This window comes from Oncorhynchus masou, chromosome 11 (genome assembly GCF_036934945.1).
Source record: "Oncorhynchus masou masou isolate Uvic2021 chromosome 11, UVic_Omas_1.1, whole genome shotgun sequence".
Taxonomy (NCBI): domain Eukaryota; kingdom Metazoa; phylum Chordata; class Actinopteri; order Salmoniformes; family Salmonidae; genus Oncorhynchus; species Oncorhynchus masou.
Window position 1 is genome coordinate 47,770,613 of NC_088222.1, and position 60,948 is coordinate 47,831,560.

Below are 60,948 nucleotides of genomic sequence, written 5' to 3' on the forward strand. Positions count from 1 at the left end.
TGGAAAGCCTAGAGGCTGTTATAGCAGCAACGGGGGGACCAACTCCACATCAATACCCATGATTTTGGAATGAGATTTCCACGTACTTTTGGTCATGCAGTGCACATCCCCCTATTCTCTGTTATAGGCCCATATATTCTGTGGAGCAAGACCGACTGGGTAGGAATAGCACCCTTTGTTATTACTTGACTGACTGTAGGCCTATACATTCATATTAACAGAAATTATGTGCCTGGTCTATAGCGTTGCGGTGTCAAGGATGTGTATCGAATTGATCCTGAACTATCTGTGAAAGGTGCTGTAATGTCCCTTTATGGCCACATTCTCCGACTCGCTCACCAGGTGTCCATGGCACATGTGGCCTTTTCCCTGCAGCATTTAGAACTTCGTGCAGAGTAACTTTTCATTGAAACTGGCTCCAGGGGTGGATATTTGGATAGTTCTTTGTACAGAACGTTTTAAATGGTATGCCCATCGATTTCACTTGAAATTCAGGAAATACTATTTTGAATGTGTCTCTGTATGTAGGCATCTTTGTGTAGACATGTATCCATTCCTTGTGTTCCCCAGTATTGTGAAGACATCTGCCATCTCCAGAAATGAAAAAGGAAAATATCCCTCTGAGGTCATGATGGGTAAATGAGTGGTTGACTGAATCTGTCCTTTTTGTCCTCTCTACAGCAAAAGAAGACGTACCTGGAGCGCACTGTGAAGGATGCTGAGGACAACATCAGAGAAATGCTCATGTCCAGGAGGGCCCAGTGAAATTGAAACACCAATACAAAACGCATATACTTTCGCTAATTTGTGACTTCCCTCTGACATAATTTGTGTATGTTATAACCGGCTACAGTAAACCTTAATGACTGACCAAGCAGGTGCTGTTCTCCATATGGAGTCAGGTTTTCTTGCTTCTCTGCCAGTACTGTAACATCTGCCCTGTGAAGTTATACAATCTGAAGGGACTGTATCTTCACATTAAATAATCATCTTGGACTGTGTCTTGAAATGTCATTTTAACTTCTCAACTTTTTTTGTTTGTTACTGCTGCAGTTTGTTGATATGATAATAAAAATGGGTATTGAAACGAGAGGATTGTGCCTTGTGTTTATTTTAGAGGCTTATTGCACTTGTTGGCTGCTGGTGTGACTGTTTAATCAGTCAAGGGTAGACTTATTTGATTCCTGTGTGTGTGTTTTTGCATGTGCACGATTGTTTGTTCCTTCCTATATGTCACTGGTTTCCTGTGACATATAAACCTCCAGGAGGTTTTGGGCTTCCTGATATCCTGTCTGCTCTCCTTCCATCTCTCTCTCCTTGAATTGTCCTCTTGCCCTCCCCTCCCTCTCTTTGACATCACCACCCCACTCTGTATCACTGTGTGTCTGTCTCTTTTGGCGATGTTCTATAACAGAGTAAAAAGTCTCCACCCATAAAATGCGGTTAAGGGCTTAATCATACTGCACTTTGCTGTATCTATCGTCTTCCTGTGTCTTATTTATTCTAAAATGTCAAATATCCTGTGATTGGAATGTACAGTCGTGGTCAAAAGTTGAGAATGACACATTAATTTTCACATAGTCGGCTGCCTCAGTTTGTATGATGGTAATTTGCATATACTCCAGAATATATTGAAGAGTGATCAGATTAATTCCCTCTTAAGTCCCTCTTTGCCATGCAAATGAACTGAATCCCCCCCAAAATATTTCCACTGCATTTCAGCCCTGCCACAAAAGGACCAGCTGACATGTCAGTGATTCTCTCGTTAACACAGGTGTGAGTGTTGACGAGGACAAGGCTGGAGATCACTTTCTCATGCTGATTGAGTTTGAATAACAGACTGGAAGCTTCAAAAGGAGGGTGGTGCTTGGAATCATTGTTCTTCCTCTGTCAACCATGGTTACCTGCAAGGAAACACAGGCTGTCATCATTGCTTTGCACAAAAAGGGCTTCATAGGCAAGGATATTGCTGCCAGTAAGATTCCACCTAAATCAACCATTTATCAGATCATCAAGAACTTCAAGGAGAGCGGTTCAGTTGTTGTGAAGAAGGCTTCAGGGCGCCCAAGAAAGTCCAGCAAGCGCCAGGACTGTCTCCTAAAGTTGATTCAGCTGCGGGATTGGGGCACCACCAGTACAGAGCTTGCTCAGGAATGGCAGCAGGCAGGTGTGAGTGCATCTGCACGCACAGTGAGGTGAAGATGTTTGGAGGATTGCCTGGTGTCAAGCAGGGCAGCAAAGAAGCCACTTCTCTCGAGGAAAAACATCAGGGACAGACTGATATTCTGCAAAAGGTGCAGGGATTGGACTGCTGAGGACTGGGGTAAAGTCATTTTCTCTGATGAATCCCCTTTCCGATTGTTTGGGGCATCCGGAAAAAAGCTTGTCCGGAGAAGACAAGGTGAGCGCTACCATCAGTCCTGTGTCATGCCAACAGTAAAGCATCCTGAGACCATTCATGTGTGGGGTTGCTTCTCAGCCAAGAGAGTGGGCTCACTCACAATTTTGCCTAAGAACACAGCCATGAATAAAGAATGGTACCATCACATCCTCCGAGAGCAACTTCTCCCAACCATCCAGCAACAGTTTGGTGATGAAAAATTACTTTTACAGCATGATAGAGCACCTTGCCATAAGACAAAAGTGATATCTAAGTGGCTCGGGGAACATCAATATTTTGGGTCCATGGCCAGGAAACTCCCCAGACCTTAATCCCATTGAGAACTTGTGGTCAATTCTCAAGAGGAGGGTGGACAAACAAAACCCCACAAATTCTGACAAACTCCAAGCATTGATTATGCGAGAATGGGCTGCCATCAGTCAGGATGTGGCCCAGAGTTAATTGACAGCAAGCCAGGGCAGATTGGAGGTTTTGAAGAACAAGGGTCAACACTTCAAATATTGACTCTTTGCATCAACTTCATGTAATTGTCAATACAAGCCTTTGACAACTTATGAAATGCTTGTAATTATACTTCAGTATTCCATAGTAAGATCTGACAATATCTAAAACACAGAAGCAGCAAACTTTGGAAATTAATATTTGTGTCATTCTCAAAACTTTTGGCCACGACTGTACAACCCTGAGACACAGCTATGCATTTCATCCTCTTAAAATTAGGATATTACTCAAGAAGACACACCCGACCTTGTACATCACACACACTTTCACAAACTGACACACACATGCACACATTGCTCATATATGTGTATGGACACACTTGAGTGGCTTGAAACAGGTAGGACTGTCTGGAGGAAGTCAAAGGGGAAGTCTGGAGCAGATCTTTTCAATACGTAGGTCATGACCCTTAATAGAATATGGAGTCATGTCGGTGTGTCGCCCTCTTGTGGTTGGTATGAGTCATGAAAGTTTGTAATACAAAATTAAAGTCCATTCATCCATTGTCATGTGGTTATTTTTCAGAATGTCTTTTTTTTAAACCCCCCCCCTCTTCACTCACATACTGGATTTGATACATCACTGTCTTCCTTATAAGATCTCATGTTCAGTGGTGGAAAAAGTACCCAATTGTCATACTTCAGTAAAAGTAAAGATAACTTAAAAGAAAATTACTGAAGTAAAAGTGAGTCACCCAGTAAAATACTACATGAGTAAAAGTTAAAAAGCATTTGTTTTTAAATACACTAAAGTATAATTGTAATTTCAAAAATATACTTAAGTATCAAAAGAAAGTATAAAGCACTTCAAATGTTTTATTTTAAGCAAACCAGATGACATTTTTTTTTTTTTAAATGATTATTTACAGACAGCCAGGGGCATGCTCCAACACTTGCAAAGTTCCTAATGGATATTGCAATTTATCGCCATAACCCAAAACCTTTGTTGGTGGAGAGAACATTTAGCTATTTTAAAGAAAATGTTCTGCAATTCAACACATTTTGCCCTGTTTCTTGTGTGTTCATGATACCTGAAGGACTCAAAATCTACAGGGTCTCTCTGGGTGTCGAGGCCATAGTCTGTAAAACAAACAGGTAGAGGGCCCAGGGCATGTAATCTGGCCATGATAATAACAAGATTTAGATAGCTGGTTATTTACCTAGCTAACATGGGCTAGTTGATCAACTCTATCAGGTCTGTCAGTGAATGAAATTACTAGTGGAAAACTGTCCATGCATTACCAAATTTCTAAATTGCACCTTGCGCGTTCCACTACAACAATTATCAACAGCATGTTTGTTAAAAGCCAGATCTTTTACATAACACATATTAATTTATTTACTTTAGTCGAGACCCGCAGTCTTTATTGATCCTATTCTGGGTCCAGATCCGGACCACAGTCTGTATTGACCCTGTTCTGGGTCCAGATCCAGATCACTGTCTAACTATTGAGTATGGCTGGCCTAGATGCTATCACAACCTCTTTCGATAAAATGAAATGCACAATCGGTCACAAATCTAGAACTACAAATGTAACCCTTCTGATGTAGTTCTTTCTGATAGCTATTCTGATTCTAGCCCACTATCTTCATTCCAAGAAGTGTCTTCTTGAACCCTGGGTCCTTTACCTTTAGGTTTACAGTCTCAGCCTCTTGTTCAGCACCAGTGGGTAAAGTCCGGCTCTGGGGCAGATTATTAACCTGGCTAATCTGGTCCTCTCAACCCCCATACAATGCGCTGTTCCACTCCTGTATAGGGCTGAGGTCACAAGTGTTGAGTTGAGAGAGCACAAAGAAAAGCAGCCTTACCCAACAAACCATCACAAGGACCTGACAGCCCAGAGGAAGCAGATGCAGCACACAGAGACACAACCAGACCACAAGGTAAACTCTTCATTTACTACCGTTTCAATATGAGTTGATGAGTTTAGTTGTTAGTGTTTGTAAGTCTACATGATCTGGCCTGACAAGATCATGATTATGGGATGTTCATATGTGATGTGCTATGTTTTTCTATCAAGTGTAAAGTTGAGCTTGTTAAGTTATCCTATTACTTCATTCCCACAGTGTTTCTGTTGACTTTTTTTGGGTGAAATGACCCTGTGGGAAAAACTGTTTACTCGGACTATACGGTCCTTACCGCCATGATGTCTGACTGACTAACTGAACTGAACTTGTGGAGGATGGTTCTAGCTGAAACAATGCTTTTTCAGGGAATTTGTGGCTATTGACAATACCTGGTGGACACAAACAAACAAACGAGGAAACACTGAATTGTGTTTTACTTCCAGGGTGTACGAGAGCCTTTGCCATCGATTAGTCCCAGTGGCTGAACACGTGTCTCTGCTTTCAAGATTTGTGTGTGCCAAGTTGCCAACCCAATCCAAAATCCGTTTAGATGTGTGACTGTCTCTGGTCCTTCCTCTCAGAGTGATGTCATCCAGAGTCAGACAGAGGAACAGGAGCAGAGTGCTGAGGGGGGGAAACTGGCTGCCGAGCAGCAGAAGCAGCAGCCGGGCTTTGACATGATCTACACCATAGAGGATGTCCCGCCGTGGTACCTCTGCATTCTACTGGGCCTCCAGGTGCAAAAATACACACACACTCTTTCACACACACCTCGTTTTCATGGATGGTTTCATCAGTAGACTCCACCTTTCTCTTGCTCTTTTGTGTGCTCTCGTTTCCCATATCTCTGGCCCCCGCTCTCTTTCTCGCTCCACGGTGATTAACACTGCGTCTTTGATCACAGCACTACCTGACGTGTTTTAGCGGGACCATCGCTGTACCCTTCCTGCTAGCGGAGGCCATGTGTGTGGGAAAGGACCAGAACACTGTCAGTCAGCTGGTGGGAACCATCTTCACCTGCGTGGGAATCACCACACTCATTCAAACCACCTTTGGAGTCAGGTGTGTGTGTGTGTGTGTGCTTGGTTTGTGTGCATGTGTGTACATGTGTATGTCTGCTAATGCTTATCATGCACCTGTGTTTCATCTTCAATTTGTAGGTTACCTCTTTTCCAGGCCAGTGCTTTTGCTTTCCTCATCCCTGCTCAAGCTATCCTAGGGCTGGATAGATGGAAATGTCCCCCTGAAGGTGCGTCCCTCAATCTCAACCTGTGTGAAAATAATAGGGCCCAGTCACAGACAGAAACTCACTAATGGGCTGTTGTTTCTGTCTGTCTTTCCACAGAGGAGATTTATGGGGACTGGAGTCTTCCTCTGAACACCTCCCACATCTGGCACCCAAGGATGAGAGAGGTACTTCCTGCTTCTTTTCAGTGGGCCTCCATCTTGTGGTACATCCTTCTGAACTGTAGCATCTCTCACTTTAATTTACATTATCTGAGACATCATGTAGACATAACTAGGATCAATAGATTTTCCTGGTCAGGTCACATGGGGGTCCTCCACATAGGCTGCTGCTACTGTCTATTACTTATTCTGTTGCCTAGTCACTTTACCCCTACATAGCTACCTCAATTACCTCATACTCCTGCACATTAACTCGGTCCTGGTACTCCCAGTATACACAGTGTATTCAGTTACCTTGACCTTTTCCACATTTTTACAGCCTTGTTCTAAAATTAATCAAATTAAACATTTCTCATCTATCTACACACAATACCCCATAATGCCAAGGCAATAACAGGTTTTTGAAATATTTACACATTTATTAAAAAAAATAAAAAAACAGAAATACCTTATAAGTATTCAGACCCTTTGCTATGAGATTCGAAATTGAGCTCAGGTGCATCCTGTTTCTATTGATCATCCTTGAGATGTTTCTACAACTTGATTGGAGTTTACTTGTGGTAAATTCAATTGATTGAATATGATGTGGAAAGGCACACAACTATCTATATAAGGTCCCACAGTTGAAATTGCATGTCAGAGCAAAAACCAAGCCATAAGGCAGGATTGTGTCGAGGCACAGATCTGGGGAAGGGTACCAAAAAATGTCTACGGCATTGAAGGTCCCCAAGAACACACTGGCCATCATGGAAGAAGTTTGGAACCACCAAGACTCTTCCTAGAGCTGACCGCCCGGCCAAACTGAGCAATCGGGGGAGAACGGCCTTGGTCAGGGAGGTGCCCAAGAACCCGATGGTCACTCTGACAGAGCTCCGGAGTTCTTCTGTGGAAATGGGAGAACCTTCCAGAAGGACAACCATCTCTGCAGCACTCCACCAATCAAAGTACAGAGATATCCTTGATGAAAACCTGCTCTAGAGCACTCAGGATATCAGACTGGGGTGAAGATGTACCTCCAAACAGGACAACAACCCTCAGTACACATACAAGACCACGCAGAAGTAGTTTCGGGACAAGTCTCTGGATGTCCTTGAGTGGCCCAGCCAGAGCCCGGACATGAATGAACACAATCGAACATCTCTGGAGAGACCTGAAAATAGCTGTGTAGCAACGCTCCCCATCCAACCTGACCGAGCTTGAGAGGATCTGCAGAGAGGAATGGGAGAAACTCCCCAAATACAGGTGTGCCAAGCTTGTCGTGTCATACCCAAGAAGACTCAAGGCTGTAATCGCTGTTTTTTGTTGCAAACATTTCCAAAAAGCTGTTTGCTTTGTTGTTATGAAGTATTGTGTGTAGATTGATGAGGGGGGAAAAACAATATGATCCATTTTAGAATAAGGCTGTAACGTAACAAAATGTGGAAAAAGTGAAGGGGTCTGAATACTTTCCGAATGCACTGTAGCCATGTTACTTTTACTCATTATTGTTATTCATTATTCACGGTGTATTTATTCCTTGTGTCACTATTTCTATTTTTTTTATTGAATTGTTTTATCTTGACCCGTTCGTTAGCATTTCACTAAAAGTCTACACTTGTTGTTTATGAAGCAAGTGACAAATAACATTTGATTTGACATATCTAATGATAATAACAGTCGGTTTCTCTCCCCTGTAGATCCAGGGTGCCATCATAGCATCCAGTGCAGTGGAGGTGGTCATCGGGCTGGTGGGTCTCCCTGGTCTCCTCCTGGACTACATCGGGCCCCTGACCGTCACCCCCACCGTGTCCCTCATCGGCCTGTCTGTCTTCCAGACAGCTGGGGACAGAGCCGGCTCTCACTGGGGCCTCTCAGCACTGTGAGAGCACAATCCATCCTTTGTCTATTGAATCCAGCCCTTCCCTGTAATGCATCCTCTCTGTGGACTCTGCTCTTTCCATCTGATCCTCTCCACTCATGCTTACACTTGAGATCCAACAATGTTTTCTGAGTTTGATTACTCTCTAGGCCAAGGGCCTGTTTTTCTTACTTCTATTCCTCGCTTCTATAGTAGAAATTGATGACTTTGTCTAGGGCTTGAGACTCTTTACTGTCTTCAATCCAAGGTCATTGAATCTAATCACATACTATTTAGGTAGCCCTTCACCCTCGTATCCGTATACGGGTTGAAAATGGCAGATTTGGGCGCTGATAAACGCCTGAATTGGAACGCAGTGTCTGTACAGTAACATGCTATACCTGACGTCAGAACCCTGGCTCTGCGTTTCACAGCTGTGTGGGGGTTTTGACTGACAGACGCTCTGAACTTGAGCACCTTGTGCGACAAGAAGTTCCCCCGTCACCCCTGCTAATTGGGCAACTTTTGCAAATGTTTTGTTGTCTAAGTGAGGGAACTGCTGTACATTAAGATGACTCTATGCATTTTTGAAAGATGAGACGTTGAGGATTATAAGAAATACCGCTTGGATGTCATTCAAGCAATCCAAACACTTGTGAGTCCAAATGTGCACTTTACATTTCCAGATCATAAACTCATACACACAGTGTCAACGTGTGTATGATCACTGTGCTTGATGTACAGTTCCAAGATTACATGGGGTCTTACCCTGGGTTGTTCTGAACAGATTGAGCCTGTGTTTGTTCATTGTGAAGAGAATTTGCCGCAGCACACGCACCTTGAATGCACTCATGACTCCTTTCTGTGCGCGTCAAAATTACAACCGTTTTTTTCCCCCTGAATTGCCTTGGCAATAAAACAAGTTTTCAAACCATGCCCACCTGACCCAGATGGCCATTTATAATGGACCGTTTTTTTGGATTGCGTCGACAACAACAGGTAATTGTGTGATGGCGGGGATGGATGGTTGTGTTCCAAACGACTGTGCTTGTGTCGGGCGAACTGTTGTGCCCTCACCTTTGCTCTTAATACTTTTCTCATCATCTCCAAAGTGTTCCCTTTCAATTGCTACCATGGTTATGCATTTGATTTTCATTTGTCTTCTGTAAGAAACATTTCAATGTAGCCATATCCATATAGGCAATTCCCATGAGTGTTTAAAGGGTCCATTGCTTTTCCCCTGTTGCTTTGTCTTTGATTCGGTTATGTTGTCGCTATATCACTGCCTTACTAATCCTCTGCGTCTCCCCAGGTGCATCTTCCTCATCGTGCTATTTGCTCAGTACCTGAGGAACTGGTCCTTCCCTTTCCTCACCTACAACAGGAAGAAAGGCTTCAGCATCACCAGGTTCCAGATCTTTAAGATGTTCCCGGTTAGAACCAAAAAAACACATATTTGTCTCACAGGGATGTTAAAAAGTCCTCCGATCCATGCTAATCAGATGTTCTCATGTGGGGCATGAACTGATGTTCATCAAATACACCAAGCTATTCATTCACAGCACTTACCATGCCACTCCAATCTTGAGAGGTATAATAAAGTCTCATCTTAGGCAGACTTTATTGCATTTTCCTCTGTGTTACTGCCTTAATCAGTGCTGCCAGCCAGGTCATGGGGACATTGTCAAGGCCAGGCTATATAAATGACTCACTGTGATAGATAGACACAGACCACAGGGGTAATTTCACCATTACATTAATGCAAAGTATTAGCTTCCTGATGAAAAGGGCGGTAAGAATGGGCACAGAATAGGCCTACATAATAAGCTCTATGATTAGGCTGTATGATATGTCATGCTGTTCCCATTCTCTGTGGGTCTGTGGTGCTCGGTTTAGATTATCATGGCCATCATGTTGGTGTGGCTGCTGTGTTACATCCTGACCCTGACTGACGTGTTGCCCAGTGACCCCAGCAAGTACGGACAGAAGGCACGCACTGATGCGCGCGGTGACATCATGACCCTCTCCCCCTGGTTCCGCTTCCCCTACCCCTGTAAGAGGCCAGCCTTACAGCCATTGTCTCACACTGGGGCAGTTTGGACGCCTGAGCTAGAGCAAGGGTCAAGTTAAGAAAGTGGATGACACTGGCCATTTATGATCACCTTTAGAATGACCTTATATAACATTTTCAATGGTTTAAATTATCTAAGTTGTCATCCATTGCCATTGCCTCTTGTCTTGCTGCATAGGGGAATAATTCCGACTTGTGGTGTTTGTGTGTCCCTGAAAGGTCAGTGGGGGTTGCCCACGGTGACCATCGCCGGAGTGCTGGGCATGTTCAGTGCCACACTAGCTGGCATTATAGAGTCTATCGGGGACTATTACGCCTGTGCTCGCCTCTCAGGGGCACCTCCGCCACCGGTCCATGCCATCAACAGGTGAGCATCAGTCTCCTACGCCACAGTTTAGATTTCTAACCTGGACCGAAGGCTCTGACATGAACCTATGTTCGAGATAGTCCTCTATGGTCAAGCATCAGTACTCTATTCTCTGTGTGGATGTATGTATGTAGGTGTCTGCATCCTTCAGTATCCTTTGTGTCTTGTCTTTCCCATACTAGGGGTATTTTCACAGAGGGGGTGTGCTGTATTATAGCAGGACTACTGGGTACAGGAAATGGCTCCACCTCCTCCAGTCCCAACATTGGAGTTCTGGGAATCACTAAGGTTAGGAAGCTTAGCGCCTCAGCCCCTCCCCAGTTCTTCAGACATGCTGTCTTTAATCTATTTACTTAAAACACATGAGTGTACGTATGGAATCTCAGATGTTGTATTTATGTCCTGTTCAAGTTGGAATCATCAATAATATCTGTTTGAAACGGATAAACACTTATCAACACGGTCTCTAGTGCAAGCCCTTTGCCGCAATGGAAATCAATTGTTATTATTTCCACATAATTATTGACTAAGGGTCTACTCATCTTTACATATACTGGTATGTTACTCTGGTGTGGATTCATAATCAATGAACTGCAACTGATACTAGAGGTTGCACAGTTCACATTGAGCCATGTTGTACTATGTCCCTAAACACAGGTGGGCAGCAGGAGAGTGGTGCAATATGGTGCAGCCATAATGTTCCTGTTAGGAACAGTGGGGAAATTCACTGCCCTCTTCGCATCTCTGCCTGACCCCATTCTAGGTGGCATGTTCTGCACCTTGTTCGGTGAGTCATTGGGAGAATCTCAATTGCATACTCCTCGCGTCCTCACTCCTCGCGTCCTCTCCCCTCGCGTTCTTCTCAAAACCCATTGGAGGAGAAGGTCAGAGGGGAGTGACCTCTGTTTCTTATCCAATGGGTTTTGAGAAGGATGCGAGGAGAGAGGAAGCAAGGAGTATGCAATTGAGATTCTCCCACTGTGTTCTGTGACTTCCAAATACAGATTCCACACACAGCATCATCTCAGTGTCAGCCACCAGGGGGGGTAGTATGATCACAAAAAACTCACTATTTCAGAAAGGGGATCATATTATGTTTGTAGCTAGAAACACGGATAACCATCTAAAAATATGACAATAATAACCTTTTCCACACCTCTGTTGTTTGTGCTGTCTATGCCCTGCAGGTATGATCACGGCTGTGGGCTTGTCCAACCTGCAGAGCGTAGACCTCAACTCCTCTAGGAATCTCTTTGTCCTCGGCTTCTCCATGTTCTTCGGTCTCATGCTGCCCAGCTACCTAGACTTGCACCCTGGCTGCATCAAAACAGGTGGGCTGCACATTTAAAAGGGCTTTATTGATAAGAAAAGGCATCATCATCATCTGCTGAGGAAGTGTAGGAGTGGCTGTAGGAAGTTCAGAGTATGTGTACAGTTAGACTGGAATGCAGGTTTAGTACGGTTTTGCTGCTGGATATTATGTTGGATGCTATGAATAATGATTACGGATCATTCATTTGGTGGTACATGTTTCATTGCCCTCAGGAGTTGCAGAGGTGGATCAAATCCTCACAGTGCTCCTAACGACTGAGATGTTTGTTGGAGGCTTCCTGGCGTTTGCCCTGGATAACACCATCCCAGGTATGCGTGCTCTGTAAGAGTGCAACACCTCATCTCGTTAACAGATGTCAAACGCACAGCACTGCCTAGTCACCTCATCACACACGGATCGGAGGGACCCGTTGCTTTGTGTTTGTTGACAGTATGTGTCACCACCATGTCACTATGGGACATGCCAACCCTTCAAACGGTTGCCTGTAACTACCCATGTTTGTTGATCAAATCAAATTGCATTTGTCACATGTGCCGAATACAACAGGTGTTGTAGACCTTACAGTGAAATGCTTACTTACAAGCCCTTAACCAACAATGCAGTCTTAAGAAAATATCCCCCCCACCCATAAAAGTAAGAGATAAGAATAACAAATAATTAAAGAGCAGCAGTAAAATAACAATAGCGAGGCTATATACAGGGGGTACCTGTACAGAGTCAATGTGCGGGGGGCACTGGTGTCGAGGTAATTGAGGTAATATGTACATGTAGGTAGAGTTATTAAAGTGACTATGCATAGATAATAACAGAGAGTAGCAGCAGCGTAGAAAAAGGGGGGGGGGGGGCAATGCAAATAGTCTGGGTAGCCATTTGATTAGCTGTTCAGGAGACTTATGGCTTGGGGGTAGAAGCTGTTTAGAAGCCTCTTGGACCTAAACTTGGCGCTCCGGTTCTGCTTGCCGTGCTGTAGCAGAGAGAACAGTCTATGACAAGGGTGGCTGGAGTATTTGTCCATTTTTAGGGCCTTCCCCTGACACCGCCTAGTATAGAGGTCCTGGATGTCCACGGTGATGTACTGGGCTGTACGCTCTACCCTTTGTAGTGCCTTGCGGTCGGAGGCCAAGAAATTGCCATACCAGTCAGTGATGCAACCCGTCAGGATGCTCTCAATGATGTAGCTATAAAACCTTTTGAGGATCTGAGGACCCATGCCAAATCTTTTCAGTCTCCTGATGGTGAATAGGTTTTGTCGTGCCCTCTTCATGACTGTCACACCATGATTGGTGTGCTTGGACCATGTTAGTTTGTTGGTGATGTGGACGCCAAGGAACTTGAAGCCCTCAATCTGCTCCACTACAGCCCTGTCGTTGAGATGTGTCATTGTGTGTGTGTTTTGTGCATGTATACTTGTGTGTGTGGTCCAAACAGGCACAAGGAAGGAGAGAGGGCTGTTGGACTGGAAGGCTGACGAGGGCAGTGGGGGAAGCTCCGCGAACATACATACTACTTATGACTTTCCCATTGGAATGAGCTGCGTTAGGAAGATCAGCTGCCTGCGCTATCTCCCCATCTGCCCCAGCTTCCAAGGCTTCAGGCAGCGCAGACGGAAGGACAGCATGCAGGAAAACAACGAGGATGAATTAAGAGAGAGGACTGAGAGTGTACGCATGGACACAACAATTACCTTGGCCTGCACCAAAGTATAGTAAAAGTTCAATGATTAATCTTTTAGATTATTTTTATACTGAGGTGTGATTTTCACAGCTATTTATTGTTTTGGACACTTACAAATGCACGATGTTGCAATGTTGTGACGGGAATATTATTTACTAGAGCATGTAACTCACCATGTATCTTGGAGGTTTGGTCTACCATCTCTGTTTTCTTACTCACCACCACGTTTTATAGCATCTATTATTAGTCTACGCTGAAGAACACAGAGCCATATATTCAGACACATACTTGACCGTATGCTTGTATATAGGCTGTACTGAAGAAGCAGAAACAACATTAGCAGTGTTTTTTGTATTTTATTAAGTCTTTCTTGTGTACAAAATGAACAAGTAATGATAGTGTCTCTCTCTTCTAATGATCTGAACTCAATCGGAGGTAAAGCAAAACAGTTATGATATAAAATGAAAGTGTAATATATTAAAACATTCCTATTTTTTGACTACGTTAAATGTTTGTTTACATTATTAAGTGTTACAATAAAATGTTAAAACGAGATTAGTGAGAGGAGAGCCGTCGATGAACATATTTACAATCTGACCAAAAAGTGCTGTAAGAAAGAAAACCCACATGCTTCTAAGTCAAGTCAACATGGTAATTGTACTGTATTAGCTGAGAGAGACTAAACAACAACACTGCACAGATTGGAAGAAAAAAAGTGCAGGCCAAGAGGCTAGGGTCTATTGATCTATCAAGGAAGTATAGGATCAGAGTTTTTATGGCTGTTCAGTATTGATTTCACTGTGACATGATGAAAGATGTTGAATTGAATTTCCCATCCATATTACACCCAAAACTCTTGTCTGCCAGGGCCTCTGTCAATAGTGGCCATTGCAGTCTGCCCCTGGTGATGCGTTTTTAATCTGACGACAGATGCCCTCTCAGCTTGTTCAGGCCACTCTCCTCAAGTAAACAATGGTGAGATGTAAAAGCTTACAAAAAAAAATAGCACCCACTCAAATCTTAATTTCTCCTTTGAAAATTGCAAAAGAAAATCTGTGTTTTAAGAAAGTGTTGTTTTATCTATATTACACAACTAGACATGGCAAACATCATCACAAAAAACTGTTTATGTTAGAAAATGAGATGACATGCCATTTTAGTTACAGAAAAAGATCATCTAGCATCTGCCCAGAAAGACACAGTTTCAATAGGGAGGGAAGAGGAGGGTTCAGAGAACCACAGGTAAATACACTGTATGCATTTTCGTTATGGAAAACATTCCATACCTTAGCAGCCCTCTGCTCTCTCACACAAATATCTGACAACGTGAAGTCCCGGTAGTCATCATCTTCATGGGTATTGTGTCCGGAATTTTCGGATTCATGTGAATCCGAGATGAGACACTGATTTTCGTCACTATTATTGATACCCAAGTTTTACTCAACCTGACAGTATGTAAGACACTCTGATCCATCTCTGGGTAGCCTTGTGCAGCTTACCCTCAGTCCTTACCCCCTGGACAGTGCAGTGTACAGTCCTGTCGTAGTGTTAAGTGTTCTGCTGTTGCAGTCCGGTAGGCAGCAGTCTTACAGCCAGGTGTGAGGCATCTCCTGTGGATGAGCCTGAACAGAGAAGCACTTGGGAGGGTACATGGCTGGGAATTGCAGTGAGTGGTAGGGCATGGCACACGCTGGTGGCAGGACTGCTGTAGGCACCGTCTGCTGTGGCAGCAGCACTTCCACGTACTGGCAGGTCTCTGGATCAAACAGCATCTTGCGCTGAGGTGGAAGTTGGGGAACGTCGATGTAGAAACATCTCCCCGTCTCCGGGTCCATCAGCATGTGTCGGGGTCCCTGTCCGTAAACCTGACCTCCAGCTATCTCAGGATATGCTAAGCCTGCACTGCCCTGCCTGTACTCTGTGCTGAACGGGGCCATGAAACCCTGTGTGCTGCACAGGTACTGCTGTTGTTGTGTGTCTGGGGAGGGCATTTTGTTTTCTCCATTCCCTGCTGGCTGTGGGGGTGAGAATTCTTCTCCCCTCAGCAGTTGGACTGGCTGGTTTTGAGGGGGAGGCTGCATCAGGACAGGGGCCTGTATGAAAGTCATCTTTCCAACGTGGGTTTGAATTGTCTGGTAGTTCATGGGGTTTGGTGTATGGAAGAAGGGAGACATCAGTGGCTGTGGAGTCCCAGTGGTGTTGAGCTGTACACAGGCAGGGGAAGGTGTGCAAGTGAGTGTAGTTTGACCCTGGGATCTGGGAGGAGGGCCATGGTTTTGGCTGCTATCCTTGGCACTGGAACACGTTGTAACTGAGGGCTGATACTGTTCTGGCTGGTACACGTGTGCTGCTGATGAGTAATATGTTGGAACTAAAGTAAAACTATTTGTGGCAGGTGCTTGTGGGGATTTCTGTTTCTCATTGGTGGTGCCTGTTCTTTCACACCATTGCTGATTAGACTTACTGGGGGGCTCCACTGAAGACCAGGTCTGCCGAAGCATCTCTTTTGAACTTGCATTGGCATTACTACTCAGGTTATCAGACTGGTTGATATTGGGTCGGCTGCCTCTTTTCTCAATAGATTTTGCAAGGCTTTGGGGTGTGATATTTGTAAATCCAGTGTTAGGAATTGTGTCTTGTGATTCATGGAGAGCTGTGGCTTTGGTTACATATCCCTTGGGGGTGGTGTAAAGTGAAGTTGTATCCACGACCTTCAAAGGTGCCGATGGGAACACTTTCTTCACTAATAGCTTTTCATTAGGCCCGGGTGCTCTGACCCCGCAGGCCTCTCTGTGGCTGACCTGGTCATACACAGACTGCTGATAGAAGGACAGGAGACTGTCCTCTTTTCCCAAAATGGTGTCCGCTGCGTTTTTGAAAGACAGGTTGTAGGTATTTTTCACCAGCCTCCTCACATCCCTCACCACATGTACTGGGGCCTTGGCTTTAAATATCTCCTGTGTCCCCATGTTCCCAGACTGTCCCACAAACTTGACTTCTCCCCTGTCCCCCGTCTCTATCGCCTTTCCTGATACACCTTCAGGAATTAGTGGCTGCTGACTGACTTGACTGCCCCAGAGTGTATCAGTCCTCTGTAGATCCTTAGGCAGGGGGTTCTGTTGTTTATGGACCCCTTGCCCCCTGTTGCATTCCTCTGGTGTGTTTTTCACCGGAGCCTGTTTGCCTCCAGATCTGCTTGAACCAGCACATGTGCTCCGCGTTTTGCCCTTTGCTGAGTCACAAGATAGTCTGTCCCCTGGGCTCCGGTTAGCGTACGGCAGAGCCCCATCCCTGGGGTTTTGCCTTTCTATTTCCTCACTTTCCAGAGTGGAGGCTATTTCAGCCCTCTTAGTGCTGGTGCTCTGAAACTCAGACCCTCCAAAGCTGCTCACGAGAGAAACAGAGTTCTGTTTGTAAAGCGACTTTTGGTGTGTTTTAGCGCTCGCAACCTGATGGTATTGGATCGAGTGACTCTGTCTATGTGAATCAATAGAGCTCATATCAGTTGTGCTGATCTCTTTGGCTGCCAGAGGGCTCTGGTGACAGTTCTTACCGTTATTCCGGACCTCTAGTGGTGCGAAGGCTCCTTCGTTCACTTCAGTTTTGTTTTGTAGATTCAGCTCACACTGCATCTTCTTTGACAGGACACTCTTGATGATACAGGAGGCCATTTTGGTTTTTGTGGAGGTCTCGTCCAGGGACATCGACTTCTGGAGCCTCTGCTTTCGCTCGGCCTGAGCTGTCCTATTCTCCGACTCCATCCCATGTGACTCCTGGTGGAAAGTTGCTGGGGTGCTGTGCTGACGCATGAACACGTCCCTGCGGTGGCTGGCTGTACTGGGTGTACATTGGGCTTCATTTGTCACCTCTCCCTTATCACTGTCTTGTGATTCCGCCGTGTTACGTCTCTTCAGTTGGATTTGCCTCTTGGGAACAGTTTTTGTTCCCCCTCTGTACACCTCACCCTGGTTTTCCATAGCCACATCAATGCATTCGAAGCTGCCAGTTTCTGAGCATGCTGTTGTGCTTTGGATGTTAGCTGAGACAACCGAGGACTGCTGGAGGGAGATATCATCTTCTGACCAATCGCTGACTGGAGACGGCTGGGTCAAGGACCTACAGCTGGAGTTGTAGACATCCAAATAGTCTGCCTGGGGGCAGTAGTGTTTGCTGAAGGCCAGGTCTCTGTCTGCCTTATAGAACTTGGTGGACATGGTGGATGGCTCACCGCTGTGTTGTAGAACCCCTTGGAGCCGCCAGGTGCTTCTACAGCGTTTCTGAGGGAGCAGACTGAATCTCCAGGTGTCTTGATGGCTGTCCGTTGGCAAGCTCAGGGATCCGGGAGGTCTCTGCCGTTGGTGTTGCTGCCCGGTTGCGAGGGAACACTCTGAATAACAACACGCCGGGATTCCTGACTGCAGCTCGCCGACTGTGAGTGTCGAGATGCAGCTTGCAGGCGCTTTTCTATTCCTGGCTCTGAGTGACAGCTCAGTCTGCTCCTCTCTATTGCTGGCCCCCATGCAGTCCAGCCCCTCCCCCTCATCCTCCTGACCACCGTCCGGGGGGGGGCTGCTAAGGAGTTCAAGCAGTACCACAGATACTGGGACCCTTTTCCTGCTTTCTACCATATATTGTGGAATCCTCATTTGGCTTTCTGCCCAAGTGTTCTCGTCCCCTGTCCTGGTTGTATTGGTTTACTTTTGGTCTGATCAAAATAGTCTTGGAGGTGTATCTGGGTTGAGAGGATCAGAGCCCCTTATTGGTGTCAGTATCAGGGAGGGCGCCAGCCACAGTGCCCCTTAAGGTATCGCATTTTTTGGATGCAGAAGTTTTATCTGATGTTTCACCTGACCCGTCTGTACTCTCTCCCTCCTCTGTCAGGTTGGTTATACAGGGCTCAGGCAGTAGAGTAGCATCACTAACTTGAGATAAAGGTGGTGTTAGCGGGGCTGAGACTAGAGGTTGGCGCTCAGGACACAGTTTGTCATTTGGTTCTTCCACCTCTCCAAAATCACTTAGTGAACATAGGGCAGCGCAGTAGGAACTAGTCGAATCGCTGACGTCATCAGTTGGCGCTAATGTCCTTGTCCTCCTCCTCGTCAATGATATCACATGGAGAGGTTATTCTGACATCTCTACTGCCACAGTGCTCTATTTTAAATGAGGTGTAGGATGCTGTCTTACTTTCTAAGTCACACTCTTAATAGTTCTTCAGGGTTCAAGGCTTGATTCAGTCAAGTAAATCAGAATTACAGAAAGAAAAAACATTATTATTTGAATTTTAAATGTTGATGGCTTTGAATGAGATGAAATTACATCCTAACATGCAACTACACAGTTTTTAATCAAGTTTTGTTTATAGGCAATTCAATGCTAACAGAGTGATGCTGAGACTAAGATTTTTTAAATGTCAAGCAAAAACCAATAATTGCAAAGTTAAGCCATACAAGTGTATGCACAAAGACTACTTTTAACCATTTCTACATATATATATATTTTACAAAAACACCTTTACTTGAAGAACAGTGCAAGAACAGTTGGTAACAACAATTTTGTAAGTAGTTCTTGTGAAATACAGTACCAGTCAAAAGTTTGGACACACCAACTCATTCAAGGGTTTTTCTTCATTTTTACTATTTTCTACATTGTAGTGAAGACATCACAACAATGAAATAACACATATGGAATCATGTAACAACCACAAAAGTGTTAAACAAATCAAATTCTATAAATTCAAAGTAGCCACCCTTTTCCTTAATGACAGCTTTGCACACTCTTGGCGTTCTCTCAATCAGCTTCATGAGGTAGTCACCTGGAATGCATTTCATTTAACAGGTGTGCCTTGTTAATTTGTGGAATTTCTTTCTTTCTTAATGCATTTGAGCCAATCAGTTGTGTTGTGACAAGGTTGGGGTGGTATACAGAAGAGAGCCCTATTTGGTAAAAGACCAAGTCAATATTATGGCAAGAACAGCTCAAATAAGTGAAGAGAAACGACAGTCATTCATTACTTTAACACATAAAGGTTAGTCAATGCGGAAAATTTCAAGAACTTTTAAAGTTTCTTCAAGTGCAGTTGCAAAAACCATAAAGCGCTATGATGAAACTGGCTCTCATGTGGACCGCCACAGGAACAGAAGACCCAGAGTTATCTCTGCTGGAGAGGATAAGTTCATTAGAGTTACCAGCCTCAAATAAATGTTTCTCAGAGTTCAAGTAACAGACACATATCAACATCAGCTGTTCAGAGGAGACTGCGTGAATCAGGTCTTCATGGTAAAATTGCTCCAAAGAAACCACGACTAAAGGACACCAATAAGAAGAAGAGACTTGCTTGGGCCAAGAAACACAAGCAATGGACTTTAGACTGGTGGAAATCTGTCCTTTGGTCTGATGAGTCCAAATTTGAGATGTTTGGTTCCAACCGCCGTGTCTTTGTGAGACGCAGAGTAGGTGAATGGATGATCTCTGCATATGTGGTTCCCACCGTGAAACATGGAGGAGGAGGTGTGATGGTGTGGGAATGCTTTGCTGGTGACACTGTCAGTGATTTATTTAGAATTCAAGGCACACTTAACAAGCATGGCTACCACAGGATTCTGTAGGGATACGCCATCCCATCTGGTTAGTAGGACTATAATTTGTTTTTCAACAGGACAATGACCCAAAACACACCCCCAGGCTGCGTAAGGGCTATTTGACCAGGAAGGAGAGGGATGGAGTGCTGCATCAAATGACCTGGCCTCCACAATCGCTCAACCTAATTGAGATGGTTTAGGATGAGTTGGACCGCAGGGTCAAGGACAGGCAGCCAACAAGTTCTTAGCATATGTGGGGACTCCTTCAAGACTTCTGGAAAAGCATTCCTCATGAAGGTGGTTGTGAGAATGCCAAAAGTGTGCAAAGCTGTCATCAAGGCAAAGGGTGGCTACTTTGAAGAATCTCAAATATATTTGGATTTGTTTAACACTTTTTTGGTTACTACATGATTCCTTGTGTTATTTCATAGTTTTGATGTCTTCCTTATTATTCTACAATGTAGAAAATAGTAAAAATAAATAAAAACCTTTGAATGAGTAGGTGTGTCCAAACTTTTGACTGGAACTGTGGTTGTATGGTTTTGTTTAACTTTGCAATCATTGGTTTTTGTTTGACATGCATTTTAAATAGAAAAATCTAAGTCTCAGCATCACTCTATCACTGCCTAATTTCCCTTATCTTACTTTCCTAATCTATTTTTGTATATCAAAATGTAAAAGTATCAAATAAAATGTATCTGGGTAATAGTAAATGTATATTATCTACATTATCTTTGAAACCTCTATCAGGGTTGTGACATTTTGTGAAAATGCAGTTATTAGGTGAGAATCTGAAGGTATCTGATCTGACCTGTAGGAATTCTCCAGTTGAACGTGTGTTTGTAGAAGATAGTGCTTGTTGAAAGTGTCTGCAAAAGTGACACTTCCATTAAGACGTCTATGATCTACAGTTACCTTCATGTGAACTAGAAGGAGGCCCCCCTCATGTCATGTCAGCCTGAGCCCTCTGACCAGATCCTAAAGCCCAGTCTGGAGAAAACTCTTCACACATCAACCACCACTCCAGTCAAATCCTCCTCCAACAAAACCTGAAACAAAAGAACCACACGCCTTTAAATGTCAAGAGATCTGAAATGTTACAAAAATAGAAAGACACAAACAAATCACCAGGCCAACCAAAATAAATGGATGACTGGATGACTGTCTGACCTTCTTTTCTCTCCTCCTGAGGTTTGGCCTGGGGCTATGTGGTCCAGGCCCAGTGGGAGCTGAAACGACGGCGTGGCAGTTAGCTCTAGCAGCAGGTGCTGGTTGGGTTGTACTGGAGCTGAGCATACCACTGGAATCCACCTAGCATGGCCAGCGTACTCACAGTCACAGGGCTGGCTATAAATAGCCCCTGAAGCCCCATAACACTATCATCAGTGAGATAGGCCTGGGGTTCTGTGGGTGCGTTGCGCGGGGAAGTGCTGGGCCACTAAATGGCTCCTGTACATTGAATCTTTGTTATTTGACGGTAGGGATACTGTAGGTATAGGAGGAACCTATACGTTTCCTTAATAGGGTCGTTCCACAAAATGAGTTCCTTTTGCATCTCTTTGATATTTTAAGTAGAACTTGTTCACCAATATTGAATTTGAAAAGGCTGTTATATTAAATGTACTTCCATTTATACCTATCACATGGGGAGGGGGGTTCAGGTACTAAGTTGTAAATATAGAAAAAAGGAGTTGCCTGGTAATGTGTATGTATCTTTCAAATTTTGGAATGTTCTCAAACCATTACTGTCCATGATATCGGCAAGGGTAGGGATTCCACATTTGGACCTGCATTGTAAATAATAATTTGTTCTTCACTGACTTGCCTAGTTAAATAAAGTTTAAATAAAATAAATAAATATGGCAACAGACTGATTTAAAGATTAAATCATTCATATTTTTTTAAATTAGGGGGATGCAAAAAGCCGCCCCAAAAAATCTGATTTTTAATATGAATAAAGACTTGCCAGTGCCAAAATTCAGCATTTTGGTTTGTCCCCCTGTCAACCCTGAGTCACTTCTGGGAAGTTTTTTTTTAACCCACTTAATCACTAAATTTGAAGTTTCACCATCGTTGTAAAGCGCTAGTTATTTTGTTGCTTTGACAAAGTCATTTCTGAAGATTATTATTTATTTCTCTCCCTTGTTTTAATGTCACCCTGTTACATAAACTGCACTCTCATTTTAATATGGTGAAAACTATTCATTTTTAAATATGTATTTAAAAAAAAGAAACATTGAACATCTAATAGTCAAATCATAGAGTAATAGCAGGTGAGCTGGTTCTACTCTTTTTTGCAATTTTCTGGTATTTTGTGGTGGAAAACTGAGTGGGTTGAGCAAAACACGTAGACCCTGTTACCCATAGATGGACAGGCTAGAAATGTTTTAGCAGTTCATTTTTTGGGGTGAAGCTTGCATTCAATTGCTACTCCATGTTGCACACAACAAGCTTCCATTCTCCCTGTCATGAGGACATTTATGGCTGATTTAAGAAGTAATTGTCAACCCTGTTACTTTATTTGGCACTTAATAGGAACTTACCATAGTCATACTTTTTTATTTAACCTCTTGAGATGGAAATACCTATTTTTATGAAGTTGAACATGTGCTATTTATGACAGAATGTTAACATTTTGTGAAATCATTTTTTTATTTTTTTTTACCAAGTTACACTTCTCAAAAGGCACTGAATTGTTGGACGACCTAGAACAAGTTACATTTCTCAAAAGGCACCGGATTTAGGTTGATGTAATAATGAATAAATATATACGTAAGGACACATAGTGGGCACATTATAGATATATTAACTTTGATAGTTATAGTATAAGTGTTTCTTTTTTTTGCAAGTTTTGTCTTATTGACTGTTGTTGTAGCAGTGCTGCTGTGGGATCATGAATCAGCAGTTGAGAAATCCCCCTGTGTTAAATGTGTCATGGTGCTGTGCCAAACGTCCCTGCTGGGCCATGCGCCTGATGGGACACGACCATACCAACCATACCAAGAAGACAGGGAATGGACATTTGGTCCAATTTACCATGGCAGCGCCAAATAGTTTGGTGGCATGGCATTCACAGCATTTCAATGAGCTATCTGGTATTGCTGTGTGTGCTAAAGCCCCACTCTGCTAGATGTCTGTGGTGTGCAAAGCCCCAGTCACTGCAGATCAGCTGGGATCAACTGTAACACTATGGTGTTAACTTATGTGTCTGGGGTGACTGAGGGGGTCTGTATGTGGGAATGGCCCTACAGTGATGGACAGGGTATGATTACTCCTGGATTCTTCACGCCTTATTAGTTTGCATGCTCTCTTGCACTCTTCTAAACAAATACAAATTTGAACACATTTCATCAAATTATGCAGACCTGGTCCAATGGAAAATGCCTGATACATAACCCTACAGATCATAAATGTTTAGGCTTTAACAGTCACATTCTGTTAAAGGTCCCCAAAGCACACACATCACTGGGTCTCTCGTCTTTTCGGTTCGCTGCAGCTAGCGACTGGAGCGAGCTGCAACAAACACTCAAACTGGACAGTTTTATCTCAATCTCTGCATTCAAAGAATCAATCATGGACACTCTTACTGATAGCTGTGGCTGCTTTGCGTGATGTATTGTTGTCTCTACCTTCTTGCCCTTTTTGCTGTTGTCTGTGCCCAATAATGTTTGTACCATGTTTTGTGCTGTTGTCATGTTACTACCATGCTGTGTTGTCATGTGTTGCCGCCTTGCTATGTTGTTGTCTTTAGGTCTCTCTTGTCGTGATGTGTGTTTTGTCCTATATATGTTTTTTATAAAGAAAATAAGCCCAGCCCCCGTAGGATGTATTTTTGCCTTTTGGTAGGTCGTCATTGTAAACAAGAATTTGTCCTTAATTGACTTGCCTAGTTAAATAAAGGTTAAATAAAATAAATATGGCAACAGGCTGTGCAATCATGGAAAATATGTATGTTATTGATGTAGAAATCCAAACAAACCCCCCACCCCCACACGCACATGAACATTTACTCAGCAATAACATGAAAGTATCTCTCTAAAAACGCAATAAAGTATGTCCAGGATGATGAAAATGGATCCATGGCAAACATCGATTAGTTCATGTGCCACCTGTTGGTCAAACAGAGAAATGGCATAAGAATCATAATGTGGAATCATAATGCCATTGTCCTACATACATGGTCTGATTGCATTGCAACACTGATGCAGGTTTTGGTGTAATTCCTCTAGTTCACAAAAAATAGGATATAGATTATTATTATTGAAACATATTATAATAAGTTTGTCCAGACATATAGGCCTACGACCTGTACCACTATCGTTCAATAGCTTAATGTATTTTCAAATAGGCCTGATCTCCCCAGAATATAAAACACGAAGTTCAAATCCTGTAACAATGTAGCCTACAAGTATGGATGTTACATAGAATATCCACCCCAATATTATTTTAGTTGAGGGCGCTATCTTTATATGCAGAGACCATTCCAGTTTTTCTCCATACTAAGAGGGAGAGCGGCGTGTGGTTAGTTGTCTGACCGAGTTCCATTGAGATCGAGGATCACATCACAGGGGGCGAATGAAGAGGGGCGTAAATAAAAACAAACATAATTCAACCACAATATCCCGGTCTTTAGGTGTGGGTTCTTGACGATTAAACTAAGAGTTGGTTATTTTGCTGATATTTTCCTGTTGGGAAACTGTCGGCGAAGGATTTAATCTCAGATTGCGGCTGGTCTGAAACAAAGGGGTCTGGGACTCCGGAGTGTTGCAGTGTTCAGTGGTAAAAGCAGGTTGAAAGGTAACGTTTTAATAGATATTAGCCTAAAAATATAACTCGTTTTGCACGTTGTGGACTAACCTTTCCAACAGTTTCCGTTGTACAGTCATGTTGCGTTGGACAATTCTCAGAAATATCCGATTGGTAGTTCATAACTTTCTAGCGGTTAGGTGAATTGCCACGCGTGGTAAATTAAGCCAAGTAACAATTTATGTGAACGAAGCCGACAATTTACATGTGTCTGAACATTAGCATACCTTTTGCAATACCGATTGTGAGTGAGGTGCTTGCTTTTTAGATTGGCTAATGTTTTAGGGTAGCCTACATATTCATTTAATTACCCAAGTGTAATAAACTGCAATCCGCTAGAGCACCTGGTGGTTTCTTAACTCGATGACTGCACACGTCCAACATACTACTATGACAGTTTGAGTGCATTATTTTTGCTGCAAAATCCAAATGGTTTGGGTACCACTGAAATAACGCATTAACTCATACAACAATTAAAGTGAAACGTGTCAGTTTTCCTACATTTGCCATGATGAATGAGATGATACCAGTGATGTAGAATCGTTTGGACAGGGATCTAATCAGTTTCTGGACACTGCTCGATGTTTTCTTCAGGGTGGACCGTGGGCACGACTCACTACTGGCAAGATGGAACGGGAGGGGCAGTGGTGGAAGAGCCAGCTCGCTGCAGACATCCACCAGTCTTTACGAATAAAGGTGAACGTCTCATTCTTATTATTTGATGGTTCTTGAAAACGTCTTGAAATAGAGATTATATTGAACGGACATCCTAAATGGTAATTTGTCATATTGACAATGCTTATTTTGAGCAAATCCTGGGCATATGAGCTGATGCCTCCAGCTAAACTAAGAGGAGATCTGTGTTGTGTTCGGATGGGTGGAAGAGGTTAGTTCTAGGCAAACGTTGGGTTGTTGTTTGTCTGTGTTGACTGGATTAGGGAGCACAGAGGACCTGACTACTCCACTCTGCTGCTTTTTGACTGTAACACCAGTGTGTTACACTTAAGCAATAAGGCCCGAGTGGGTGTGGTATATGGCCACTGCGAAGGGCTGTTCTTATGCATGAAGCAACACGGAGTGCCTGGATACAGCCCTGGTTTATTGGCCTTGTACCACAAACCCGCGAGGTGCCTTATTGCTATTATATACCAACGTAATTAGAGCAGTAAAAATAAATGTTTTGTCATATCCGTGGAATACACTTGGGAAATTGTGTTTCCATAGCTAGGGCTGACTGTGAGAACTTTTGTGAAGGGGCGTCAGGGTAGCCTAGTGGTTGGAGCGTTGGACTAGTAACCGAAAGGTTGCAAGTTCGAATCCCCGAGCTGACAAGGTACAAATCTGTCGTTCTGCCCTTGAACAGGCAGTTAACCCACTGTTCCTAGGCCGTCATTGAAAATAAGAATTTGATCTTAACTGACTTGCCTAGTAAAATAAAGGTAAAAAAAAAGAAGAAAAAAAAAAGAGCAGAATCAACAACCTCAGCATAATTAAAACAGCTTCTTTGTGAGAAGGTGTAACCTCACAGTTAGCCAATGTTATGTAAATGCCAGCTGAAAAGTACCAGTGGCCTTGCCTTGGCCCCAACTTAGAGCAGGCCCGCCGGAGCTATGGCTCAGTGAGACAGTTCCTCAGTGGAAATGTGCCAACATGGCTCGCTCTGGCTGTTTGTGGCTGTTTATAGCCCGGCTGTATATCATGCCCACTTCCTGTAGGAACTGCTAAATGGAAGCTCTTTGTCTGTATGTGGAGCATTTGCTTTTATCCTGATTCCAGTACCGCTCTCTTGCCAAAGACTCAACATTATTATACTGAACAAAAATATAAACGCAACATGCAAAGTGTTGGTGCCATGTTTCATAAGTTGAAATAAAAGATCCCAGAAAGCCTTGTTCTGGGGACAATAAAAGGCCACAACACAATGCCACAGATGTCTCAAGTTTTGAAGGAGTGTGGAGTGTCCACCAGAGCTGTTGCCAGAGAATTGAATGTTCATTTCTCCACTATAAGCTGCCTCCAACGTCGTGTTAGAGAATTTGTCAGTATATCCGAGCAGCCTCACAACCAGCGACCACCACGTTTAACCTTGCCAGTCCAGGACCTCAACATTCAGCTTCTTCACCTGTGGGATTGTCTGAGACCAGCCATCCTGACAGCTGATGAAACTGAGTAGTATTTCTGTCTGCAATAAAGCACTTTTGGGTGGAAAACTCAGTTTGATTGGCTGGGCCTGGCTCCCAAGTTGATGGGCCTATGCCTGGCTGCACCCTTGCTCAGTCATGTGAAATCCATAGATTAGGGCCAAATTAATTTATTTCAATTTACTGGTTTCCTTATTTGAAGTGTAACTCAGTAAAATCGTTGAAATTGCTGCATGTTGTTTTTATATTTTTTGTTCAGTACAGATATGAAGTCCCTCTCGTCCTGCCTGTTATCCAATAGCTAACCTTAAACACATTGACCTAAAACAGCGACAGATAATGGGGCTGAAGTGATGTATAACTTTATGCTGACATTCCTTGTTCATCGTGACGGAATGCAATCTCCAGAGTTTTGATGTTGACACACCACCCTAGTTTGAAAAAATGTACATGCTGGCCAGATCTGACTTCATCACCAGCTATTCAGAAATAGAATGTGACAGGTGAAACCTCACATATAGCATTTTCTTCACTGAATAAATACTTCAGCAAATGGATGAATAAGCGCTAAACCAGGTTATTTTTACCACAGGGACAGTGTAAAGTAACCCATTACAACTGCTCTTGTTACTGAAATTGACTAGTTTTTCCGAGTACTTGTACGTTTTTGAGGAATTTTGAAAGTCAGTAATTTTACTTGAGTAGAATTACATTTACATTTACATTTAAGTCATTTGGCAGACGCTCTTATCCAGAGCGACTTACAAATTGGTGAATTCACATTATGACATCCAGTGGAACAGCCACTTTACAATAGTGCATCTAAATCATTTAAGGGGGGGGGTGAGAAGGATTACTTTATCCTATCCTAGGTATTCCTTAAAGAGGTGGGGTTTCAGGTGTCTCCGGAAGGTGGTGATTGACAACAAACTAGACTGGTTCAAGCACACCAAGACAGTCATGAAGAGGGCACGACAAAGCCTATTCCCCTTCAGGAAACTAAAACGATTTGGCATGGGTCCTGAGATCCTCAAAAGGTTCTACAGCTGCAATATCGAGAGCATCCTCCTGACTGGTTGCATCACTGCCTGGTACGGTAATTGTTCGGCCTCTGACCGCAAGGCACTACAGAGGGTAGTGCGTACGGACCAGTACATCACTGGGGTTAAGCTACCTGCCATCCAGTACCTCTATACAAGGTGTTGTTAGAAGAAGGCCCAAAAATGGTCAAAGACCCCAGCCAGACTGTTCTCTCTACTACCGCATGGCAAGCGGTACCAGAGTACAAAGTCTAGGACAAAAAGGCTTCTCAACAGTTTTTACCCCAAGCCATAAGATTCCTGAACAGGTAATTAAATGGCTCCCGGACTATTTGCATTGTGTGCCCCCAACCCTCTTTTTACGCTGCTGCTACTCTCTGTTTATCATATATGCAAAGTCACTTTAACTATACATTCATGTACCAAACAGTGCTCCCGCACATTGGTTAACAGGGCTATCTGCATTGTGTCAAGCCACCCACCAACCCCTCTTTTACGCTACTGCTACTCTGTTCATCATATATGCATAGTCACTTTAACCATATCTACATGTACATACTACCTCAATCAGCCTGACTAACCGGTGTCTGTATGTAGCCTCGCTACTTTTATAGCCTCGCTACTTTATATAACCGGTCTTTTTACTGTCGCTTTATTTCATTACTTACCTATTGTTCACCTAATACCTTTTTATGCACTATTGGTTAGAGCCTGTAAGGTTGCATTTCACTGTAAGGTTGCATTTCACCTGTTGTATTCGGCGCACGTGACAAATAAAGTTTGATTTGGAATTATTTAGATTTGACTCAAAACTGGGTCTATACTCTAGACACCGAAAGCTCTTTTGCCGATTGTTAGTTTTATTTAAATGTCTCAGGCTTATTTGAATGTTCTGTCAACTTACAGGAGCTCCTTGTTCCTTTCTCCTTTTGTCGTCTTCCTGTGGGCGCCGCAGCTGTTTCTTGGACAGGTCTTGGAACCCATCTGGACTAGGACCCCCAGAATCCCCCTCAATGGGGTAGCTGTTGAATTGTATATAAATAACAGTACTTCTTCTTGAGTAGGATATCTCAGTACTCTTTCCACCCTTTTTTAAAATGGCTTTGAATGTTTAAACCCTGTCAAACTGCAGCAACCTTGTACTTGTTCATATGAGTTCTATTTTAAAACTAAACTAATTGTGGGGGGGGTCTTTACACGTACAAAGAGACAAGAACTGCGATTGAACAATAGAACTAACAGGTCTGAGCTTGCTTTACGCAGGCTTGCATCTTGTAGGCCTTTGCATCTGTAATTGAAAAGTTACGCACACAGTATGTCATCACTATGGTGTTGATGAATTAATTCCAGTTATCAAGTCCAGTCTAGTTTAGGATTGAAGAGTCCTAGGTAGCCTAGCCACCCAACGTTTGAATATAAACCAAATTTCGTCACATTCACATTTTCTATTAGCACAAATAAATTAGCCTGTTTTAGGCTATAATTACAGAACATAGCTTAGGCTATAAATGCATGATGTTACTGCTTCGGTTTCCCCTGGCCAGAGGGGATCAGATTACATAGGCGTCTCTAGGCTACCTGCAGCTGTGGTTTGTTATCAGTACCCTACAGTTGATCAGACTGAAGCACAGATTAATTGAGCACGAGTTGACAAATCATGAGGAAAATTTATAAAATTGAATGTGCACAAGACATCGCTCTACTGCTGTATATGTACAATTATAAACTGAGTGGTTTGAGCACTGAATGCTGATTGGCTGACAGTCGTGTTATATCAGGCCATATATCACGGGTATGACAAACATTTATTTTTACTGCTCTAATTACATTGGAAACCAGTTTATAATAGCAATAAGACACCTTGGGGGTTTGTGGTTTATGGCCAATATACCACAGCTAAGGGCTGTATCCAGGCACTCCTTGTTGTGTTTTGCATAAGAACAGCCCATAGCCATAGTATATTGGCCATATACCACACCCCCCCGGGCTTTATTGCTAAGGTATATCAGTCACCAGTGACTTCATCAGCTGCCTGTTGCTAGCTCGCTTCGCTGACAAACACAGGGATCAAATTTTTGCTAGCTATCTGATGTTGTGCACTGATAAACAGCGTGAAGCTTCAGTTTGTAACTTATTTACGATAATTTGACAGCTTGCTGATGAAGTTGTAGACATGTTCCCAGCAGTCAGTCTGTTCTTCAGCATGTTTCCAAAGCATGGATCGCTACATTCTAACGTTGGTCGGCTAAAAGCAAAGTGCAGCAGAAGACTCGATAGGAGCACAGAATTTTTCCAACTTAATGACGATGACGTACAGAGTGCTTATTTATATCCGTGGCAAATCATTTTAAAGATGCACATTTCCTACTAACGTAACAGCATTGTTGCGTAAAGTATTTGTCAAGTTTTTATGTTTCCCTTTATTAAGATGTCCGAGGCCTGTTGGTGGTAGTTCTGTGATAACTGCACTGTGATTTACGTTTTGTGGAAGAAAAACAACTTTGTTTTTTCGGTTAGGAGATTTTTTTCTAAAAGTTAATGTCCCAATTTTGTAAAAACGTTCATACCTGTAGTCTAAACAATTGTGCTTTGTCCCTTTTTTTCCCAATACTTTTGTGTCTATTTTTTATTAAACCAAATTATGTGCTGGGGCAGAAGCCAGTTCACCACACGTTTGCTGGCGGCCCTGCTGTGCTGATCTCTGCAACATGGACAGACGGAAATCGCCACACGATTCTACAAATTAAAAAACGTATATGTATGATCTTTTGAGACAGAAACTTTACATTATTAGATATTACGACATATGGGTAGGACATTTCAATACTCGTTCCACCCCTGCACAAGGGCATGGTGTTTTATGAGAGCTTGATGCACAAACCATTCTTTCCCACTGACTGTTGCTATGGAGGCCTTTACCTCTGTCGTCTACTCACCGAAGGATGTTCAATGTATTAATAGCACTTCTCTGCAAGAAGTCAGTTTTTTTTCTGCTGGGTTGTACACTACATGACTAAAAGTATGTAGTGTACTCTGTGAACATCTCATGCCAAAATCATGGGCATTAATATGGAGTTGGTCCCCCCCTTTGCTGTTATAACAGCCTCCACTCTTCTGGGAAGGCTTTCCACTAGATGTTCGAACATTGCTGCAGGGACTTGCATTCAGCCACAAGGCAATTCCTCCTCCACCAAACTTTTCAGTTGGCACTATGCATACAGGCAGGTAGCGTTCTCCTGGCATCCGCCAAACCCAGAGAACTTGTTTCCACTGCTCCAGAGTCCAATGGCAGCAAGCTTTACACCACTCCAGCAGATGCTTAGCATTGCGCATGGTGAGCTTAGGCTTGTGTGTATGGCTGCTCGGCCATGGAAACCAATTTAATTTATTTTAAATGAGCTACAGCACTTGGCAGTCCTGTTCTGTGAGCTTATGTGGCCTACCACCTTGCGGCGGATCCGTTGTTGCTCCTAGACTTTTCCACTTCACAATAACAGCATTTACAGTTGACCAGGGCAGAAATTTGACAAACTGACTCTGGGGTAGTGGGTGCTAAGATTCTGATGGGTTTAATAACATCATCATACTTGCACAAAATTATTGTTGAATTGTGGAAGGGAATTTATTAATGAATTGGAAATTCAAAATCACTAATGTTATTGTTCCACTTGTGAACTGCATTATTGTGAAAATGCAATAAGCAGAGCGGCAACAAACGAAGCAACACAAATGAAGCAACACAAAAGTAACCGCTTCAAATTAGTGGATTCGACTATTTCAGCCACACCTGTTGCTGACAGGTGTATAAAAAACGAGCACACAGCCGTGCAATCTCCATAGACAAATATTGTCAGTAGAATGGCATTACTGAAGAGCTCAGTGACTTTCAATGTGGCACTGTCATGGGATGCCACCTTTCCAACAAGTCAGTTTGTCAAATGTCTGCCCTGCTATAGCTGTCCCGGTCAACTGTATGTGATATTATTGTGAAGTGGAAATGTCTAGGAGCAGTAATGGCTCAGCTGCGAAGCGGTAGGCCACACAAGCTCACAGAATGGGAGTGCTGAAGTGCATAGTACGTAAAATGTCTGTCCTCGGTTGCAACACTACCGAGTTCCAACGTCAGAACAAGAACTGTTTGTCGGGAGCTTCATGAAATGGGATTCCATTGCCGAGCATCCGCGCAGAAGCCTAAGATCTACATGCGCAATGCCAAGCGTCAGCTAGAGTGGTGTAAGGCTCGCCACCGTTGGAATCTGGAGCAGTGGAAATGCGTTCTCTAGAGTGATAAACCATCTGGCAGTCCGACGGACAAATCTGGGTTTGGCGGATGCCAGAAGAACGCTACCTGCCCCAATGTCAACGGTAAAGTTTGGTGAAGGAGGAATAATGGTTGGGGGCTGTTTTTCATGGTTTGGACTAGGCCCCTTAGTTCCAGTGAAGGGAAATCATAATGCTACTGCATACAATGACATACTAGACGATTCTGTGCTTCCATATATGTAGCAACAGTTTGGGGAAGACCCTTTCCTGTTTCAGCTTGACAATGCCCCCGTGCACAAAGCGAGGTCCATACAGAAATGGTTTGTCAGGATCGGTGTGGAAGAACTTGACTGGCCTGCACAGAGCCCTGACCTCAACCCCATTGAACACCTTTGGGAGCAATTGGAACGCAGACTGCGAGCCAGGCCTAATCGCCCAACATCAGTGCTCGACCTCACTAATGCTCTTGTGGTTGAATGGAAGCAAGTCCCCACAGCAATGTTCCAACATCTAGTGGAAATCCTTCCCAGAAGAGTGGAGGCTGTTATAGCAGCAAAGGGGGGACCATCTCCATATTAATGCCAATGATTTTAGAATGAGAATTCGACGAGCATGTGTCCACATGCCTTTGGTCATGTATTGTATTTCACAGAGTTTATTGAGCAATATTTTGGCCAATGGTCAAGAATGGACTGCAGTTTCTTGGCTGTGATTGACATTTGAAAGTGGACTCTTTGCACATGCTCTCACATGCCTCCTGACACGGTACTGTATTTTGTCTGTATACGCAATTCAACTCTGCAGTCTTTTTATTTATTTATTTTTATTTTACCTTTATTTAACCAGGCAAGTCAGTTAAGAACAAATTCTTATTTTCAATGACGGACTGGGAACAGTGGGTTAACTGCCTGTTCAGGGGCAGAACGACAGATTTGTACCTTGTCAGCTCGGGGGTTTGAACTCGCAACCTTCCGGTTACTAGTCCAACACTCTAACCACTAGGCTACCCTGCCGCCCCACAGTCTGCCATATCCTTACTCCCTCTCATCCTGTCTCCTCTCGTTTACCTGCTTTCCTCAGGAGCTGAAGTTGCCCACCTACAAGTCCCACTCTCCTCAGATAGGGATGCGGCGTTACTTTGCTGACCTGCTGGCTGTCCTCAGTAACCGCTACCAGCTGTGCCCAGCGGCTCGCCACCTGGCCGTCTACCTCCTGGATTTGTTCATGGACCACTACGACGTAGCAGTCCGCCAGCTCTACATCATTGCCCTCTCCTGCCTCCTCCTAGCCAGTAAGTCAGCTACTGAACTGCTAACAATAGATCTGGTAAAGATGGAACAGCAGTAGGAGTATCTGTGGTACGCCTCAAATTATAGTGACAAGTTTCAGATACTTCAGTTATAATGTCCTTCCTTTTTTGAGTAGATTTTGGTTGTTTATCCCACTCTTTTACAGAAAGTTATATTTAAATGTTTTCCACTACATTTTCCACTACAGATGTTTTTTAAAATATTTTTTTACGTGGAAAGGAAAGCAGGGAGAGTGAGCAGCACTACAGCCTATAGTGGGCTTTAAGTGGCTGTAGCTGCGTGGTTTGTCTGAGACATGTTTGGTGACAGCTGTGTGTTTAAGAGGCCATGCCCTCCCCTGGTCCCTCAGACCTCTGTCAGTCACCAAGGGAACTTATCACGTGTACAAACCATGAGGCCTGCGTTACCCACAACCCTTGCCGGCATAGTAATTATAGCTGTTGGAGAGAAGAATCAAATCTTATGTCACGTACGCTGAAATACGGTGAAATACTTACTTCCAATCCCTTAACCAAAACTTGATTTTTTTTTTAAATGGCATTGAAGAAAATATTTACTAAATAATCTAAAGTAAAAAGTAACACAATAATGAGGCTATATACAGGAGGTACCAGTACCAAGTCAACGTGTGGGGGTACAGGTTAGTCGAAGTAATTTGTACATGTCGGTAGGGGTAAAGTGACAATGGATAGGTAATATACAGCGAGTAGCAGCAGTGTAAAAACAAAGGGGGGGGTCAATGCAAATTGTTAAGGTAGCCATTTGAATAATTGTCCAACAGTCTTATGGCTTGGGGGTAGAAGCTGTTAAGGAGCCTTTTGGGCCTAGACTTGGTGCTCCGTTTACTTCTTGAAGTGGGGTTGCAGAGTGAACACTGACTTGGGTGACTTCAGTCTTTGACAATTTTTGTGGCCTTCCTCAGACACCGCCTAGTATATAGGTCCTGGTTAGTAGGAAGGTTGGCCCCAATAATGTACTGGGCCGTACGCACTACCCTCAGTAGGGCCTTATAGTCGGATGCCGAGCAGTTGCCATACCAGGCGGTGATGCAACCGGTCAGGATGCTCTCAATGGTGCAGCTGTAGAACCTTTTGAGGATCTGGGGACCCATGCCAAATCTTTTCAGTCTCCTGAGGGGGAATAGGTGTTGTTGTGCCCTCTTCACGACTTTCTTGGTGTGTTTGGACCATGATAGTTTGTTGGTGATGTGGACACCAAGGAACTTGAAATTCTCGACATGCCGAACAGCCCTGTCAATGTCAATGGGGGCTGTTCGGCCCTCCTTTTCCTGTAGTCCACAATCATCTCCTTTGTCTTGTTCATGTTGAGGGAGAGGCTGTTGTCCTGGCACCACACTGCCAGGTCTCTGACCACCTCCCTATAGGCTGTCTCATCGGTTTTGGTGGTCAGGCCTGCCACCGTTGTCGTCAGCGAACTTAATGATGGTGTTGGAGGCGTGCTTGGGAGTGAACAGGGAGTACAGGAGGGAACTAAGCACGCATCCCTGACGGGTCCCCGTGTTAAGCATCAGCTTGGTAGATGTGTTGTTGCCTAACCTTACCCCCTGGGGGCAGCCCGTCGGGAAGACCAGGATCCACTTGCAGAGGGAGGTGTTGAGTCCCAGAGTCCTTAGCTTAGTGATTAGCTTTGTGGAGACTTCTAGAGAATAGATGGAGATGTAGACTTTATGACTGTCTATATCGGGGAATAATTGCCGTTGCAGTGAAACAACATTTTTGTTGACCAAGTAATTATTATTATTTATGTTTTTGTTTTTTTAATGTTAGGGGTGGTAGAGGTACATCTTTTTTTTTATAAAACATGTACCCACTCACTCATGCTGCCACTCAAAAGAAGAAGAAAAAACTGCAAGAAGTGCATACAGAATTGAAGTCATAATACATTCAGTATAAACAGGAAAAGAAAGAAAACATAAGTGGGCCTCTACCCCCAACCTCCTCCTTCTTCAACTCCCTCAACCCCACCCAGCCAACATTTTTCAATCCAACCCCCGGAAACCATGTTTCCCACCCCACCTAGCAACTAGGGTTGTAGTCACTCCCCAGACCAGCCACCCCCTCCCGGCGACCAGAGAGAACCCTCCCCATACCACCCCTTCCCTGTGGTCCTGAAAGCAAAGAAAGTAAAAAAGATTCAAATAGTCAGTGGGGGAAAAAGTACCCAATTGTCATACTTATAAAGATACTTTAGTAGAAAATGTAAAAGTGAAAGTCACCCAGTAAAATGCAACTTGGGTAAAAGTCTAAAAGTATTTGGTTTTAAATATCAAGTATCAAAAGTAAAATAATAAATCATTTCAAAGTGCTTATATTAAGGAAACCAGACAGCACAATGTTTTTGTTTATTTATGGATAGCCAGGGGCACACTACAACACTCAGACATAATTTACAAATGAAGCATTTGTGTTTAATGTCCGCCAGATCAGAAGGAGTAGGGATGACCAGGGATGTTCTCTTGATAAGCATTCAATATGTAAAGAGTACTTTTGAGTTTCAGGGAAAATGTATGGAGTATAAAGTACATTATTTCCTTTAGGAATGTAGTGAAAACTATTTAAGTATACTTAATTAAGTGTTTTACACCACTGAAAATAGGTACAGTGGCAAGAAAAAGTATGTGAACCCTTTTGAATTACCTGGATTTCTGCATAAATTGGTCATAACATTTGATCTGATCTTCGTCTAAGTCACAACAATAGACACACACTGTCTGCTTAAACTAATAACACACAAACAATTATACATTTTCGTGTCTTTATTGAACACACCATGTACACATAAATAATTACGTGTTGACCCTCCTTTGGCAGCAATAAACTCAATCAAATGTTTTCTGTAGTTGAGAACCAGACCTGCACAACGGTCAGGAGGAATTTTTGACCATTCATCTTTACGAAACTGTTTCATTTCAGCAATATTCTTAAGCTGTCTGGTGTGAACCGCTCTTGGGGTCATGCCACAGCATTTTAAATCGGGTTGAGGTCAGGACTCTGACTGGGCCACTCCAGAAGGTGTATTTTCTTCTGTTGAAGCCATTCTGTTGGCTTTACTTCTGTGTTTTGCATCATTGTCCTGTTGCATCACTCATCTTCTGTTGAGCTTCAATTGGTGCACAGATAGCCCCACATTCTCCTGCAAAATGTCTTGATAAACTTGGGAATTAATTTTTCCCTGATGCAGTGAAGCAGCCCCAAACCATGATGCTCCCTCTACCATAATTTACAGTTGGGATGAGATTTTGATGTTGGTGTGCTGTGCCTATTTTTCTCCACAAACAGTGCTGTGTGTTCCTTCCAAACAACTCAACTGTAGTTTCATCTGTCCACAGAATATTTTGCCAGAAGCTCTGTGGAACAACCAGGTGCTCTATTGCAAACTTCAGACGTGCAGCCATGTTTCTTTTGGATTGCAGTGGCTTCTTCCGTGGTGTCATCCCATGAACACTTGTTTAGTGTTTTGCATATCGTAGACTCGTCAACAGAGATGTTAGCATGTTCCAGAGATTTCTGTAAGGCTTTAGCTGACACTCTAGGATTCTTCTTAACCTCATTGAGCATTATGCTCTGTTCTCTTGCAGTCATTTTTGCAGGATGCCCACTCCTAGGGAGATTAGCAACAGTTATGAAATTTCTCAATTTCTCCACAACCCCTTTGCAGCTTAATGCAAGTCAACAATTCTTAATCTTAGGTCTTCTGAGATATCTTTTGTTCGAGGCATGGTTCACATTAGGCAATGCTTCTTGTGAATAGCAAACTCAAAGTTTGTGATTTATTTTAATTTTTATAGGGCGCAGGTCAGCTGACTCCTGACTCCAATGAGCTTTTTCATTAGCCTAGGGGCTCACATACTTTTTCCAACCTACACTGGAAATGTTTAAAAGATGTATTCAATATAGACAAGAAAAATACAATTTGTGTGTTATTAGTTTAAGCACACTGTGTTCATCTATTGTTGTGACTAAGATGAAGGTCAGATCAAATTTTCTGACTAATTTATGCAGAAATCCAGGTAATTTCAAAAGGTTCACATACTTTTTCTTGCCACTATTTATGTGTTGGGCTTTATAAATGGTTTATTTTTATGTGTTAGGCTTTAGCTGAGATTATTCTTTACAGAGTCAAGTATATTTGTTCAGGCCTCAATTGTTCCTTGACTAGGACCATTCATTCTCGCTGTCGATAATTTGAAAGTTATAACTTCTAATAATAAAGCTGTATTCACTGGCAAATTGGGATAGAGTGAGGTTATTGCCATCTAAAAGCTCAGACACACCGGTAGGATTGTCAAATGTTTGACTGCCAAGAGTCCATCTCTTGTGTTCACAAGGACACTGTTAATTCGGCAGCTAACACAGGTAGCTGTTTCTTGGAAACTAGCTAATCCATTGTGATTTAATTATAATGTCAATACTAGTCGTTAACTAGTTGGATGAATAATTTAGTGTTGTGTGCATTGTCTGTGCACTTCGCTAGATACCATCCTGTAGCCTACATTGCATTTGAAACGTGACTGGCTCATCCATAAATTTGACTGGAGTGCAGGGTGAGATTCCCAAAGGCTGGAGCGTAGACCTTCTTTGCTCCAGTAATGCTGAGTTCACGAGCTCAGAGCATGCCCGGCCCTACATGCATTTGTAGTCTACTTGTGTGCCCCTTGCTTTAGCTACTGTCATGGAGTTTGCTAAATATTGCCATTAAGAAACTGATCAAACACACAGGTGCAAAATCAAGGTGACCAACAAGGATGAGGAGCCAGAGAGGGAGTGCGCTGATGTAATGTCCACAACTAAATAATCATTGTGAAATCTGAAAAGATGCAAATCTCGAAAGCATGATGGTGTACTTACTACGCCCACTTACTGAAAGGAAGGAATGGGGTGGGTAGCTAATTGTGTCATTGTAGCAAAGTATTTATAAACAAAAACATCTGATTTCTTAGGAATCCTTCATTTTTGTTCTATTATCTAGGCCTGGCATATTCCAACTTTCAAGGAGCATTCCGTTTTGATTGGGTTATTTTTCCTAAAAACCTTTAGGCCTACCTATAAGGGTGTTTACCTCCAATGTACTCACATCCTACAATACCCTTGTCTGTACATTATGCCGTGAATCTATTCTACCACGCCCAGAAATCTGCTCCTTTAATTCTCTGTTCCCAACGCACTAGACAACCAGTTCTTTAGCCGTACCCATATCCTACTCATCCTCTGTTCCTCTGGTGATGTAGAGGTTAACCCAGGCCCTGTAGACCCCAGTACCACACCTATTCCCCAGGCGCTATCATTTGTTGACTTCTGTCTTGGTTTCATGCATGTTAACATCAGAAGCCTCCTCCCTAAGTTTGTTTTATTCACTGCTTTAGTACACTCTGCCAACCATACTGTCCTAGCCGTGTCTGAATCCTGGCTTAGGAAGGCCACCAAAAATTCGGAAATTTCCATCCCCAACTACAAACGTTTCCGCCAAGATAGAACTGAACTGGGGTGGAGTTACAAACTTCTGCCGATATAGTCTGCTGAGTTCTGTCATGCTATCCAGGTCTGGCCCAAACAGTTCAAGCTTCTACTTTTATAAATTCCACCATTCCAGAAATAAATCTCTCACTGTTGCCACTTGTTATAGACCCCCCTCATGCCCCAGCTGTGCCATGGACTCCATATGTCAATTGATTGCCCCCCATTTTATCTTCAGAGTTCGTACTGTTAGATGACCTAAACTGCGATATGCTTAACACCCAGACATCCTACAATCTAATCTAGATGCCATCAATCTCATACAAATTATCAAGGAACCTACCAGGTACAACCCTAGATCTGTAAATACGGGCACCCTCATAGATATCATCTTGACAAACCTGCCCTCTAAATACACCTCTGCTGTCTTCAACCAGGATCTCAGTGATCACTGCCTCATTGCCTGCATCCGTAATGGGTCCGCTGTCAAACGACCACCCCTCATCACTGTCAAACGCTCCCTAAAACACTTCAGCGAGCAGGCCTTTCTAATCGACCTGGCCCGGGTATCCTGGAAGGATATTGACCTCATCCCGTCAGTAGAAGATGCCTGGTTATTCTTTAAAAGTGCTTTCCTCACCATCTTAAATAAGCATGCCCCATTCAAAAAATGTAGAACTAAGAACAGATATACAGTTGAAGTCGGAAGTTTACATACACCTTAGTCAAATACATTTAAACTCAGTTTTTCCACAATTCCTGACATTTAATCCTAGTACAAATTCCCTGTTTTAGGTCAGTTAGGATCACCTCTTTATTTTAAGAATGTGAAATGTCAGAATACTAGTGGAGAGTGATTTATTTCAGCTTTTATTTATTTCATCTCATTCCCAGTGGGTCAGAAGTTTTAAATCCACTCAATTAGTATTTAATAGCATTGCCTTTTAAATTGTTTAACTTGGGTCAAACGTTTTGGGTAGCCTTCTACAAGCTTCCAACAATGAGTTGGGTGAATTTTGGCCCATTCCTCCTGACAGAGCTTGTGTAACTGAGTCAGGTTTGTAGGCCTCCTTGCTCACACACTTTTTCAGTTCTGCCCACAAATCTTCTATATGATTTAGGTCGGGGCTTTGTAATTGCCACTCCAATATCTTGACTTTGTTGTCCTTAAGCCATTTTGCCACAACTTTGGAAGTCTGCTTGGGATCATTGTCCATTTGGAAGACCCATTTGAGACCAAGCTTTAACTTCCTGACTGATGTCTTGAGATGTTGCTTCAATATATCACCTTATTTTTCCTACCTCATGATGCCATCTATTTTGTGAAGTGCACCAGTCCCTCCTGCATCAAAGAACCCCCCACAACATGATTCTGCCACCCCCGTGCTTCACGGCTCATTTGGCTTGCAAGCTTCCCCCTTTTTCCTCCAAACATAACAATGGTCATTATGGCCAAACAGTTCTATTTTGGTTTCATCAGACCAGAGGACATTTCTAAAAAATATATATATATATAAAATGATCTTTGTCCTCATGTTCAGTTGCAAACCGTAGTCTGGCTTTTTTATGGCGGTTTTGGAGCAGTGGCTTCTTCCTTGCTGAGCGGCTTTTCAGGTTATGTCGATATGGGACCCGTTTTACTGTGATACTTTTGTACCTGTAAACTCCAGCATCTTCAAAACGTCCTTTGCTGCTGTTCTGGGATTGATTTGCACTTTTCGCACCAAAGTACGCTCATCTCTAGGAGACAGAACGCGTCTCCTTCCTGAGCGGTATGACGGCTGCGTGGTCCCATGGTGTTTATACTTGCATACTATTGTTTGTACAGATGAACATGGTACCTTCAGGCGTTTGGAAATTGCTCACAAGGATGATGAAGACTTGTGGAGGTCTGTAAAAATTAATTTTGATTTTCCCATGATAGAGGCACTGAGTTTGAAGGTAGGCCTTGAAATACATCCACATGTACACCTCCAATTGACTCAAATGATGTCAATAAGCCTATTAGAAACTTCTAAAGCCATGACATCATTTTCTGTTTAAAGTCACAGTCAACTTAGTGTATGTAAACTTCTGACCCACTGGAATTGTGATACAGTGAATTATAAGTGAAATAATCTGTCTGTAAACAATTGTTGGGAAACTGACTTGTCATGCACAAAGTAGATGTCCAAACCGACTTGCCAAAACTATAGTTTGTTAAAATCTCTCTAGGGTACGTGGGACGGTAGCGTCCCACCTGACCAATATCCAGGGAAATTGCAGAGCGCCACATTCAGAAACAGAAATACTGATTATAAAAATTCAGAAAACATACAAGTGTTATACATAGGTTTAAAGATGAACTTCTTGTGAATCCAACCACGGTGTCAGATTTCAGAATGTTTGTTCGATAAAGTCTCTCTTTATATCCAAAAACCTGTTTTGTTCACACGTTTTCTTCAGTAATCCACAGGCTCTAACGCAGTCACAGCAGGCAGACAAAAATCTGTAAAGTTCATAGAAACATGTCAAACGATGTTTATATTCAATCCTCAGGTTGTTTTTAGCCTAAATAATCTATCATATTTAAACCGAACAATAACTTTGTCAACATAAAAGGTAAATAAGAAAGGCGCACTCTCGGGATTGGACATGAAAAAGCTCTGTGACACTTTAGGATACAGTCATTCAGACTGATCTTACTCCCTAATTTCACCAGAGGTGAAAATAGTGCCCCCTACCCTAGAGAAGTTTTAACAAGAAATTTGTGGAGTGGTTGAAAAACTAGTTTTAATGACTCCAACCTAAATGTATGTAAACTTCCGACTTCACTCCAGACTTGACTGCCCTTGACCAGTACAAAAACATCCTGTGGCGTACTGCATTAGCATCGAATAGTCCCCGCGATATGCAACTTTTCAGGGAAGTTAGGAACCAATATACATAGTCAGTTAGGAAAGCAAAGGCTAGCTTTTTCAAACAGAGATTTGCATCCTGTAGCACAATTTCCAAAAGGTTTTGGAGCACCTCCTCCCAGCTGCCCACTGCACTGAGGCTAAGAAACACTGTCGCCACCAATACATTTACGATAATCAATATTTTCAATAAGCATTTTTCTACGTCTGGCCATGCTTTCCACCTGGCTACCCCTAACCCGGCCAACAACTCTGCACCCCCCTGCAGCAACTTGCCCAAGCTGATAGCTGATGTTCTGAAAGAACTGTAAGATCTGGACCCTCTCTTTCTAAAAATTATCCGCCGCAATTATTGCAACCCCTATTACTATCCTGTTCAACCTCGCTTTGGGAGATCGTCTGAGATCCCCAAAGATTGGAAAGCTGCCGCTGTCATCCCCCTCTTCAAAGGGGGAGAAACTCTAGACCCAAACTGTTATAGACCTATATCCATCCTGCCCTGCCCTTTCTAAAGTCTTTGAAAGTCAAGTTAACAAACAGATCACCGACCATTTCGAATCCCACCGTACCTTCTCCGCTATGCAATCTGGTTTCCGAGCTGGTCATGGGTGCACCTCAGCCACGTTCAAGGTCCTAAATGATATCATAACCACCATCGATAACTCTGCCAACTCCATCGATTAACTCTGTCAATCACCGCATTCTTATCGGCAGACTCGATAGCCTTGGTTTCTCAAATGACTGCCTCGCCTGGTTCACCAACTACTTCTCAGATAGTTCAGTGTGTCAAATTGGAGGGCCTCTTGTCCGGACCTCTGGCAGTCTCTATGGGGGTGCCACAGAGTTCAATTCTCGGGCCGACTCTTTTCTCTGTATTTTTCAATGATGTCGCTTTTGCTGCTTGTGACTCTCTGATCCACCTCTACGCAGACGACACCATTCTGTATTCTTCTTGCCCTTTTTTCGACACTGTGTTAACAAACCTCCAGGGGAGCTTCAATGCCATACAACACTCCTTCCGTGGCCTCCAACTGCTCTTAAATGCTAGTAAAACTAAATGCATGCTCTTCAACCGATTACTGCCCGTACCCTCCCACATGTCGAGCATCACTACTCTGCACGGTTCTGAATTACAATATGTGGACAACTACAAATACCTAGGTGTCTGGATAGACTGTAAACTCTCCTTCCAGACTCACATTAAGCACCTCCAATCCAGAATTAAATATCGGATCTGCTTCCTATTTCGCAAACAAAGCCTCCTTCACTCATGCTGCCAAACATACCCTCGTAAAACTGACTATCCTGCTGATCCTTGACTTCGGTGATGTAATTTACAAAATAGCCTCCAGCACTCTACTCAGCAAATCACAGTGACATCCAGTTTTTCACCAATGCCCATATACTACCCACAACTGCGATCTGTATGCTCTCGTTGGCTGGCCCTCACATCATATTCGTCGCTAAACCCACTGGCTCCAGGTCATCTATAAGTGTTTGCTAGGTTAAGCCCCACCTTATCTCAGCTCACTGGTCACCATAGCAACACTCACCGGTAGCACACACTCCAGCAGTTATATTTCACTGGTCGTCCCCAAAGCCAGCTCCTTCTTTGGCCTCCTTTCCTTCCAGTTCTCTGCTGCCAATGACTGGAACGAATTTCAAAAATCACTGAAGCTGGAGACTCATATCTCCCTCTCTAACTATAAGCGTCAGCTGTCAGAGCAGCTTACCGATCACTGCACCTGTACACAGCCCATCTGTAAATAGCCCACCCAACTACCTCATCCCTATATTGTTATTCATTTTTGCTCTTTTGCACCACAGTGTCTCTATTTGCACATCATCAACTGCACATTTATCACTCCAGTGTTAATGCTAAATTGTATTTTTTTTAACCTCTATGGCCTATTTATTGCCTTACCTCTCTAATCTTACTACATTTGCACACACTGTATATATACTTTTCTATTGTGTTATTGACTGTATGTTTGTTTATCCCATGTGTTGTTTTTGTCGCACTGCTTTGCTTTATTTTGGCCAGGTCGCAGTTCTAAATGAGATTGTTCTCAACTGGCCTACTTGGTTAAATAAAGGTGAAATAAATTAAAAGTTTAGCATCCCCGGTGGCTCTGCAAGCGCGGAGAAGATATTCTCCGCTGCTGGCCTGCCCCCCAGACACCATCACATGAGCCTGAATGAATTTCTAAAAATGAATTCAAAGGCACTGTAGACTGAGTTTAATAAGGCATTTTTCGTTAATCACAGCCTATATACACAATTTATAGACGAATGATTGAATACAACAAAATGTTGTTTAAATGCTGAGCGCTTAATGTCCCTGACTTCCTACCAGCCTAGTGTGTCACACTCGCGAATGTTTCACAATGTATTTCTTTGTAGGCTATAGCCTTGAAATAATATAGCCTAAATAATTCATTTCCGTTCCTTCTTAGGCTCCTGACCTATTTAGAGTGTTTATATGCTGTTTAATGTGACGTGTTTGAAATGATGAGCGCTTCTTACCTTCACCTTCTCATGTTTTATTAAAATACTTTTCATTCATATCATATGGTTTGGTTTCAATACTTAAAAACCAAATGGTAGGTCCAGGTAGTCACATAAATAGATGGTTGTTTGTTAAATTGTGATTTTAATGAATGGAGCGTCAATATTTTTTCCCGTGAGTGCTCGATTTTTTTTTCCCGATGAGCAGGATTTCCGACCGCTCAACTGCCCACATAATCTTACTGGGATATTATTCCGTCTAATGAGATTGGATTTAATTGATTTGAGCGTTCTGTTAAAGTTTGTGCCAATGTTTTTTTTCTAAGGGAGGAAATATATCTATCTACTCTAGTATTTAAAATGGGAACAATTGGGATTTCATAAGTAGAGATGGAGTTCTCACTCAGGTTCTTGAAGCAGTAGGGCTGATTTGGTTAGATTAATTTTATAACTTGAGATGTCATTGAATTTTTCTATGATCATCAATGTGTTTTAGATATAGTAAAATATCGTCTGCATGTAATGATCTCTTCCCCCAAATTAACCTTTGTGAATGGCTCTGTTAATCAGTTCGAGCAACCGTGCACTTAATTGATTCCAAATGTTTAAATAGGAGGAATACCCATCCCATCCCATTTTAGTTATGCTCTCCAATGCTCTTTTGAGTTCATTGAGAGAGATTTGGGCTAGGTGGCAAGTTGGCTTCTGTTGAGAGATTAAGTTCTTAGTCTGGTTCTGATGTTGATTTACTATCAGAGGTGTACAGTTCTTTATAGAAGCAGGAGAATCAGATTAATTTGGGTTCTGATAGTAACTCCTCTCTTTCAGATGTAATTTCTGCTAAATCAGCTAATTGATCATTACTGCGTACCTTGTTGGCCAGTAAACGACAAAGACGATTGATTACCATGGAAGTCTAACTTGATGGTTGGCAAATTCTGCTCTCTGTCTTATCAATAAATTATGTTCTGTCTTGACTTTGGAAATAGCTACCTGGAATGAAAAGAGTTTGTTGAAAACACTAATGCAGTGAACAACATTTCCAATTCTGACATCCTTTTAATTGTGATTTATTCAACCCAGATGAAAATGCAGTTGCATTATTTTTAATCAAACCTTTGGTTGCATCCCATAGAATCCGGGGGCACCGACTGAATTTTTATTGATGAATTAATTTAGTTTAAATTTCAAATTGATCACAGAATGTAAAGAAATGAATGTAAAGAAAGAAAGTAGAGTTGTAGATAATAGTCTGAAATCGATTCAGGAGAATGTTTTCTGCTTGTTTGAGTAGAAAGTGAACTCTCTTGCTTTCGGATAATGTGCTCGCCAGGCATCATTGAGTTTGTAATCAGAGAGTAGGTTATATGCTGGAGAACCTTGGTGGTGTATGGCTTGTTGTCGGTCTTATTAGATTTGTCTTGCATGTCCAAAATAGCATTCATGTCTGTCCCAAAAAACAGATGGAATTGAGTTAATTTTAACAATATGCTGTTCAGTGAATCAAAAAAGCATACACATTAATAAAGGACATTTTACTTCCACTATTTAAGGAATGGGATTCTGCCTTCTTGGTCTTCGCCTTCACCCAAGTTGGTGATTTTGAGTCTCTCTTGTATCATTATGAATAATAATATATATATATTATTATTCATAATGATACAAGAAAAGCTGAAATGTCTAGAGTCAATGAGTATTAAACCCCTTTGTTATGGCAAGCCTAAATAAGTTCATGAGTGAAAATGTGCTTAACAAGTCACATAATAAATTCCATTGACTCACTCTGTGTTCAATAATAGTGTTTAACATGATTTTTGAATGACTACCTCATCCCTGTACCCCACACATACAGATAATTGTAAGGTCCCTCAGTCAAGCAGTGAATTTGAAACCGATTCAACCAAAAAGACCAGGGAGGTTTTCCAATGCCTCGCAAAGAAGGGCACCTATTGGTAGAAGGGTAAAAATATAAAAATGCAGACATTGAATATCCCTTTGAGCATGGTGACGTTATTAATTACATTTTTGGTGGTTTATCAATAAACACAGTCACTGCAAAGATACAAGTGTCCTTCCTAACTCAGTCGCTGGAGAGGATGGAAACCGCTCAGGGATTTCACCATAAGGCCAATGGTGACTTTTTAAAACAGTTACAGAGTTTAATGGCTGTGATAACAGATAACTGAGGATGGATCAACAACATTGTAGTAACTCCACAATACTAACCTAATTGACAGAGTGGAGAGAAGGAAGCCTGTACAGAATACAAATGTTCCAAACCCTGCTTGCAAAAAGGCACTGAAGTAATACTGCAAATAAATTAACTTTATGGAAACAGTGAGTTTGGGGCAAATACAACACATCACTGAGTACCACTCTTTATATTTTCAAGCATGGTGGTGGGTGTATCATGTTATGGGTATGCTTTTAATCGGCAAGGACTAGGGAGTTGTTTTTAGGAATAGAGCTGAGCACAGCCTAAATCCGAGAGGAAAACCTGGTTTAGTCTGCTATTCAACAGACACTGGGAGACAAATTCACATTTTCAGCAGGACAATAACTTAAAACACAAGACCAAATATACACTGGAGTTGCTAAACAAGATGACATTGAATGTTTCTGAGTGGCCGAGTTACAGTTTTGACTTAAATCAATCTTAAATCTATGGCAAGACTTGAAAATGGCTGTCTAGCAATGATCAACAACCAACTTGACAGAGCTTGAAGAATAAAACAAATTGCAAATATTGCACAATCCAGGTGTGCAAAGCTCCCAGAAAGACTCACAGCTGTAATCACTGCCAAAGGAGATTCTAACATGTGTATATTCAGTGGTGTGAATACTTCTGTATATAATTTGCAATACATGTCTAAAAGCACCTGTTTTAATCTTCCTCACTATTGTGTGTAGTGAGGAAGGGGAAAAAGAAGACTTAATCCATTATGAATTGAGGCTGCAACACAACAAAAATGTGGAATAAGTCAAGGGGTATGAATACTTTCTGAAGGCACTGATATAAGCTCATTGATGTGTAACAAAAAAGCAGGAACCACAGGGAAACTCATCCATTGGTCGTTCCCATCCAGAAGACCCTACTTGTAAACCCCCCCCCCCCTTCTCCTGAGCTCCCAGACCCCTCCCCGGTTCTCCTGCCCTGTACTGTCATTACGGAGTTGCAGCGAAATGGTGAATGGCAGCCTTACACATCTTTTAAGCAGCATATTTTGTTGGTCTCAAAGTATTCAAAAATAAATCAAGTGAAACAAAGGGGGTAGGTTGAAATACTCTGTAAGGTTCCTGATATTTAGTTTAACGAGACAGAAATCCCCTTGAGGTTCGTTGATGTTCTGAAGGAATTAATATGCCCACAGATCATTTTCATAATTATGTGTTCATTGTGGATTTTAGTGACAACTCTGCAATTGAGGATTTATTGAAATGTTACACAAGTCTCAGTTTGAAATGTTCCAAATGTTAGAGCATAAATATCCCTCTTGTAAAAAAAATTTTTTTAAAGACAAAGAAAGAAAGGATGTACTGCTGGGCCTTTTTCAGTGAATGTTTCTGGGTTGAAATATTTGCATTACAATGGAATGTTTAATGGCTAAATAAGGAAAAGTGGGGCAATTATTTTACCCCTCTGAGAAGTGGGCCTCTGCCTGAGTGCCCAGGACTGATCTCCAGAGGTCAGGGGCCAGGGGTTCTGCATTGTTGGAGCATCTGGCTCCAGGGGGAGATACATGAGGATTTAGCTGTGACCACCCAGTGAAAGGGAAAAGTGGGAGAGAAGAAATATATATATTTATTTATTTATTTAACCAAGTAAGTTGACTGAGAACACATTCTCATTTACAGCAACAACCTGGGGAATAGTGGCAGGGAAGAGGGAGGGGGATGAATGAGACAATTGTAAACTGCGGATGATTAGGTGGCCATGATGGTATGAGAGCCAGATTGGGAATTTAGCCAGGACATCCATTTAACATCCCATCCAAAAGACGGCACCCTACACAGGGCAATGTCCCCAATCACTGCCTTGGAGCATTGGGATATTTGTTTTTTAGACCAAAGGAAAGGGTGTCTCCTATTGGCCCTCCAACACCATTTCCAGCAGCATCTGGTCACCATCTAGGGACCAACCAGGACCAACCCTGCTTAGCTTCAGAAGCAAGCCAGCAGTAGGATGCAGGGTAGTATGCTGCTGAAGTAGAGTCCTCCGTTGTTAATGACATATTTTTTAGCATCATGATTCCTGTAATAAAGGTGTCTTTCCTGACGCTTTACCTGACTTTTTTATTTGCTCGGCCAGGCTGATGTAATGAGCGAGCCTCTTACTCTCTTCCCCCTTGTGTCCCCCTCGTGTATAATATTTCAAAATGCGATTGCTGGGAAAAAACTACTTTGGAAGCAACTCGTTTTCCATATTAAAGAGAAGTCTCTGCTTTCCGTGGGTATAATTTGTATTTCTCAATTATTTTTTATTGAGCTCCATGCACACTGTTTTTCAATGAGTATATCTGATATGGCTTTGAAATACGGAGAGCGTGAAATTACGCATCAGCCATCGCAAGTGCCCAGGCCTGATCTCCAGAGGTCAGGAGCCAGGGGTCCTGCATTGTTGGAGCATCTGACTCCAGAGGGAGATGCTTGAGGATTTAGCTGTGACCAGTTTCACACCAAGTGAGGGGGGTAGAATCCTCAGTTGTTAATTGCATATATTCAAGGTTAATTTGTCGCTAGACCATATAGGAATGTCTTGTTTGCACATTTACAAAATGTATCAAATCGTGTTTAATTTACACTGCTCAAAACAAATGAAGGGAACACTAAAATAACACATCCTAGATATGAATGAAATATTCGTATTAAATACTTTTTTCTTTACATAGTTGAATGTGCTGACAACAAAATCACACAAAAATTATCAATGGAAATCAAATTTATCAACCCATGGAGGTCTGGATTTGGAGTCACACTCAAAATTAAAGTGGAAAACCACACTACAGGCTGTTCCAACTTTGATGTAATGTCCTTAAAACAAGTCAAAATGAGGCTCAGTTGTGTGTGTGTGGCATGCTCAGTGTGAACCTGCTTTCATCTGTGAAGACCACAGGGCGCCAGTGGCGAATTTGCCAATCTTGGTGTTCTCTGGCAAATGCCAAACGTCCTGCACGGTGTTGGGCTGTAAGCACAACCCCCACCTGTGGACATTGGGCCCTCATGCCACCCTCACGGAGTTGGTTTCTGATCGTTTGTGCAGACACATGCACATTTGTGGCCTGCTGGAGGTCATTTTGCAGGGCTCTCTCAGTGCTCCTCCTGCGATCCTACGGCCTCCTCCACGTCTCCTGATGTACTGGCCTGTCTCCTGGTAGCGCCTCCATGCTCTGGACACTACGCTGACAGACACAGCAAACCTTCTTGCCACAGCTCGCATTGATGTGCCATCCTGGATGAGCTGCACTACCTGAGCCACTTGTGTGGGTTGTAGACTCCGTCTCATGCTACCACTAGAGTGAAAGCACCGCCAGCATTCAAAAGTGACCAAAACATCAGCCAGGAAGCATAGGAACTGAGAAGTGGTCTGGAGAACCACTCCTTTATTGGGGGTGTCTTGCTAAATGCCTATAATTTCCACCTGTTGTCTATTCCATTTGCACAACAGCATGTGAAATTTATTGTCAATCAGTGTTGCTTCCTAAGTGGACAGTTTGATTTCACAGAAGTGTGATTGACTTGGAGTTACATTGTGTTGTTTAAGTGTTCCCTTTAATTTTTTGAGCAGTGTATTTTATTTCACCTTTTATTTAATCAGGCGGGCCAGTTAAGTTGTCATTTACAACTGCGACCTGGACAAGATAAAGCAAAGCAGTGCGATCAAAAACAACAAGACAGAGTTGCACATAAACAAACGTAGAGTCAATAACACAATAGAAAAATCTATGTACAGTGTGTGAAATGTAGGGAGGTACGGAAATAAATAGGCCTTAGAGGTGAAATAATTACAATTTAACATTAACACTGGAGTGATAAATGTGCAGATGATGATGTGCAAACAGAGATACTGGAGTGCAGAAGAGCAAGAGGATAAATAAAATGTGGATGAGGTAGTTGGGTGGGCTATTTACAGATTGGCTGTGTACAGGGACAGTGATCAGAAAGCTGCTCTGACAGCTGACGCTTAAAATTAGAGAGGGAGATATAAGACTCCAGCTTCAGTGATTTTTGCAATTTGTTCCAGTCATTGGCAGCAGAGAACTGGAAGGAAAGGCGGCCAAAGAAGGAGCTGGCTTTGGGGATGACCAGTGAAATATACCTGCTGGAGCACGTGCTATGGGTGGGTGTTGCTATGGTGACCAGTGAGCTGAGATAAGGTGGGGCTTTACCTAGCAAAGACTTATAGATGACCTGGAGCCAGTGGGTCTGGCAACGAATATATAGTGAGGGCCAGCCAACAAGAGCATACAGGACGTAGTGGTGGGTAGTATATGGGGCATTGGTGACAAAACGGATGGCACTGTGATAGACTACATTCAGTTTGCTGAGTAGAGTGTTGGAGGCTATTTTATAAATGACCGCTAAAGTCAAGGATCGGTAGGATAGTCAGTTTTACGAGGGTATGTTTGGCAGCATGAGTGAAGGGGGCTTTGTTGCGAAATAGGAAGCTGATTCTAGATCTAATTTTGGATTGGAGATGCTTAATGTGAGTCTGGAAGGAGAGTTTACAGTCTAACCAGACACCTAGGTATTTGTAGTTGTCCACATATTGTAAGTCAGAACCGTGCAGAGTAGTGATGCTAGACAGGTTGGAGGGTGCGGGCAGTAATCGGTTGAAGAGCATGCATTTCGTTTTACTAGCATTTAAGAGCAGTTGGGGGCCACGGAAGGAGTGTTGTATGGCATTGAAGCTCCCCTGGAGGTTTGTTAAAACACAGTGTCAAAAGAAGGGCAAGAAGAATACAGGATGGTGTGGTCTTGAGATAAACATTTGTTATTGACCAAATACTTATTTTCCACCATAATTTGCAAATAAATTCATAAAGAATCCTACACTGATTTTCTGGATATTTTTTTCTCATTTTGTCTGTCATAGTTGAAGTGTACCTATGAAACTTACAGGCCTCTCTCATCTTTTTAAGTCGGAGAACTTTCACAATTGGTGGCTGACTAAATACTTTTTTGCCCCACTGTAGGTCTATAACAGTTTGGGTCTAGAGTGTCTTCCCCTTTGAAGAGGGGGATGACAGCGGCAGCTTTCCAATCTTTGGGGATCTCAGACGATACGAAAGAGAGGTTTAACAGGCTAGTAATAGCGGTTGCAACAATTTCGGTGGATAATTTTAGAAAGAGAGGGTCCAGATTGTCTAGCTCAGCTGATTTGTAGGAATCCAGATTTTGCAGCTCTTTCAGAACACCAGCTGTCTGGATTTTGGTGAATGAGAAGCGAGGAGGAGGAGGGGGTTTGGGCGAGTTGCTGCAAGGGGGTGCAGAGCTGTTGGCCCGGTTAGGGGTAGCCAGGTGGAAAGCATGGCCAGCGGTAGAAAAATGCTTATTGAAATTATCGATTATCGTAAATTTATCGGTGGAGACCGTGTTTCCTAGCCTCAGTGCAGTGGGCAGCTGGGAGGAGGTGCTCTTGTTCTCCATGGACTTTAGTGTCTCAACTTTTTGGAATTATTCCTACAGGATGCAAATTTCTGTTTGAAAAATCTAGCCTTAGCTTTCCTGACTGTCTGACTTCCCTGAAAAGTTGCATATCGCGGGAGCTATTCGATGCTAATGCAGAATGCCACAGAATGATTTTGTGCTGGCCAAGGGCAGTCAAGTCTGAAGTGAACCAAGGGCTATATCTGTTCTTAGTTCTACATTGGGGCATGCTTTTAATGGGGCATGCTTATTTTTGTTTGAATAGAATGTGTATTATTTAAGCAATAAGGCTCAAGGGAATGTAGTACATGTCCAATATACCACAGCTAAGGGCTGTTCTTACAGTGCCTTGCGAAAGTATTCGGCCCCCTTGAACTTTGCAACCTTTTGCAACATTTCAGGCTTCAAACATAAAGATATAAAACTGTATTTTTTTGTGAAGAATCAACAACAAGTGGGACACAATCATGAAGTGGAACGACATTTATTGGATATTTCAAACTTTTTTTAACAAATCAAAAACTGAAGAATTGGGAGTGCAAAATTATTCAGCCCCCTTAAGTTAATACTTTGTAGCGCCACCTTTTGCTGCGATTACAGCTGTAAGTCGCTTGGGGTATGTCTCTATCAGTTTTGCACATGGAGAGACTGAAATTTTTTCCCATTCCTCCTTGCAAAACAGCTCGAGCTCAGTGAGGTTGGATGGAGAGCATTTGTGAACAGCAGTTTTCAGTTCTTTCCACAGATTCTCGATTGGATTCAGGTCTGGACTTTGACTTGGCCATTCTAACACCTGGATATGTTTATTTTTGAACCATTCCATTGTAGATTTTGCTTTATGTTTTGGATCATTGTCTTGTTGAAAGACAAATATCCGTCTCAGTCTCAGGTCTTTTGCAGACTCCATCAGGTTTTCTTCCAGAATGGTCCTGTATTTGGCTCCATCCATCTTCCCATCAATTTTAACCATCTTCCCTGTCCCTGCTGAAGAAAAGCAGGCCCAAACCATGATGCTGCCACCACCATGTTTGACAGTGGGGATGGTGTGTTCAGGGTGATGAGCTGTGTTGCTTTTACGCCAAACATAACGTTTTGCATTGTTGCCAAAAGGTTCAATTTTGGTTTCATCTGACCAAAGCACCTTCTTCCACATGTTTGGTGTGTCTCCCAGGTGGCTTGTGGCAAACTTTAAACAACACTTTTTATGGATATCTTTAAGAAATGGCTTTCTTCTTGCCACTCTTCCATAAAGGCCAGATTTGTGCAATATACGACTGATTGTTGTCCTATGGACAGAGTCTCCCACCTCAGCTGTAGATCTCTGCAGTTCATCCAGAGTGATCATGGGCCTCTTGGCTGCATCTCTGATCAGTCTTCTCCTTGTATGAGCTGAAAGTTTAGAGGGACGGCCAGGTCTTGGTAGATTTGCAGTGGTCTGATACTCCTTCCATTTCAATATTATCGCTTGCACAGTGCTCCTTGGAATGTTTAAGGCTTGGGAAATCTTTTTGTATCCAAATCCGGCTTTAAACTTCTTCACAGCAGTATCTCGGACCTGCCTGGTGTGTTCCTTGTTCTTCATGATGCTCTCTGCGCTTTTAACGGACCTCTGAGACTATCACAGTGCAGGTGCATTTATACGGAGACTTGATTACACACAGGTGGATTTTATTTATCATCATTAGTCATTTAGGTCAACATTGGATCATTCAGAGATCCTCACTGAACTTCTGGAGAGAGTTTGCTGCACTGAAAGTAAAGGGGCTGAATAATTTTGCACGCCCAATTTTTCAGTTTTTGATTTGTTAAAAAAGTTTGAAATATCCAATAAATGTCGTTCCACTTCATGATTGTGTCCCACTTGTTGTTGATTCTTCACAAAAAAATAAAGTTTTATATCTTTATGTTTGAAGCCTGAAATGTGGCAAAAGGTCGCAAAGTTCAAGGGGGCCGAATACTTTCGCAAGGCACTGTATGTACGACGCAACGCAGAGTGCCTGGATACTGCCCTTAGCCAGTGAATGTTGACAATATACCGCAAATCCCGGAGGTGCCTTATTGCTATTGGAAACTGCTTACCAATGTAGTTACAGCAGTAAAACTACCCATGGTATACGGTCTGATTATACTACGGCTTTCAGCCAATCAGCCTCGAAAAACCCAGTTTATTATAAGTTATGAATTATACATCTATAAGCACTCTTCACAAACAAAATCACTCCATCTACACAATGTGTTCAATTTTCACTCACTGTAACACCATCTCCCCTCCAGGTAAGTTTGAAGAGAAGGAGGACCGTGTACCAAAGCTGGAGCAGCTAAACTCTCTGGGCTTCATGTGTAGCCTGAACCTGTCACTGAGCAGGAAGGACCTGGTAAAGATGGAGCTGCTCCTCTTAGAGACGTTTGGCTGGAACCTGTGTATGCCCACGCCTGCACACTTCATAGACTACTACCTCCATGCCGCTGTACAGGAGGGAGAACTGCACAACGGCTGGCCCCTCTCCTCCCTCAGTAAGACCAAAGCCTTCATGGACAAGTACACACACTACTTCCTGGAAGTCTCACTGCAAGGTGAGGATGAGATTGGGAGTAGGGCTGTAGCAGTCATGACATTTTGTCAGCTGGTTATTGTCATGCAAAAGACTGCCTGTCTCACGGTTGTTAACTGTTAATTAACAGACACGTTTAGCATTTCCAGACCTCCACGTAATACAAGCCACTGCTGTGCGCCGTTGGAATATCCACATTTTAAAAAAGTATATATCAATTCAATATACACCCTCACATTAAATCCATCATTTGTTTTAGGCAAATCTGAAAGAACATTATGATACGAAGCAAATGTATTTCAGAAGAATAGAATAAGAGTTGGCCTACTGAAGGCCTATGTTATCTTGCAATGCTCAATGCTGTGGTCATTTAGCTGACAAGATATGCTTACAAGTCCCGTTCCATGACTTTATATGATTTTATAGTAAGAAGAATATAATTGAACTTAGCTGAATAAAATAGAAAGGATATTTTTCCAATTCCGGAGTGAGGATGCATATGAAGTGGCTATGTTGAGCGTAAAAGTGATCATTCGAAACAGGTCCCATACCTTAGTTATTTGGCAACTTCAGTTGTGAATGATAGATCCCTTAGAATGCCTTCGAAATCAAAATGTATATGGGCTGCATGATGTGACTGTAGGCTGTTGATGATTTGAGAAAGTCGCCCAAAAAAAAAAAAAAAGAGCTTGCGCTGTGTTCCTTGGTTCCTTGCCTCAGGCTTCACACACTGTTCTCTCATTAAGTGATCATATTTTCACTTGTCAGACTATTCTCAATTTAATCTTGTCTTTACTAATATGCAAAAAATTAAAAAAATAAAGCTGAGAAATACGTATAGTAACAACTGGGATCCTCCAATTTTTTCTGGGAACCATCAAAACTCTTGCTTTCACACAGGATTATAGAAATGTCTTGGCTTATAAGAACACTTATTTCACTCCATGCATCATCCACTGTTTTGAGGAGCACTCTCTCACTGCGCGACAGATGATATTTCGCCCAAACTCTGTATGCCACGGGCTCTCCAACCCTGTTCCTGCAGCTACCCAGAGCTTAATTTGGGAAACCAAGTGAAATATGTTCGGGAACATCAATAGTAACATTTTTTCACAACAAAACATATTTCATTAAACGTTTGACAGGCCCTTTGTGTGCTCGTAAAGGCTAGCTAGACCAATTATGTACCAAAGACACATCAGTTTTATGTTTTCTGCTATGTGTAATATGCGTAGTATGCGGTAGGCTATGTATTGTATAATGGCACAATCATTATTTTAATTCAGTTTTTTTGTTCAGGCTTGGGCTCATATATAGGCCTATAAGCTTTAATATACATCTGGGTGTTTGAATGAATCATCACCTTAAAAAGCGCTGTCCATTTCGTTGTGTTAGGATTTCAAACAACATCCACATCGACCATGTTTTTCCACTCAGTTTCAACCTGTTGTTGAACTTCTTTCTTCAAATTGATCATCACAATACGGTCACTGCAACAGCCCTGATTAGGAGTGCCCAAGAATGGAAGTCCATAAAGTGACTGCAGTGGGTGGTCTTATGGGCAAGACAATTGCTCTCTGTGGTGGGGCCATTCGTTGTTGAGTATATGAGTGAGACTGATGATCTCTGTGTTTGTGCGTCTCAGACCATGCCTTCCTCGGCTTCCGACCGTCCCAGGTGGCGGCAGCCTGCATTGCGGCGTCCCGCATCTGTCTCCAGATCACCCCAAGCTGGACCACCGTTCTCCACCTGCTCACCGGATACTCCTGGGAGCCCCTCACCCCGTGCATCGAGCTCATGCTGCTGTAAGACTCCACTACTGCTTTACATAATGTGCTGTACACACACATTAATCTGGTCATTAGTCGGATTCCGAGTCATCTGTTTTGAGTTTACACTTCATCAGGTAGTGAAGAAGCACCAATTGAATTAGGGCTATGTATAATATATGTGCACATAAAGAGGAAGACCAATTCATCTCTATTAAACAAAACAATCTGAAAGTTCTGGAGTCCTATTTTGACATGCTATATGTCATCTATTGTGAATGACTTTATAATGACTTTACATGATGATGACTAAAATGTATTCTGTTGTGTGACGCTGCTCAAACTTTTTGTTGTTGGGTGCCACCAACTGCAGAAGTTGGGAAAAAGTTAGTCTGGAGCCCTGAACAGACAAAACATTTTGCTACCGAATCTGACTAAAGAATACACCCCATGTTTACTGACATCTGCTTACACTTAGTTTATCCTCTGCCATTTCTAAACTGTGTAGTTGTATGCTTCCCATGTATGCCCCTTTCCTCCATTTTAATGCAATTTGAGGTTGAAGTTCTACAGCTTTTTCATACTGTCATTACCATTGACTCTTAGTTATTACCTCTGTATGTTGTTTATGTCCATCAGCTAAACGTCATTAAGTAATCATTTTCACTGTTTTTCTCCCTCTAGTGCCCATGACAACGATGTGAAACAAGCCAACAAATCCAAGTCCAACTCTCCGTCTGTCCAGAGTCCTCTCCAACCCCAGGCCCTTCCCTCAACCTCCACAGTCTCTGTCTCCACCTTGAAACAGCCCTTATCTACCTCTCAGCAGCTGCTCTTCCAGACAGGTGGATACCAGCAGCAGCTCACCCAGCACTCTACTCCCCTTTCCCAGCTGCACATGCTAGGTGAGTCCCCGGCTCTGGGCCCTGTTGGGTCTCGCGACTACCTCCTCTCAGGGTCGGTTTCTCAGGGAGTCTTCCCCTCCTACCCCAGCTTAGCCTCAGGGCTGCGCTCCTCCCTGCCCCTGCAGGGACCCATCTCCATGCAAGTGTCTCTTGCTGCAGAGCCCCGTCACTGCCTCCCCCTGTCGTACAGGGGAGGCTACCTGGGCTCCCATCACACCTACACAGCGGGCTGCTTCGACAGGTGACGCCAGGAGAGGGAGGACAAACAGAACCTGGGGCAGTCAGTGTCCTCCTCCATCCGTTCTGACCTCATCCACTGGGGACAAAGGAAACCAAAACAAAGAAGCAATGTCAATGCAGATGTTGCTGAGGTCATAATATTGACCTAACAAAAGCCCTACCTATTTGAAATGAGACACTTTGTGATGAGCTGATTACATACAGTACATAATGTTCCCTTCACGTGACTGCTTGCTCTATACTGAGACTGTGAGGCTGGTTTAGCCACTGTGATTCTGCTATCAACTGTGGTTGTGTGGAGCCCCTGCTTCCAAATCAGTTCTCTCAATGTGGGACTGCTGTTTTTTTATATACTATTATCTTTCAATGCTGCTGCTTTAAACAAAATTATGACTTTATGATCAGTGAAAAGTGGTCTGTCCTTGGTATTATTTACATGAACTATATCATTTCAGGGTTTGAAGTAGTACTTGAAAGAATATGTATTTAAACTACTGTGTAAATTAATTTCTTTTTTGATGTTGTGTTTTCTTTCTTTTTTCTACTGGGTAAAAACAGTGTGTATTGTAATGTAGGAGATGCCTTGCTATGATTTCTGTTCCATCTTTGGCCTTGGCTGGTGTAGAGTAGTCTCAATCTTGTTTTGCCTTTCTGGTGCCTCTGGAAGCAGATGGAGCCATGGTTCCCAGGGGAACAGCCACATCCATCCTCTCAGCACATCAAACCACAGGGGAAGAAGTGATGCTTTACTAGCTAGTCCCCAGGGGGGCAAAGCCATGCTTTCTCCTCAGTTAATGTAAATTCTCCTGACTGGTACCATTTCATCTCAATGTCTGACTGAAACCCAGGACAGTCACACAACCCTCACTGGAACAGCTACGGTTGCTGTCCTTGTCACAAGGACCTTGAGCAGTTAATAACACCAGGATCACGTTGGGAAGGCTTCTGCACAGGATAGCTTGTAGTTCAGTACCGCTGACATTCTCATCTGGTCATACTACTACTGATGTCCTACCTCACTCTCCAGGGGGGTTGCTATTTGTGTAGTTTTACTGTAATTTACTGTACCTGTAAAATGGACCATGCTCGATCAGATGTAAAGAGTGCCACCAAACATTTATCCTAAATTAGTAAAAGTATAGTTGACCTTTAAAGCTGGGACCCTTAAGGGTGAAACTGCCACGTCTGTTTTGTGAAAATACAACAAAGAAGTTACTGCAAACAACAACCCCCCTCCACCGGACACCATTGCACGTGCGATAGAACAGCTGCATAAAGTGCATTCGGAAAGTATTCACACCCCTTGACTTTGTCCACATTTTGTTACGTTAGTCTTATTCTAAAATGTATTGAAAAATAAATCGATCTATACACAATACCCCATAATGACAAAGCAAAAACAAAATCCATTAAAAAACTGAAATACTTTCTTTGCACAAGTATTCGGACCCTTTCCTATGAGACTGGAAATTGACCTCGGGTGCATCCTGTTTCCATTGATCATCCTTGATATTTCAACAACTTGATTGGACATGATTTGGTAAGGCACACATCTGTGTATATAAGGTCCCACAGATGACAATGCATGTCGGAGCAAAAACCAAGCCATGAGGTCCAAGGAATTGCCCGTAGAGCTCAGACAGGATTGTGTCAAGGCACAGATCTGGGGAAGGGTAACAAAACATTTCTGCAGCGTTGAAGGTCCCCAAGAACACATTGGCCTCCATCATTCTTAAATGGAAGACGTGTGGAACCACCAAGACTCTACCTAGAGCTCAATCAATCAAATGTATTTATAAAGCTCTTCTTACATCAGCTGATGTCACAAAGTGCTGTACAGAAACCCAGCCTAAAACCCCAAACAGCAAGCAATGTAGGTGTAGAAGCACGTGGCCAGGAAAAACCCCTAGAAAGGCCAGAACCTAGGAAGAATCCTAGAGAGGAACCAGGCTATGAGGGGTTGCCAGTCCTCTTCTGGCTGTGCTGGGTGGAGATTATAACAGAACATGGCCAAGATGTTCAAATGTTCATAGATGACCAGCAGGGTCAAATAATAATAATCACAGTGGTTGTCGAGGGTGCAACAGGTCAGCACCTCAGGAGTAAATGTCAGGTGGCTTTTCATAGACTATCATTGAGTATCTCTACTGCTCCTGCTGTCTCTAGAGAGTTGAAAACAGCAGGTCTGGGACAGGTAGCACGTCCAGTGAACAGGTGAGGGTTCCATAGCTGCAGGCAGAAGAGTTGAAACTGGAGCAGCAGCACGGCCAGGTGGGCTGGGGACAGCAAGGAGTCATCAGGCCAGGTAGTCCTGAGGCATGGCCCTAGGGCTCAGGTCCTCAGAAAGAAAGAAAGAGAAAGAGAGAGAATTAGATAGAGCATACTTAAATTCACACAGAACACCGGATAAGACAGGAGAAATAATCCAGAAATAACAGACTGACCCTAGCCCCCGACACACAAACTACTGCCGCATAAATACTGGAGGCTGAGATAGGAGGGGTCGGGAGACACTGTGGCCCCGTCTGACGATACCCCGGACAGGGCCAAACAGGCAGGATATTAGCTCACCCACTTTGCCAAAGCACAGCCCCCACACCATTAGAGGGATATCTTCAACCACCAACTTACCATCCCGAGACAAGGCTGAGTATAGCCCACGAAGATCTCTGCTACAGCACAACCCAAGGGGGGGGGGGGGGGGAGGGGGGGGGCCAACCCGGTTAAGAAGATCACGTCAGTGACTCAACTCACTCAAGTGACACACCCCTCCTAGGGACGGCATGGAAGAGCACCAGTAAGCCAGTAACTCAGCCCCTGTAATAGGGTTCGAAGCAGAGAATCCCAGTGGAGAGAGGGGAGCCGGCAAGGCAGAGACCGCAAGGGCGGTTCTTTGCTGGCCTCCCAGCCAAACTGAGCAATCGGCGGAGAAGGGCCTTGGTCGGGGAGGTGACCAACAAATTGAAGGTCACTCTGGCAGAGCTCCAGAGTTCCTCTGTAGAGATGGGAGAACCTTCCAGAAGGATGACCATCTCTGCAGCACTCCACCAACCAGGCCTTTTATAGGCACTCCTCAGTAAAAAGCACATGACAGCCCGCTTGGAGTTTGCCAAAAGGCACCTAAAGACTTTCAGACCATGAAACAAGATTCTCTGGTCTGATGAAACCAAGATTGAACTCTTTGGCCTGAAGCCAAGTGTCACATCTGGAGGAAACCTAGTACCATGCCTATGGTGAATCATAGTGATGGCAGCATCATGCTGTGTAGATGTTTTTCAGAAGCAGTGACTGGGAGACTAGTCAGGATCAAGGGAAAGATGAATGGAGCAATGTACAGAGAGATCCTTGATGAAAACCTGCTCCAGAGCGATCAGGACCTTCGA

At 43.0% G+C, this 60,948-nt stretch overlaps 3 protein-coding genes across 4 annotated transcripts in view; all 3 read left to right on the top strand.

Moving 5' to 3' along the window:
• pfdn1 (prefoldin subunit 1) overlaps positions 1-1,090 on the top strand; it is an 18,497-nt gene extending 17,407 nt beyond the window's left edge. The window contains exon 4 of the mRNA XM_064978663.1: positions 682-1,090. Within this exon, the coding sequence (XP_064834735.1) occupies positions 682-765 (84 nt within the window). The 3' untranslated portion in view covers positions 766-1,090. The remainder of the gene's footprint in view (positions 1-681) is intronic.
• Positions 1,091-4,640: 3,550 nt separating this feature from the next.
• LOC135548763 (solute carrier family 23 member 1-like) lies at positions 4,641-13,990 on the top strand. 2 transcript variants are annotated; one of them, XM_064978665.1, is made up of 14 exons: positions 4,641-4,782; positions 5,328-5,483; positions 5,651-5,808; positions 5,907-5,995; positions 6,092-6,159; positions 7,830-8,011; positions 9,303-9,423; positions 9,887-10,115; positions 10,281-10,428; positions 10,611-10,716; positions 11,086-11,215; positions 11,616-11,759; positions 11,974-12,069; positions 13,190-13,990. In XM_064978665.1, the coding sequence occupies exons 1-14, from the start codon at positions 4,750-4,752 to the stop codon at positions 13,465-13,467; spliced, it is 1,938 nt and encodes a 645-aa protein (XP_064834737.1). In that variant the 5' UTR covers positions 4,641-4,749; the 3' UTR covers positions 13,468-13,990. The 2 variants fall into 2 exon arrangements, with proteins under 2 accessions (XP_064834737.1, XP_064834738.1); XM_064978666.1 differs by having other exon boundaries at positions 9,887-10,043.
• Positions 13,991-25,419: 11,429 nt separating this feature from the next.
• Positions 25,420-60,240, top strand: ccnjl (cyclin J-like). Its single transcript, XM_064978667.1, has 5 exons — positions 25,420-25,515; positions 33,344-33,554; positions 54,374-54,673; positions 56,297-56,456; positions 57,105-60,240. Exons 1-5 carry the CDS (start codon positions 25,447-25,449, stop codon positions 57,568-57,570), a joined length of 1,206 nt encoding a protein of 401 aa, XP_064834739.1. The 5' UTR covers positions 25,420-25,446; the 3' UTR covers positions 57,571-60,240.
• The last annotated feature ends 708 nt before the right edge of the window (positions 60,241-60,948 follow it).

What these genes read in the sequence shown, in the direction of transcription:
- LOC135548763 (XM_064978665.1), top strand. Translation starts at nt 4,750, where the DNA reads ATGCAGCACACAGAGACACAACCAGACCACAAG. An exon ending in ATGGAAATGTCCCCCTGAAG is followed by an intron (nt 5,996 to 6,091) that starts GTGCGTCCCTCA and finishes GTCTTTCCACAG; the next exon opens with AGGAGATTTATGGGGACTGG. An exon ending in CCTGGATAACACCATCCCAG is followed by an intron (nt 12,070 to 13,189) that starts GTATGCGTGCTC and finishes TGGTCCAAACAG; the next exon opens with GCACAAGGAAGGAGAGAGGG.
- ccnjl (XM_064978667.1), top strand. Translation starts at nt 25,447, where the DNA reads ATGGAACGGGAGGGGCAGTGGTGGAAGAGCCAGCTCGCTGCAGACATC. An exon ending in CTCCTGCCTCCTCCTAGCCA is followed by an intron (nt 33,555 to 54,373) that starts GTAAGTCAGCTA and finishes TCTCCCCTCCAG; the next exon opens with GTAAGTTTGAAGAGAAGGAG. An exon ending in TGCATCGAGCTCATGCTGCT is followed by an intron (nt 56,457 to 57,104) that starts GTAAGACTCCAC and finishes TTCTCCCTCTAG; the next exon opens with TGCCCATGACAACGATGTGA.